At 36.6% G+C, this 72,089-nt stretch overlaps 2 protein-coding genes across 4 annotated transcripts; both read right to left on the bottom strand.

Annotated features, from left to right (window-relative positions):
* Window positions 1–4,249: 4,249 nt before the first annotated feature.
* Window positions 4,250–18,115, bottom strand: LOC306872754 (adhesion G protein-coupled receptor E3-like). Of its 3 annotated transcripts, XM_079421514.1 has the most exons (17): window positions 18,034–18,115; window positions 17,147–17,231; window positions 11,743–11,784; window positions 9,757–11,175; window positions 9,142–9,274; window positions 9,032–9,063; window positions 8,861–8,938; window positions 8,542–8,728; window positions 7,934–8,050; window positions 7,619–7,800; window positions 7,361–7,522; window positions 7,083–7,286; window positions 6,773–7,005; window positions 6,170–6,236; window positions 5,988–6,079; window positions 5,734–5,896; window positions 4,250–4,643 (listed from the first exon to the last, which is right to left on the bottom strand). In XM_079421514.1, the coding sequence occupies exons 4-17, from the start codon at window positions 10,108–10,110 to the stop codon at window positions 4,584–4,586; spliced, it is 2,064 nt and encodes a 687-aa protein (XP_079277640.1). In that variant the 5' UTR covers window positions 10,111–11,175; window positions 11,743–11,784; window positions 17,147–17,231; window positions 18,034–18,115; the 3' UTR covers window positions 4,250–4,583. The 3 variants fall into 3 exon arrangements, 2 of the variants coding, with proteins under 2 accessions (XP_079277640.1, XP_079277639.1); XR_013784430.1 differs by having other exon boundaries at window positions 4,426–4,643; window positions 7,345–7,522; window positions 9,142–11,175; window positions 18,034–18,081; XM_079421513.1 differs by lacking the exons at window positions 11,743–11,784; window positions 17,147–17,231; window positions 18,034–18,115 and having other exon boundaries at window positions 4,421–4,643; window positions 9,142–9,829.
* A 943-nt stretch (window positions 18,116–19,058) lies between these two features.
* On the bottom strand, window positions 19,059–46,278 carry LOC306872456 (uncharacterized protein). The gene is made up of 47 exons (XM_079421019.1): window positions 46,204–46,278; window positions 45,394–45,482; window positions 45,210–45,248; window positions 44,484–44,540; window positions 41,122–41,178; window positions 40,843–40,899; window positions 40,608–40,667; window positions 39,309–39,359; window positions 39,112–39,150; window positions 38,927–38,977; window positions 38,727–38,777; window positions 38,594–38,644; window positions 38,405–38,455; window positions 38,210–38,260; window positions 38,077–38,127; window positions 36,027–36,077; window positions 35,877–35,927; window positions 34,668–34,703; window positions 34,530–34,580; window positions 34,180–34,230; window positions 33,099–33,149; window positions 32,923–32,958; window positions 32,785–32,835; window positions 32,597–32,647; window positions 32,238–32,288; window positions 32,062–32,097; window positions 31,881–31,931; window positions 31,527–31,625; window positions 27,588–27,638; window positions 27,417–27,467; window positions 27,246–27,296; window positions 27,075–27,125; window positions 26,904–26,954; window positions 26,724–26,774; window positions 26,362–26,412; window positions 24,123–24,154; window positions 23,729–23,797; window positions 23,421–23,601; window positions 23,156–23,275; window positions 22,839–23,020; window positions 22,568–22,729; window positions 22,287–22,493; window positions 21,977–22,209; window positions 21,825–21,891; window positions 21,604–21,695; window positions 21,355–21,517; window positions 19,059–19,833 (listed from the first exon to the last, which is right to left on the bottom strand). The coding sequence occupies exons 2-47, from the start codon at window positions 45,413–45,415 to the stop codon at window positions 19,753–19,755; spliced, it is 3,300 nt and encodes a 1,099-aa protein (XP_079277145.1). The 5' UTR covers window positions 45,416–45,482; window positions 46,204–46,278; the 3' UTR covers window positions 19,059–19,752.
* Window positions 46,279–72,089: the final 25,811 nt, after the last annotated feature.

Consider the following 72,089-nt stretch of genomic DNA (forward strand, 5'->3'; position numbering starts at 1 on the left):
TCGGAAATCGTGCTCTGCATTTAACACATCCAACGTGCACACACACAGCAGTGAACACACACACACACCGTGAACATACACCCGGAGCAGTGGGCAGCCATTTTATGCTGCAGCGCCCGGGGAGCAGTTGGGGGTTCGGTGCCTTGCTCAAGGGCACCTCAGTCGTGGTATTGAGGGTGGAGAGAGCGCTGGACATTCACTCCCCCCACCTACAATTCCCGCCGGCCGGAGACTCGAACCCACAACCTTCGGATTACAAGTCCGACTCTCTAACCATTAGGCCATGACTTCCCCCTACAGTAGTGTTGCGTTCGTCAACGAAAATTATGACTAAATATCGTCGTCAACGAACCTTTATCACGTGACGAAAACGAGACGAAACGTAAATGCTGGTCATGTGACGATGATGATAACTAAATGAATAATGCAATATTGTTGACGAATAAAAACGAGACTAAATGTGGTTTACAAAATAAAACTATGCTAAAATGTCTCTTCATTTTCGTTGACTAAAACGAGACGAAACGAAATGTTATAACGTTATTTTGTCTCGTTTAGTCGCGTTATTATTATTATTTTGCAGTATTTCTGTTTCCGGTGTCTCACTTCAGGTCGCACTGCGCAGACACAGGCGATGTCACTTCCTCAAGCCCCACTCACGCCATTATTTAGAAGACGACAACAAAGTTAAGTCTGACACAGAGAAAGGGACCGATGGCCGGCCAGCCGGGGTTCATCTTTGGGAGATGTGTGTGTACTTCTAACATGTTTGGTTGGTAAAATAAATGTTGTAAATTTAAATCAGAGCGTCTTCCGTGTCTGGAATGGATGTATTCTTGAGTCTATAAGGTAACAATAATATAATAAGATAACCTTGTTTGAAATGGGCTTAGCTAAAAGAAAATTTTGGTTTTGTCTATACTACTAGGTACTTATACTATATTGATTGGGTTAAATAGAATTGTATTACTAAAAAGAGACTAAAATACAATTTTCATCGACGAAAACTAGACTAAAAGGTCATCAGTTTTCGTCGACGAAAACTAGAATAAATGTCATCAGTTTTCGTCGACTAAAACTAGACTAAATGTCATCAGTTTTCGTCGACGAAAACTAGAATAAATGTCATCAGTTTTCGCCGACTAAAACTAGACTAAAAGGTCATCAGTTTTCGTCAACGAAAACTAGAATAAATGTCATCAGTTTTCGTCGACTAAAACTAGACTAAATGTCATCAGTTTTCGTCGACGAAAACTAGACTAAAATGTCATCAGTTTTCGTCGACGAAAACTAGACTAAAATGTCATCAGTTTTCGTTGACGAAAACTAGACTAAAATGTCATCAGTTTTCGTCGACGAAAACTAGACTAAATGTCATCAGTTTTCGCCGACTAAAACTAGAATAAATGTCATCAGTTTTCGTCGACTAAAACTAGACTAAATGTCATCAGTTTTCGTCGACGAAAACTAGACTAAAATGTCATCAGTTTTCGTCGACGAAAACTAGACTAAATGTCATCAGTTTTCGTCGACGAAAACTAGACTAAAATGTCATCAGTTTTCGTAGACGAAAACTAGACTAAATGTCATCAGTTTTCGTCGACTAAAACTAGACTAAATGTCATCAGTTTTCGTCGACTAAAACTAATAAAAATTAAAATGACAGCTTCACACAAAGACTAGACTAAAACTAAAATTAAAACAGGCCGCCAAAAACAACACTACACTACAGCTATCAAAAAAACATCAATTATACAGTAATTATACGTGTTGTGTATTATGCTGTTATTTATTCTGAGGGGCGCTGGAAACAGGTCATCTACTTTTCCACTGTATTGCACCTCAACAGTTGCACCTCCCTGTTCTCTGTCTGTAAACATTATTGTTCTTTCATGTTAAAAATATTATTGTAATGACTAAAACAACACAGAAATTAGTTTAGCATACATATGATGCAGTATATTTGGTTTGAAAAGGTTGATCATTCATCATCATAATGAATATCAGAGATTAGATGAGTATCCATAACTGAGGATTTTCTCACAAACAGCTAATGAAAATCAGCTTAAAATAGTTAATACAATATTTTAGGTTAAGTTAGGTTTCTAGAGGGTCTTACCTGGTATGGGTTTATCTTGATATGATCTTCACCCGACTACATGTACATATTTATGTCAGAGGTTTATATGGCAGTTATCTGCTTCTCCGCCTGAGGAAGCATATTTTGTAATCTCATCCAGCTCAAATTCAAATTTGTATTCAAATCTATACACAAAGACAGAACACATGCCAAGATGTTTTTATTCAAATTAAACCAATACGAATACAAAGATCAACCTGGCTCATTTGCTTTTCAACAGCTCCACATCCATATTTAATGCCATCCATCTTTAATCAGCTGGAAAAGGTGAGCAAAGCGGATCTTTGTTAAATAATAATAAATATTTTTTTGGTTTGAAAACACGAAGGCCTGTATTCTTAAAGATTCTAAGAATCCTCCCAGAGAGCTTCTAATTTAGCTTAAAAATTTCTAACTAGGAGTCTATAGCTTAAAAGTGATTCAGGACCAATCTGAGAGCAACTCTGAGCGAGGAAAAGACAAAAACTTTAATCTTAGTGAGGAGGCGGGGCTGACCCCGTTGCTAGCTATGACAGTCTTTTGAAGACAACAATTGTTTAGTTGTCCAAGAAGGAAATAAAAGAGTGCTTTTAAGAGTAGGGTATATTATAAGCCTTCACTTTGAAATTACAGGCCTAATCTTTCCTGTTTTACCGTGCTATCTCTCTCTCTCTTTCTCTCTCTCTCTCACACACATTATATATGAATATAATATTCTTTATTTTTTATTTACCATGCTGTCATACTTAACGTATTTGATAGGAAATGAACAGCGACACAATAAGGGTCTGAAATTGCTGTTATTGTTTGTGTGATCTCTTTGCTTATAGAAGGTTGTGACAGACCCAAATCATCACTGCTCTATAGTTGCATTTTTCCAGTTGCTAAATATGTTCATGTAGTTAATGTAGCGATTGCTTTAATTTCTGTGCGGTGTCTGAGATGTTAGAGTGTCTCTAATAAGATCGGTCACAAACATGATCCATGCACGAGCTAATGTGTAGCGTCTTATTAACTCAGTCATGCATTGTGTGCAACACGTTTTTTCCCCTCTTCATGTTTCGTCCATTTTCTCCGCTGCTAAAGAATCTCTTAAGTCCTCCTCCGTACTCCTAAAAATTTTGGACCTTAAGACCTCTTTTAAGGGTTCAGATGCTCTCTGAATTACTTTTTTCTTTACTAGGATCTTTAATCTCAAGAGGAAACACCCACAATTCTCAGAATTTTCTTAGGATTTTGTTACTAGTAGCAACTCTTAGCGCTAGGATTTTTCATGAATACGGGCCCAGGAGAGTGTATATATATATATATATATATACCCAGTTGATCTTCACTTTGGACCGGAGAAACACTATCATTTTATTTCCATTCTTCTGTTTCAGTATAAACACAGATCTGCCCACTACTTTACATCTTGTATCAAAGATGTAAATCCACCCAGGAGTAGAAGAATGTTTGACGTCATTTGATCAAATATTTACTGTTTATGACTGATTAATAGTTTCTCAGTAATTGTAAAGAAAGTTTTTGAAGTAAAAATCCCCCTTGTGGCAGGGGCCCATAAAAAGACACTGATCTGGGCTGCATTTCCCAAAAGCATTGTAAGACATTAGAAATAAAAGACTGGCAATTTCTGTATAGATTCTGGAAAATAAAAACAGTTTATCAGCCACAAAAAAATAAAAAAATAAAAAAATAAAATCAGGACTTAAAAATAATTAAGCCAGTGGTGTAGATGGTAAGGTGTGTGCTTTTTGACGCGAGCGACCCTAGTTCGAACCCGACTTTTTCCAAACTTTTTTCTCCCATTTCTAATCTCATATCGCATCAGAAAGGCATTTATTTTCAATAAAATGAAGCAAATAATCAAAAAGTTTAAACTAAAGTATCGGAATAGGGTTAGGGTAGGTGTAGAGAGGGCTTTTTTGTCCCAATATGTCCATTTAATAATTTGAATTAAAATTGTAATTTACACTTAATACCTTATTATTCTGTAATGTTTTATAATGTATTACAGTACTGAGGTGCAGATAATATGTAGGTCTATATATGTATATATATATATATATATATATGTGTGTGTGTGTGTATGTATATATATAAAAATCAATAAACATGAAAAGAAAATTTCAAGGAAAAATTCATAAATTATTTACTGATTAATGTCAAAACGAATTACAAATCATCAGCCATCGTCACTAAATATTCTTGCACAATAATAGAGGCACTTAAAAGGAAAGTTGAGGGGGCTGAAGTACAATAAATCACACACAAGTCTAAAAGAATGAAGCAACAAACCCTCCATTACAAGTTAATATATTTAATGACAGCTATGAAATAATAATTGTATAATTGCTCATTTACAAATAAAAGCAGAAACTGTCATGTAATATGTAAAAGCACAGATTCTGGTGTAGTGGTATTTTACTGTATGATAATGACACTTCACATGATGCTGTAGTTCTCAGTGTTTTTTGTGTTCACAGCAAAGACATCTGAAGAACTTCCTGTACTGCTGCCTGACCTGGACATGAATGAGACGAGACAAGAGGAGCTCAGTGACTTCATGAGATCAATTGAGCAGATAACTTCTGAAACTCATTAAACTAAATGGAGATTATTCATAATAAGCAGGTAAGAAAAAGTGGCTTTAGAGACTAGAACCGCACTTTCAGAAGTACATGTTTTACTATTCTTTCTTATATTGTCTCTGGAGACACTGAAATGGTTTTCCTATGGAGCGGGATGATAAAAATCAGTTCTAACCATAAATTTTGTTAGGGCAGATTCTGGGTCATATCGTAGGTTGCCTGCTAGTAGCCAAAGTTTTACATTAAAATGACAGAAAACTTTTGGCAGAGGTCTAGCATCCTTGAGTAATTCAGCCTGAGGGTGGCACTCTAATGGCTCTACACGCATGTCAATGCACAACTTAATGTTACATTTGTTTTTTAATATTGACTGAAAATGTTATGAGTTGTGGAAAAATTCAGGAGAGGAAATCAAAGTTGCATCGACTCTCAGAACAATTAGCCACATAACCATGGGCACATAGGGATCTGGTTTAATTAACAAATCACACATAACTATTTACAGGCTATTTTATTTTTACCTACTTTGGTTTGTTGTATTATTATCTTCTGTTGGTTGTTCTTTGCTGATTATTTCCCTTTCTGGAAAGTAGATATTGTGTATCGGCCTATTCCTATTTATTTACAGGCTATATTCACAAAAGCATGCTTATACTAAAGGATTTATACTTTCACTAATTGGAGATTTATTTAAGAAGTTGTTTCGATGACTACTTTGTTGACCTTGGTGATCTAGTGTGCTAAATCTTTTCATTTGAAAGCATTAAGCTGTTTCTGGGACAAAATGTTTCTCAGAAATGTTTCCATTTCAACAATCTGATGATTTTGCTGAACTGACACATATACACTTTTGACTGTTGGAGTCTGAAGATTCTTGGCTCATTTGAACATTCCATCACAGGAATGAAATGGAAGAGTAACAAACTGCTTCAGTCGTCTCTGAAATAACAGATTTCCTCTACAAAAACAACTGTAATATTATTTAATATCCAGATTACATATGTAAACAGAGTGATGTCTGACCTCATGATTGAGGACACAGTAGATGAGGAAGATGAAGGTTCCCTGCTGGGAGTTCAAGATCAGGAAGAGGATCTCCAGCACCTTACTGCCATTAGTGAAGAAACCCAGAATCCAGGAGCAACCAAGAACCACACACTGAGCCAGTGTTTTAAACACCATAATCCTGCAGAGAAACAGAGAAAGAAAAGTTAATGTGTCTTCACTGAATATATTGTTTTATTAAGAGTGGTAGAACTATAAACAATGCATATTACTTGGTCTGTTTCATCCGTGAAATTTCAGCGTTGAGATTTTTGAGAGTTGAGTACAGAGTGATGACGATCTTGATGAAGATGATAATGTTTAACTGCAGAAAACGAAGAAACTTGAATCTAAGATCACTTTAATATTTTGGTTTCAACAGTCCATGTGAAAAATGTTTATATTCAGAACTTACTGCTAGAATGACACAAACAGGACCCAGAAAACCCCAGATAAAACCTTCATCATGTTTAATCCAGCAGCTGTTCAGAGGAAAACATAATATAATAACAAAGAATTTATAGAAAATATTATTTCAGTTGCTGACTGGTGAAATACTACTGGAAATAAATAAATAAACATAAACTATAAATGTATTTTATTCTGGGTGATTTTTTAAAACTGTATAAAATGTATTAATCAAAAGCAGCGCTGTTTTAAAATACCTCTGAGCTGTTGGTCATAAACTAAAAAGTGTGTTGGACTTCATGCAGTGCTGCACAGACCGATCAGTGTCTGACTTGAAGCAGGCCAGTTAGGCATTTTGTATGACTTGAGAGTGTGCCACATCACTGTCAAAATTCAGCAAGAGCGATTATAGAGCAGCAAATACTACATGAGCATCACTAATGGAAGCAGAAAGTGTTTAACTCCACATCTCAACTTTCAGCTCCTCCCCTGATTGCAAGTGACACTGATCAGTTACATCCAGCCACAGCTAAAGTCAAACACACCTTTGGTCTTTCTAATCAAATCGTTTGATCTAATCAAATCAATAAAAATTAGAAAAAAAACTCACTGTTCGCTGCCATATCCTTCAGGAACCAGACTGACAGACACACACACCACAACCAGAGCAACCAGATATCCAATCACACACAGGAATCCACTGCTTAGCACCTCCCTCTTTTTGGAGCTGATCTGTGATAGGTTCTTCACACAGATGAAGAGCAGCACAGCTTCAATGAACATCCACACAAAGCCGGAGAGAAAGAGGAAGTGCAGAAGGCCTGAGATCACGGCACACAACACCTGGAGACCATGAGAGACGGTTATGATGATTCTCAGTGAGGCTGTACTGAGCTGTAGGGCTCCTTCATCATTCTCACCTGCTGAGGCCGTATGAGGCTCAGGAACTGCTGTGTGATCAGGAACAGAAGGTGAGCCAGCAGAAGACTGATGCAGATGTTGATTCGAGCCACATTATTTACTCCAGGACTCCACTGGCAAAGGGCAAAAGTCAACAGGTCCAAACTGAAGAACACCAGCCCCACGATCACACACACCAAATTCAGCAGATCCAGTGAGTCGTTCTGAGAAAACATGTCAGAGTACATAAGTATCAAATCTGTGCTGTTCTTCAGCGTTCACTAGAAATGTTCTGTACCTCTGTTGGGAGGCTGGTTTGCATGATGAGAGCGAATGTTGACAGATGAACACAGGAACACACAGTGTAGCTGCTGTTGGTCTTTAAAACAGAACAACCATCTACAATCCACTCGCTGATATTCCAGTACACACAGGACAGAGAACCGCTGGGATCAAACTCCTGAAAAATGAAGAAAATATCAGAACACTGAATATAAGATGTTTTAAGATGTTCATCACTGCTCAGGTTGGACAAAAGCACATTTCAGTCTCTCACTCTGATGTGTTTGAAGGTGAAGTTGACTGGTTTGGTGAGTTTAGTGTTGTTGGTTTTGGGAAGAGTAGCTGAGATCACAGTGGACATCATGGTTTTAATCGTGTCATTTGATGTGTTGAAGAAGTCTGGCTTCAGTAGATTCTCCATCGTGTTGTAGCTCATGAAAGCCACAGCAGCTGATCCTATGTGACAGAAACAGAAATTTGAAGGTATGTTAAAACAACAAAAACCATTAAAAAAAGTAAATATGGATTAATGGTGATGGTATGATGTCGCTTTTTACAATTTTTAATCACACAGAAACAATTGACGTACCTTCATTGTTGTTCTTGGCGATCCCAATTAGATCAATGTCCACAGTTGAATTAGTCGTGTCAAGTCGAGGGATTTTATCTAAGGTGACCTGCGGTCCAACCATGAAGACTTGACCCTCTGATTAAACACAAACAAGAATATGCTATAGTCATTTACTTTAAATATTTATTATTATTATTATTATTATTATTATTATTACATGCCAGTTAAATTATTTAATTTGCGCAGAAGACAAAACTATTCACTATTGCTGGGTTTTCAAAACTTTAAAACAGTTTTCTTTCATCTCAGAAAACATATATACAGTATAAGCACCATTAACCTTATTATTTATTAACTATTACACCATCTGGATGTCAAATATTAGATCTTACAGTATAGTCAAATAAAGGATGTCAATGAATTTGCACAAAAATACTGACCTTTGACATCAACAACAAAATATACTTTTTTGCTTCCAAAAGTCTATACTGTACGATCACATAGTAATGTAGCTGTATTTATCTCTGCTGCTGTCTGACCCACCGCTGCTCTCTAGACTAAATAATGTCACTGACATCATATATAATCTCAGTTTCATCATCAATAATAATTATGTCTCCACTTACCTACAGTTGGAAGAGTGAAACTGACATTGTCACTTGTGTCTGTCGGCTTCACTAATGTAGAAATGAGTTTCTCACTGGTTTTTAACATACGGTTTCCATAGGAGGCTAGTTCAGTTGGGCTTGATAATGATGACTCTACAATCTTCTCTGAAGCGTTGAAGGCCACAGTCAAAATGCTCATCACAGTCTAATTAATTGATCAGATAAATAGAGATACTATTCATGTAAATGTCAACAAAGCCATCAAGACTGCACTGCTATGTCAATCATTGACTAGATATGATCTGCTTATTTGATCATTTTTCTCTTCAAGTCTTACAGTTACAGGAAGCACTTGAGCTGTAATATTCTCTATCTGGTCAAGAAGATTTTGAAGACATCCTTCTGAGGCCTGACTCTGAAATCACAATTGAGATTTACAAATAAAACTGAAAGACTCAAGATCAGGAAGAGGATCTGTGCACTGTGTTAACTGCAATATTCAGCTTACCCTGCATTGATCCGACAGTGTGATATTTGGAACTGAAATGAGGGAATTCATCAATACAACATAAATACAGTAAAATCAAACCGAAAATTCCAGTGTAGAAACATGCTCACCTACAGTAGTTGGACTGGGTGTGGTTGGGGTTGAGATGTTATTCTCGCAGAAACAAGAGGAGAAAGTGCTACTAGGGCATGTACAGGTGTCCTTATTACCAATGCAGTAACAGTTATTATTCACACACTGGTACTGGTACTGGTATTGGTTTCTATTTCTCCGGTAGTTAAAACTATGCATTCTTGTGTTGCAGTACATGCGGTACTGAGCACCAGTGCAGATGTATGTGTCGTTATAAAGCACACAGTCATAGACCGGACTAACTTCTGCAGGGATGGTATTGCCATAATTTGTACAGAAGCAGGAGGATGAAGTACTACTATAACATGTACAAGTGTCCTTATTTCCACGGCAGTCACATAAATTGCTTGTACAGCGGTGCTCGTTTCTACTGTAATACAAATCATGTACACTTGTGTTGCAGTACATGCGGTACTGAGCACCAGTGCAGATGTATGATGTGTCGTTATAAAGCACACAGTCATAGACCGGACTAACTGATGTAGTGAGAGCAAAGATATTGCTGGAAGTCTCACAAAAGCAGGAGGACAAAGTGCTACTAGGGCATGTACAGGTGTCCTTATTACCAATGCAGTTACAGTTATTATTCACACACTGGTACTGGTATTGGTTTCTATTTCTCCGGTAGTTAAAAATATGCATTCTTGTGTTGCAGTACATGCGGTACTGAGCACCAGTGCAGATGTATGTGTCGTTATAAAGAACACAGTCATAGACCGGACTAACTTCTGCAGGGATGGTATTGCCATAATTTGTACAAAAGCAAGAGGATGAAGTACTACTATAACATGTACAAGTGTCCTTATTTCCACGGCAGTCACATAAATTGCTTGTACAGTGGCGGTCATTTCTACTGTAATACAAATCATGTACACTTGTGTTGCAGTACATGCGGTACTGAGCACCAGTGCAGATGTATGATGTGTCGTTATAAAGCACACAGTCATAGACCGGACTAACTGCTGTAGTGAGAGCAAAGATATTGCTGTAAGTCTCACAAAAGCAGGAGGACAAAGTGCTACTAGGGCATGTACAGGTGTCCTTATTACCAATGCAGTTACAGTTATTATTCACACACTGGTACTGGTCTTGGTATCTATATCGTTGGAAGTAGAAATCATGCATTCTTGTGTTGCAGTACATGCGGTACTGAGCACCAGTGCAGATGTATGTATCATTATAATGCTCACATTGAGAGACTCTCAGTGGATTAACTGCTGTAGGGATTGCGATGTTATTGCTGTATGTCTCACAAAAGCAGGAAGATAAAGTGTTGCTGTAGCACACACAGGTGTCCTTATTACCACGGCAGTCACAGTTATTATTCCAGCATTGGAATTCATATTGGTTTTGGTTCTGATATCTCTGATAGTAGAAATGATGCACTCTCATGTTGCAGTACAAGCGATACTGAGCACCAGTGCAGATGTATATGTCATTATAAAGCTCACAGTAAGGGATTGTGACTGGATTGTGTGATGAAGAGAAAGTGATGCTATAGCCGTAATTTGTACAGAAGCAGGATGAAGTATGACTGTAGCACCAACAGGAGTCCTTATTAAAACGGCAGTCACAGTTACTATTCCAGCATCGGTACTGGTATTGGTTTTGGTGCTGATATTTGTAGTAGCTAAAATAATGCACTGCTGTGTTGCAGTACATGTGATACTGAGCACCGATGCAGATGTACGTGTCATTATTAAGCTCACAGTCCAAAACTGGCCTAACGGCTGTAGGGATAGTTATGTTATTGCTAAAGATCTCACAGAAGCAGGATGAAGTATTATAGTAGCATGCACAGGTGTCATTATTACCAACACAGATACAGTCATTACTCATGCAGTTGTACTGGTATTGGTTTTGATATCTCTGGAAGTAAAAACGATGCATTGTTGTGTTGCAGTACATGCGGTACTGAGCACCGCTGCAGATGTACGTTTCGTTATCAAACTCACAGTCCAAAACTGGACTAACTGCTGCTCTTGGTTCAGCTGCAGTGGTGGATATGAAACCTGAGGACAAGAAAAATGTGATTAAAGTCAGAATATACAAATAACAAACCGGTGGAGTTTATGCACAGTTTTTTTTTTTCAACAGTTTGTAAAACTGTGAGTTCTGATTCTTCCTAAATATTTTTGTAAATCCATTCTGAATATGAATAACTGATCTATTGGGTTGCATCCTTACATAGACAGCTGCATAGAGTTTTGACATTATAGGTACTGAGAAATGAATAGCATCTGCTTAGGATCATTGATGATCGTTGGGGCTTTATGTCATAGAGACCCTTTTAGCCTTTTGACATTTGCACTCGTTATTTATATTAGTTAATTCATAATTGATTGTCACTGTGTGCTGCTCACAATTCTGTGTCACTGAATGTTGCTCCTTGCTACATGCTAAACTACTGCTAGTACTGCATAAAGTGGGAAAGCTATGTTTCCTTGACCAGTTATAATTAATTATAAATATTTCCCATTTGAGCTAATTTGCTACAATTGTATTTGAAAATATATTGTAACCATTGTATTTGAAAAACAATTTAAAAAACCTATCAAATACTACTGGCTTATACTTACACAGGATTAAAGAGATGATAGTCAACAGTGACCACAGAACACCTGCCATCAAAAAAGAGGATTAAAAATATTACAATTTGTAATGCTTTTCTCAGTTATACTTGGACCTCACTCACACTGCACACAAATCTGAATTGTTTTTCAAACCAGATATTTAGGACTGACTGTTAAGTTTCAAACAATATGTATCTATAGCCATAGTAATGGCTTAACCAATAGAATGATGCCATTAGAGTTTTAATATTTTAATGATTTTTTTTTTTTTTTTTGCTGTTTAGGCTATGAACAAATAAATAAATGAAATACATATTTGCTGCTGTCAAAACAAAGACAAACCAAATAACCGGTTTGCCTTTCCCATCATGAATACAAGATCTCAGGCATAAATGAACACAACTCTGGATGGAAATAAATGTTGTGGAATTGCACATTGCTGTCAAAACAATGCCACAACGAATGTGTGCCGTAATCAAAGCTAAAGACTGTGTGCTGACATTTCATCCTGTCAGATTGATAATCAGGGCTTCCTGCGCACGTGCACAGCATTATTGTGCCATTTTTCTCTCGCTGAACAACACACCCATATTTTTATATTTTTACTTGTGTGTGGACTTCTTCATATAAGTTCTTGACTATTTATGTTAGCTTTTATTATACTAAGACAGCTAGCAGTAATGAGAACTGCACTCAAAAAAATTATTCAGTCTAAATTTACATTTTATGTAATGTAATTGCATAACAATTTTCAATCCATTTAGATTACATAGTTTTAACACAAACAAATCAATAAACTTAATGTGATTCATATCCATCAGTCATATGTGAATGAAACAGGTTAGATTTATGTAATAATTCACGGCAAAGCCCCCACACTGCTCACAAACAGCTTTACCAGCTTCACATTACTAACCAGACTGACTTTATTTCTGTCAGATTCTAGAGAAGCTCTTATTAAGAATTAACAGAGGTTTAGATGCGTTGTTTTGTTTGAAATCACCATCAAAGAGACCAATGTTACTTTCTGTTTGGCTCTTGACCCTTGAAATTGATGTGTATTTATGATAAGTGTAATATTTGACATGTTAATGTTATCCACCAACCTCATTTCAAGTCCAATATCTGTTTATAAAGACGTTGCATTGCTTTAGAATGTTTTTTATAGCTTTAGATCTAGTATTGTAAATATCAGATGATTTAAATAATGTCCAAATCACTTTGCGCACCGAAAGTTTTCAACTGCAGCAGTTCAAAGACCAGAAACATCAAGAATCAATATATGAATCTCAACAATGGTAACCAGGGACGCGCACAGACATTTTGAGGGGCAGGGGTTCAAGTGGAAAAAAAGGGTACTTCTCATATTAATTCAATTATTTTCTAAACAAAACGCTTAATATATTAGGTGTGCGATATTGACAAAAAATATATCCATATTTTCTGGGATTTTATCGATGACGATAATTAGACAATATTTTGCTGAGTGTGTTATTGTGCTGATATCTTAAGGACTACCGTGGACAGCTGACTCCTAAAGCTTTTGATATTCTGCGGTGATCAGTTCACAGCAGTGTTAGAAATTAATCTTTTCCAATAAGTTTAAATAGATTTTTTACCTTTTATGGGCATTTTTACCTTTATAAAGCCCTGCATGAGTGTGCATCATATTTTCAGTCAAATTCTTAAATTGAATCAGTCAATTAGAATAGGTCATTTAAGCTGTTACCAAGCAAATGAAATCAGGACTGACAAAATTAATCTTTGCAATGCAAAGAAAACACAGAAGCTACATTAAAAGTGGCATTTAGATGCATTTACACACTGTTTAAAAGAGGACATGAATGCATTTAACCTGCAGTTACAAATGCATTAATACTGTTTTGATATTTTAAACATAAAACATTGAATACTGATAAAAAAATAAATGAATAGATACTTTAAATGTGAAATTAAAACTGCCAGTAGGTGGCAGCAAGTCACTGTTAATAAGTGAGTCATTGCAACTGAACGGAATGATTTAAATTCATTCAGGAACAAAACAGCTGTTGCTCAGAGACTCAAATTGAAATTATATTTGTTGGCGAAATAGAGCAAAAACAGTCAATATTGTGTCTAAAACATAAGTGTGTTGTTTATTTAACTGCTTTATAAAATCAATATCACATTTGTAATCATGTTGCTTTTTGATAGGGAAAAAAATAATCGCGTGATACTGATTAACTATGTGAAATGATATAAATATATACAATTTTGCCCCATATCTTGAATTTTGTGACCATTCTTAATCTAAGTGCATTTTAATAAACTGAATCATGCAGTGAAAGAAGGCGCACTGGTCTATAGTAGCTGATCGCAAGACACATTAACTATATTTGCCTTTTGTCTTATTAGCTGTAAGTTCGAGGCACAGGTAGCTAGTCTTTTGTTTATCACCACTCACCTCCACACCAAAATAAACACAACTAGAAAGAGACGCAAGGCTTCACTTCTCCGGTTCTCTGCCTGTCTGTATCAAGAGCCCAACTAAAGCAAACACTGATCTCCATGTTGGTGGCATAATTTTAACCAATAAAACATCAACATCTGATGCTCTGTAATTCTCAATAACAGCAGGTGTTCATGACTAATTTACAATCATCATTTAATTAGTCACTTAACTATCTTCTTAACTTTAACTCTTTGAGGACTTGAGATTTGTCTCGAGACTCGTTTGTGACTTGAAAGGCATGTCTTGGTTCCTCCTCTGGTGAAATCAGCTGCTGAGTTCATGTGTGGAATAAACATATGGCAGGACTTTTACTTTCTGACCCCTGGACTTTCCACCTCTGTCTGTAATATATCTGCTTGTTTTACAATATTTGGAGCAAATGGAGCCTCCAGAAATTAACCCTTTTTTGAACCACTTGGCTGAAAAGCTTCATGAAGCTTCATGAGGCTTCATCTGCCCATCACTACCTTTTATGTCTATGTGTGCACGTGCCTGATGGCAACAGTCAACATAATGCTTCATGTTGCAATGCATGCTGGGTCTCTCCCATGTATCCTAGCATGCATTGCAGCATGAATAAACAATGCAGCTGAATTGTCTGATTATTATTTTTTTATTCTTACTATTTTATTTTACGTTTGCTGTTTTAGTTGTGAATTTTAGTAGCTTATTTTTGTGAGTTTTATCTGAATATTGTGTTGACTGTCAACATTGTTGAGATTCATATACTGAATCTTGATGTCTGTGGTCTTTGGCTTGCTACAGATGAAAACTTTTTGTGTTCAAAGCAGTTTGTAAATTATTCAAATTATCTGATAGTTACAATACTGCAAGATCTGAAGCTTTAAAAAAAAAAATCTAAAACATTGCATTGTCAATCCATATAATCAGATATTGGACTTGAAATGAGATCGGTGGATCGTTTGCCCACATCTCTTTTCCACTTGGCTCTGTTGGCTATGCGAAGTGTGTTTTATATGAACACACAATTAAAGCAACAAACATAAAATTAATACCAAAATGCCAATGTCAAGAGCCTTACAAAATGAAACGCTGGTCTCTTTGATGGTGATTTCAAACAAAACAAAGCATCTAAACCTCTATTAATTCGCAATAGGAACTTTTCTAGAAGCCTGACAGAAATAAAGTCAATCTGGTTAGTAATGAGAGGCTGGTAAAGCTGTTTGTGGAGTTGTTTAATCAGATCTTAAAGGATTTAATGTCTTCTTTGATTTCATCTTCGGCTGTGGCTGAAGTCAGTTGTATATGTACAGTATGTGTGCTGCTGTTATCTGCAAGAGATTGGAGTTGAACTGATGTTTTTAATGTCTTTGCATAAATCAGTAGGTTTTTCTTCATGTACTTAAGCAAAATAGTTCTCAATACCCTTATGCTCACTTTACTTAAACATTATAAATATTAGTTTATAAACAAATGGCAGTTGGACAATTTAAGTGCAGTCAGTTTCTGCAAATAAAATGAGTTAACTGAAAAGTTTGTATATTAACATTGTATCAGTTAATGAAATACGGGGTTTCACTGTAAATTTAAACAGTTCTGTAAATCCTAAAATGTTGCTACCGTATTTTTCACGGTAAACTTCTGGCAACCACAGCTGCCGGTATTTTACTGTAAATTTAACAGATTGTTTTTTACAGTTGTAGGACAATCTGATAAGGTATTTTGCATTGCAAAATAATCTTGCCTGTTTATTTTGATAAGGTATGTGGCACTGTCAAATCATCCTACCTGTTCATTTTATAAATGGTAGGACAATCTGATAAGGTATTTTGCATTGCAAAATAATCTTTTCTGTTTATTTTGATAAGGTATTTGGCACTGTCAAATCATCCTACCTGTTCATTTTATAAATGGTAGGACAATCTGATAAGGTATTTTGCATTGCAAAATAATCTTTTCTGTTTATTTTGATAAGGTATTTGGCACTGTCAAATCATCCTACCTGTACATTTTATAGTGGTAGGTCCATCTGATGAGATGATTTGCTCTGTAAAATCATCCTACTATTTCCTAATAAGAATCTTCGGCAAAGTTACAGAAACCCACAGTGGGATGTTTTGATGGGGTAGGATGTATCGATTTGATATATATAGCTATAATTTTGCCCTACGGAGGGAAAATCTGGCAAAGTAGCCTAGGACAAATCGACAGACCATTGGCTCGTTTATTCAGTCATATTTAGTCTACAAACTGAATTAGACTGTCACTAATGTCGATCAGACACAGTCGACAAAATGTATGCACATGAAAAAAAAAAAATTTACTCACTGAGATTTATCGTGAAAATAAATGACAGAAACACGCCCTTAATTTTTTTCACTCTTTCCTTCGAAAAACTGTGTCCTCTCACCTTAATCTGCCCCAAATTTTGATAAATAGGCCTATATATTAATTGACAGGATGATTTGAGGAGCTGACTGAAGTGATTCTTGTAGTGTTACTTATGAATTAAATTAACATGAAATTTGATTTTAATTAAAATTATCTTACGATATGCATATATCTTGCATACAACTCTAAGAAAAATTGTTCATTGCAACAAAGAAAACAATCGACCTAGACTGCAACAATAGATATTATATTATATTGTGTTATGTTATATTATATTATAAATACTATTTTTTATGAACTGTAATTTTATATATATATATATATATATATATATATATATATATATATATATATATATATATATATATATATATATATGGTTTTAACAAAAAATATGTGAACTGACCCAAATTTCCATTACGAAAATTAATAATGTATTGTTTTAGCCAAAGCTTAGTCAATTGTCATATAATTATTAGTCAGTACTTGATAAATGCAATACATTTTTTTTTTAAGTCAAAGCAGAAAAAAATTAAATAAATAAATAATAATATATAAAAAACTTACTTTTAAAAACAATGAACACCATTATGGAGTCTGATAGTCCACTGTGTTGAATATTTTTTCAACAAACCAGATCAGGAATTAATTTCTGAAATAAGTTAAGAGACAAAACTAAAATTAGCTGTGAGGATGAGAGCGGGAATGTAATAACAACATGAAGGCGAAACACTGTCAGTTTAACCAATGAGAAATGAGCTACAGGGGTGACATGACTATTCTAAATAATAATAACTATTCATAAATAATAAATATTGTACATAGCCAGCTCCCTTCTGAGGTTGTTTCTTCCAGCTTATTAAAGAATGTGTAATCACTGAGCCAGTGAGTTTGGGCATCTCTCAGAGATATTTAACACGGACCAAAAATGTACCAACCCTGGATTGCAAGAGTTGCACATTTTTCTAAATTGTGGGAGTTATTAAAACACTTGCATTTGCTTTTGCAAGCCTACATATATAGACTTGATTGCTATACTAAAAAATGGTGTATAGAAAGAGTTTTCACTCGGATATTGCTAGTAAATTTTGCAGTGAATTACAAAGAAATAGGACGTAACACTGAATCCAGTTATTATTTTTCCTCCCTGTTTCTCTGTAAAGCCTTTACCATCTTTCATAACCTTGAACAGCCCTCTGATTTTGTTAATGTTCTTATCACACATAAATCACACCTCAGACACATTTTTTTTTTTTTTTAAGATTAATAGTTCGTCCTCAGGATGAATATCAAAAATTGAGTTGACTTAAAAATCAAAGCATTTAAAATGTTTAGCCAAAATAGCATGACATGTACATTATAGTAAACAGCTACTGAAGACAAAATTGAAAAAAATGGATTAATTGAGAGTAACACTAAACATGTAATTCTTAAGCATGTAACAAGGGTCTCACCTGATATGAGTTTACATGTAGTGATCTTCACCCAACTAGACTGACTACACAGAGATATATTTGTGTCAGATGTTTACGTGATAATTATCTGCTCATCAAATGAGGAAGCTAAAATATTTTTTTCAGTCCTGCCTTCTGAAATTCAAATTCATATTCAAATGTTTTCAAAACAAAGAAAATTCACCAATATGCACTTAAAAAAAAAAACATATAAGATATAAAACATAAGATCACATTTCAATATATTTAACCTATGAGTTGATCTGTTTATCTGAATATTATGGTGGCCGAAAGCTCAATGCGCTGCAAATAAAAAAAAAACACCTGCAAATTAAGAAAACAACTTCATCAATTTGAAAACACACGCCTTGCAAATGCTCACAACACAACAAAATAAAGAAACAAAAAAAAAAACACCTGCAAATTAAGAAAATAACTTAATTTGACAACACATGAGCTGCAAATACTCAAAGCACAACCAAACAAAGAAATGCGCTGCAAATAAAACATTTTATTTTGTTGTGTTGTGAGCATTTGCACCACCTGCTGTCAAACTGATGAAGATGTTTTCTTTATTTGCTGGTGCTTTTTCTATTTGCATGTGTTTTCTGAATTTGCAGCACCTTGAGCTCTCTTGGCCACCGTAAAATATGCTGTTTGTCACCGTTGTTGAGATTCATACGCTGATTCTTGATGTCTGTGTGTGCCTAAAAGAAAGATTTTTTTTATATATAAGAACCGCTTGTAAGAAATCCTTCCAAAATTTAAAGCAAACACAGGATCTTTCGCTGTGGAATCACTAAGCTGTTCAAGTCAATAAAGGAAATTTAACTCAGAGATTAGACTCTAAATGAATTCAGTGATTCAGGTTAATTAATGATTGTTATAACATAATCATCACCATCTGACGATATTTGCAAAATGTGACTGTTATAATTCAGTTATGACAAGCAAACAAAATGTAACATTAAAGCTTAAGTCAAGTGTCAAGAGCTCAACTGAAGTAAACACTGACCACTATGATGGTGAGTTAAAAATTATTATTTTATTCTTTGGTGGTTCTGCTTGTTAACATCAGGTGTTTTTATTTTGTGTAACATGAAAATAATGTAAGATATATAACATGAGGCATATTCAAAGTAATATGAAATAAACCTTAGACAATGTAGTGCCATATTTATTTATTTTTTCGGGAGTGAAAATATGGCTGTGAGAGACAAGAACAGCATGTTTAATGAATTATATACACTGTTCAGCTGGAGAACATCTTTTCAAAATCCCTTTTAATAGACAACATCGCTTTAAAACAGTTTCAGTTCTGAGTTGAGTTGTTGAGATAATACACAGATTAAACATCCCAAAATTTCATTAAAGATGATCCTGTACAATTTAAAGTAATTTGTTATATCCTTTTACAAGGTAAGCATGACATACTTTTTTTAAAAGCATTTACTCAATATTAAGTTTGTATAAAGTAAACAAAGCTTTTATATGAAGTAAAACATTTATTTTCTAAGATTTTTTCAAGGTGTCGGTAAACACATTTCTCTTTTGCCCTTTAGTACTGTCATCTCTAATAAAAGAACATTTGTAATATATTTCATAAAACATTAACAAAATAGAGGTGAGACTAGCATCCAAAAATATTGATTCTGCTGTGTATTTTAATATAAACATAACTTAACCTGCACATTATTGGCACTTTAGCGGTACTCTTTTTTACTTTCTGAACATGATTCTGTAGTCCTCTTGTTTGACACAGCCAAGATATCTGAAGAACTTCCTGTACTGCTGCCTGATCTGGACAAGAATGGGGTTAGAGGAAATGAGTGACTTATACAACTCATGAACAAGAATGGAGTGCTCTTTTGAAAAGCATTGCAGGAAACTCCGTTTACTCCCAAAACTGAAACCTGATTTGTTAACGTTCGTGTAGCTACATGAACAAATTAGTTGTTAATGTTCGTGTAGCTGCATGAACAAATTGCATTTCATTTTGCCAAAATGGGTGGGGCCAACTGCATATATATAAGTCGGTGCTGAGTGCCATTTTATCAGAATCTTTTTCCTTCAGTGTGAAGATCATCTCCTTGCTGGACTTTGAAGAAGAATGAAGAAGCCTGCTATTTGGCAGAAAGAGCTCCGGCAGCGGAAAAGACGCTTCTCCTCTCATTGCAAGAGCATAAGTCTTGCCTTACTTCACTCATGGATCGCTTTCTTTCATGAAGGCAGACCTGCACGCAGCCGTTTTGATGAATGATTCTTACCAGGGTGGAGACAGCGAGCAATTAATTGACAATTGACAATCAAAAGCTTCATGCTACAACGCATGCTGGGTATCTAGTCCCTGTGCAGTGAGTACACTTTGACTTTACATTGTGACCATAGTATGCGCTCACATTGAGGGTGCTGTGAGGTTACACTTTTAACTCACTGTTACCTCACATTGTGACCTCATCACGAGTATCCTGGGAGATCATGGTGAGATCACTATGAGATCAAATTGTTGACTGGGTATGCCTCAGCGGTCTCACAGTGCCCTATTGGAGTGAAGGCCCACTTGAATGGCCTCTTCCTGGGCTTAGTCCAGCAGAGTCTCTGTCTGAGATATTTGTGTGGCAGCAGGCTGGTCTTGACCTACATTTTATAAAACGAACGTCCCTGCCCTTCGGGCTTGGATTTTGTCCACCTAGTCATCCTGTGTCCCTGTTAGTGGTCAAGGATATTTTTTGCCAGGGGTCTGGCTGATTCCAGGCCTGTTATGCTCATGCTTCCTTTAAGACTCTCATATCAGTCTCTCTGGAGGTTGGCTCATGAAGCACCTTTTCGTTCTGTCCTTATATAGCACAGGGCTATTGGACATCAATCCCCAAAATGTGGTTCACACAATGTGAGAGAACATTTTGAAAGGGAACACTCCAGTTACTAATGTAACCTCGGCTCCCCAAGATAATGAGAATGAGAACGTTAACATTGTCTGCCCAGCCGTGCTATGAAGCTGCAAGTGAGTCAATGCTGTCAGTGGCTTAAATACCATTTGTTTGTGCAGCTACATGAATGTTAAAAATATCAAGGTTCAATTTTCAAAGGAAACAGAGTTTCTCCCAAAGCATGTTTCATGCAATGCTTGTTCCTGTTATCTCAGGGAACCGAGGTTACGTTAGTAACCAGAGCATTTAAAAAAAATATTAAAAAGGTAACAGAAAGGTATTTTTTAAAGACTAGATTGCATTTTATACCGATGCTTTACTTTTGTTCCATATAATGTCTGTGGTGCAACTGAAATGGTTTATTATAAAGTAGGATGGGAAAATTTCTAACCTCATGATTGAGGAAACAGTAGATGAGGAAGATGAAGGTGCCCTGCTGGGAGTTCAAGATCAGGAAGAGGATCTCCAGCACCTTACTGCCATTAGTGAAGAAACCCAGAATCCAGGAGCAACCAAGAACCACACACTGAGCCAGTGTTTTAAACACCATAATCCTACAGAGAAACGGAGAAAGAAAGAGTTAATGTGTCTTCTTTGTCTATATGTTCTTTTTATAGAGAGATTAAATCATGTTTTTTACTTGGTTTGTTTCATCTGTGAAACTTCAGCATTGAGATTTTTGAAAGTTGAGTTTAAACTGATGATGATTTTGATGAAGAGAATCATGTTAGACTGCAGAGCAAAAAAAAAAAAAAAAGGAAAAATGTTATATATAAAAATATATATAAAATATATATATAATTCCATTGTTTTCCATTTAATAAAAAGTCACGAAAAAAGTTACAAGAGAAATGCGTTTACCATTAGTATCATGCAAACAGGTCCCAGAAATTTTGAGACGAAGCCTTTATCTATTTTTATCCAGCACCTATTTGGGGGAAGATGCAGTCAAATAATCACTAAACAAACATGGATGAAGATGTTGAGCAATAAGTCACTCCAACTAAACTCACTTTTCACTTCCGTAGCCTTTAGGATCCACCACAGCAGACATGGCCACCACAAACAGGGGAACCACATATCCAATCACACACAGGAATCCACTGCTAAGCACCTCCCTATTAATGGAGCTGATCTGTGCTAGTTTCTTCACACAGATGAAGAGCAGTACAGCTTCAATGAACATCCACACAAAGCCGGAGAGAAAGAAGAAGTGCAGAAGGCCTGCGATCACGGCACACAACACCTGGAGACCATGAGAGACGGTTATGATGATTCTCAGTGAGGCTGTGCTGAGCTGTAGGGCTCCTTCATCATTCTCACCTGCTGAGGCCGTATGAGGCTCAGGAACTGCTGTGTGAGCAGGTACAGAAGGTGAGCCAGCAGAAGACTGATGCAGATGTTGATTCGAGCTACATTATTCACTCCAGGACTCCACTGACAAAGGGCAAAGGTCAACAGGTCCAAACTGAAGAACACCAGCCCCACGATCACACACACCAAATTCAGCAACTCCATCAGTGGGTCGTCCTGAGAAAACATGTCAGAGTACATGAGTGTCAAATCTGTGCTGTTCTTCAGTGTTCACTAGAAATGTTCTGTACCTCTGTTGGGCGGCTGGTTTGCAAGATGAGAGCGAATGTTGACAGATGAACACAGGAACACACAGTGTAGCTGCTGTTGGTCTTTAAAACAGAACAACCATCTACAATCCACTCGCTGATATTCCAGTACACACAGGACAGAGAACCGCTGGGATCAAACTCCTGAAAAATGAAAAACGAACATAAAGAAAATACTATAATAGTGAATACTAGGTGTTTTCAGATGTTCATTATTTCTCAGGTTGGATAAAAACAGATTTCAGTCTCTCACTCTGGTGTGTCTGAAGGTGAAGTTGACTGGTTTGGTGAGTTTAGTGTTGGTGGTTTTGGGAAGAGTAGCTGAGATCACAGTGGACATCATGGTTTTAATCGTGTTGTTTGATGTGCTGAAGAAGTCTGGCTTCAGTAGATTCTCCATCGTGTTGTAGCTCATGAAAGCCACAGCAGCTGATCCTGTGCGACAGAAACAGAAATAAACTTGTATTCAACTAAACAATAAAAAAAACCCTTAAGTAAATGTAGTTTAGTTGCATTACATTCATTTTTTTTAAAGTTTCTGATCAAATCAGATCACAACAATTAACGTACTTGTTTCATTGTCATTCTTGGCAATCCCAATGAGATCGATGTCCACAGAAGCTTTTGTTGTATCCAGCAGAGGGATTTTCTCTAGGGTGAACCTTGGTCCAACCATGAAGATTTCTACCTCTGATTAAAAAGTACAGATATGTGAATAAAAATGTATTAACAGTAAGTTCATCGAGAATGTCAAAAGTTTTTTCACAGGTTTTCTAGACTTGAGCACATTAAGTCAATAATTTCAGAGTTTATTAATAGTTTGGTTTTCACTTACCCAAAGTGTCAAGAGTAAAATTGACATAGTCACTTGTGTTTGTCGGTTTTACCAGCATGGACACGAGTTTCTCACTGGCTTTTAACAAACGGTTTCCATCTGAGACCAGTTTATTTGGGTCAGCTGAATCTAAAAACATCTCTGAAGCATTGAGGATCGCATTCAAAATGCTGGTCACATTCTATTTTAGAGATGATATAAACAGGATTATTTATAAATGTTTGAACAAAAGAAAGCTTTGCTGCAAGATTTTATGTATTTAATTTATGTAAGTGACAAATAATGATTATGTTTTCATTTTGTCTTACTGTCAATGGAAGCACTTCTGCTGTCATGTTCTCTATATGGTCAAGAAGATCTACACACCGTCCTGTGGTCTGAAATCACAAACAAGATTTACAAATGAAACAGAAAAATGAGCGTGCAGTCTGAAGTATTTGGTGATTTTGATAACGAAGTAAAATAATTAACAAATAGTTTAGAAGAGTTTTGCATACACACATTTATATATATATATATATATATATATATATATATACACACACACACATTTACATATGTGTATGTATATATGCAAGGAACCAACAACAATGACGAGAATACAAAACAGGACACATTATACTGCTTTATTGTGCTGTTGTTTCAAGTTTTATTGATATTAGTCAGTCACAATTTCAGAAACGAACCCCCGCAACAACTTACCCTGCATTCTTCTAGCGGGTTGATATTCAGACCTGGAATGGGAAGAGTCTTCATGAATTGATGATAGTCAACTTTATTTGCAAAAACCGATAAAAACACTTAAAAAAAATGAACTGAGTGCCGTGCATTATTCTCCACATATAGCGTGTTTATACCCTAAATACGTTTTGTCAAAAGAGCCGGTATTTTCCATTTTCAAGGCATCGCGAGTTCACGTTTTACACTAGAAGCTGATGTTGTTTGTGAACAGAAGCCGATAAGTCCATTTTAGCAAATTTTTAGCAACTTTACCCAGCACTGGGTAAATAGTGGACATGCTGGGTTATTTTGACCCAGCTGGTTGGGTTAAATGTTTTTACCCACCATGCTGGGTTGTTTAATTTAAGTCATCTATTGTTTAAAAATTATTATATTGCTGCCTTAAAATGGGCTGGGAATTAAAAATCACACACATAATTACTAGAGGCAACAGCAGTAATCAAAAGATGAATATTTATTGTCAAGCAAGAACACCCATGGACAAAATAAAAAAACTAAATTTATTTGGGTGAATACAGCATAGTTTAAAACATTACATACATTTAAACTAGTTTAACAAGCATTTTAGAAATTAAAAAGACACATTTAAAAGTAGCATTTTAATTTACGTGTTTTTAACCATTCTCTGTAATTGCTTTTTACTAAAATAGTGCTAATTCTTGTGCCGGTGAAGGGCTGCTGTTCGGGGGGAAACTGCAAACTTTAGACCACCGCCTTGCATTTCACTCGTTGCTGAAAGATGCTGTGACTAACTCCAAAACCTGCTCAAAAACAAACAGTACTGTGGTCAGAGAACATATTTTAACAATCAAATTAAATTACACTCAGTATTATAACGAATAAAATCCATTTATGTTATGCAAGGCAAAGGCTTTTCCAGTGTGAAATGACCTCTGCTCACACATCTTGTCCTTATGTTGCGTTGCGTAAAATAATATAATTTACACCACATTAAAGACTTTAAATTAAATAAAATGTATACACACCTTTATTTGGCTGAAAGACTGCACCAAATCGGCGGCGGTGAGAATCGCTCTCTCCTGTGGACTTAAAAAGCCAGTGCTCTCAGCAGACAACATATCTTTTGAAAAGCATATTTCCCATGTTAAAAAACAGCATTCTTCCTTTTTAGAAACATTGCCAAGCTACAGTCATGCTACCCGTTTCTGATGCAGAAAAGCTAGCCCATGCATTAATGACCTCTAGACTGGACTATTGTAATGCACTGCTAGGTGGTTGTGCTGCATCTCCAATAAACAAGCTATAACAGTCCAAAATACAGTTGCTAGAATCCTTACCATTTCAAGAAAATATGATCATATCGCCCCAATTTTACAGTCTCTGCACTGGCTACTTATTAGATTCCATACCAGTTACAAAATGTTTTTGTTCACTTAGATCTATGTTACACACTACATGAAAGGTAATTTTCAAAATTCCATAATAGGTGCCCTTTAAAGGAACACTCCCCTAGAGTTAAAAAGTTGAGTTTTCCCGTTTTTGAAACCATTCAGCCAATCTCCAGGTCTGGCGGTAGCACTATTAGCTTAGCATAGATCATGGAATCAGATTAGACCCTTAGCATCTTGCTCAAAAATTAGCAAAGAGTTTCGACAATTTTCCTATTTAAAGCTTGACTCTCTGTAGTTACATCGTGTTCTAAGACCGATGGAAAATGAAAACACGCAATTTTCTAGGCCGATATGGCTAGGAACTGTACTATCGTTCCGGCGTAATAATCAAGGAACTTTGCTGCCGTACCATGAGTGCAGCAGGCGCAATGATATGGGTGGTGATGGTGCAGTGGATAAGACACATGCCTTTGGTGTGGTGTGAGAGACCCGGGTTCAAATCCACTGTGAGACACCAATGTGTCCCTGAGCAAGACACTTAACCCCTAGTTGCTCCAGAGGCGTGCGACCTCTGACATATATAGCAATTGTAAGTCGCTTTGGATAAAAGCGTCAGCTAAATGAATAAATGTAAATGTAAATGATATGACGCAATGCCTGTAAGTAGTCCCCAGCTAGGTAACTAGTTATGATATAGCTGGGGACTACTTTTATTCTATTAATTTATTCTCTTCTAATGAGCTGGTGATTTGAATTGGGTGAGTTAAACGAGAGAGACATGCAAAATATGCACAGCGGGGGTCATGAGGACCAGGATATAAGAACCACTTGTTTAGCATTATCCTCACCTGTAGAAGTAGAACTAGGAGATATTGTGGAGGTGACTGGCTTTAAAGAAACTAAAAAATATATACATATGGCAAAACAAAATGTTAAATCACACTCAGATTATGAACCACTCTGTTCTGCAATAAGAAAATCATTGAGGGATTTATTTTAAATAGTCACATTCAGTCTAGAATAATTCTCACATGTAGAAGTAAAACTAATAGATATTGCAGAAGTGACTGGTTGTAAAATAACTGAAACACAACATGTGGAAACAGAAAGTCAGCATTTAAATCTGATTTAACATCCGTGTTCAACATGAAGAGGATTATTAGGAGGAGCTTCTCTTGAAAGCCACATTCCAGTTCAGCAACATATTCACCTGTAGTAGTGGGACTGGTAGATGTTGCGGAAGTGACCATGTGTAAATGAGCTGAAACGATACCAGATGGAAACAGATCTGAAATCACACTCAGATGATGAACTACTGTGTTCTTCATGAAGAAAATCATCAAGAGGAATTTCTTTAAAAAAAAAACATTTCATCTATAATTATCCTCACCTGTAGAAGTAGAACTAGTGTATGTTGTGGAAGTGACCGGTTGTAAAAGAACTGAAACAATAATGTGGAAACAGATTAGACTCAGATGCTGAATTACATTATTATTCAAGACGACGATCATTAGGAGAAGCTTCTTTTGAAGGCCATATTCCAGTCTGGCAACACATTTACCTGTGGTAGTGGGACCGGTAGATGTTATGGAAGTGACCATGTGTAAAGGAGCTGAAACAATAACGTGGAAACAGATTAGACTCAGATGCTGAATTACATTATTATTCAAGACGACGATCATTAGGAGAAGCTTCTTTTGAAGGCCATATTCCAGTCTGGCAACACATTTACCTGTGGTAGTGGGACCGGTAGATGTTATGGAAGTGACCATGTGTAAAGGAGCTGAAACAATAACGTGGAAACAGATTAGACTCAGATGCTGAATTACATTATTATTCAAGACGACGATCATTAGGAGAAGCTTCTTTTGAAGGCCATATTCCAGTCTGGCAACACATTTACCTGTGGTAGTGGGACCGGTAGATGTTATGGAAGTGACCATGTGTAAAGGAGCTGAAACAATAACGTGGAAACAGATTAGACTCAGATGCTGAATTACATTATTATTCAAGACGACGATCATTAGGAGAAGCTTCTTTTGAAGGCCATATTCCAGTCTGGCAACACATTTACCTGTGGTAGTGGGACTGGTAGATGTTATGGAAGTGACCATGTGTAAAGGAGCTGAAACAATACCAGATGGAAACAAAATCAGACTCAGATGATGAACTAAAAGAGGTGGAAAGTCCAGGGGCCAAAGAGTAAAAGTCCTGCCATATTTTTGTTCCACCCACAAACTCAGCCAGCTGATTTCACCAGAGGAGGAACCAAGACAATAGGTGTGTTCGACTTGAAGCGGCGCTGCGCAGAATGACATCAAAGTACAGCAAGAGCGATAAGAGAACAGATGGATCCTTAAGCTTTTGAATTGCTCTCGCGATCGTTCTGCACAGCGCCGCTTCAAGTCGAACACACCTATTCCTTTCAAGTCACAAGCAAGTCTTCAAGTCATATCCCAAGTCCTCAAAGAGTTAAAGATAATGAAATAATTAAGTGACTAATTAAATGATGATTGTGCATTAGTGATGAACACCTGCTGTTAACAAATCAACATCACTGAAGAAAAGAGAATCACAAGAACTACAACTGACTTCAGCCACAGCCTTGGATGAAGTCAATTGGAAGAAAAAAAGAAAAAAAAAAAAAAAAAAAAAAAAAAAAAAAACCTTGCCACCATAATTGTGCTTTAGTTGGGCTCTTGAGCCTTTTAATAACTCAAAGAATTTTCTTCTAAGCAATATTGTTTCACAGTAAACATTTGTGCAATGCTGAATCAGACCTTGAAGTAGCAGATTAATTTATGCTTTTGATGAATGAATGTTCTTGGTTTAAATCTTTCTGGTTTTAGTATCTCTTTTATTAGTTTACTAACTACATTAAACTATCAAGAAAACACTCCTATTAAACAAATACCACCATAATGCTTCAATATTGAGAAAAAAAAAAACAGTTTAGGATTAGGCTTTTTGAGACGGACATTTATCATATGATCATCAACAGTGGTGACAATAGGTGCGTTTGACTTCATGCAGCACTCCGCAGACTGATCGGCGGCTGACTTGAAGCAGTGAATGCTGGTTAGAAAATTTGTCTGACTTGAACCGGGACCGACACCATGTCACTGCCACTGCGATAGGGTTTCGAGAGCAGCCGGCTCACTCAGCCGCCACACTTTCTCCAGAGCGCTAGCAGGAGCACTGATGACAATGCAGCGGTTTCATGATTGGCTAAATTCACCACATGACAACAATGACATGTGTTTCTAACATCTTTAAATCCAATACTGCTCACAAAACTGTGTTTAGTACAGTAAAAACTTTATCCAGCATATCAAGAACCAGCATATGAATCTCAACAATGGTGAACACAGCAGCTGATTTCACCAGAGGAGCAACCAAGTCATTCCTTTCAAGTTACAAGCAAGTCTCAAGTCAAATCCCAAGTCCTCAAAGAGTTAAAGTTAATGAGATGTGCTCAGATGTTGATATTTTATTGGTTAAAATAATGCCACCATCATGGACATCAGTGTTTGCTTTAGTTTGCTTTGCTCATTAACTCTTTGAGGACTTGGGATCTGACTTGAGACTTGCTGTTGACTTGAAATGAATGCCTTGGTTCCTTCTCTGGTGCAATTAGCCGCCGAGTTCATGGGTGGAATAAACATATGGCTGAAGTTTTACTTTCTGACCCCTGGACTATTCACCTCTGACTGTAAGTGCCCTGCAAAATGGACATCAGAGGATATTCCACCATGTTTCCAGTTTAAAAGGAGCATTTACAGGTCCTTCTCAAAAAATTAGCATATTGTGATAAAGTTCATTATTTTCTGTAATGTACTGATAAACATTAGACTTTCATATATTTTAGATTCATTACAACACAACTGAAGTAGTTCAAGCCTTTTATTGTTTTAATATTGATGATTTTGGCATACAGCTCATGAAAACCCAAAATTCCCATCTCAAAAAATTAGCATATCATGAAAAGGTTCTCTAAACGAGCTATTAACCTAATCATCTGAATCAACTAATTAACTCTAAACACCTGCAAAAGATTCCTGAGGCTTTTAAAAACTCCCAGCCTGGTTCATTACTCAAAACCGCAATCATGGGTAAGACTGCCGACCTGACTGCTGTCCAGAAGGCCATCATTGACACCCTCAAGCAAGAGGGTAAGACACAGAAAGAAATTTCTGAACGAATAGGCTGTTCCCAGAGTGCTGTATCAAGGCACCTCAGTGGGAAGTCTGTGGGAAGGAAAAAGTGTGGCAGAAAACGCAGCACAACGAGAAGAGGTGACCGGACCCTGAGGAAGATTGTGGAGAAGGACCGATTCCAGACCTTGGGGGACCTGCGGAAGCAGTGGACTGAGTCTGGAGTAGAAACATCCAGAGCCACCGTGTACAGGCGTGTGCAGGAAATGGGCTACAGGTGCCGCATTCCCCAGGTCAAGCCACTTTTGAACCAGAAACAGCGGCAGAAGCGCCTGACCTGGGCTACAGAGAAGCAGCACTGGACTGTTGCTCAGTGGTCCAAAGTACTTTTTTCGGATGAAAGCAAATTTTGCATGTCATTCGGAAATCAAGATGCCAGAGTCTGGAGGAAGACTGCGGAGAGGGAAATGCCAAAATGCCTGAAGTCCCGTGTCAAGTACCCACAGTCAGTGATGCTGGTGTTGGTCCACTGTGTTTTATCAAGGGCAGGGTCAATGCAGCTAGCTATCAGGAGATTTTGGAGCACTTCATGCTTCCATCTGCTGAAAAGCTTTATGGAGATGAAGATTTCATTTTTCAGCACGACCTGGCACCTGCTCACAGTGCCAAAACCACTGGTAAATGGTTTACTGACCATGGTATTACTGTGCTCAATTGGCCTGCCAACTCTCCTGACCTGAACCCCATAGAGAATCTGTGGGATATTGTGAAGAGAAAGTTGAGAGACGCAAGACCCAACACTCTGGATGAGCTTAAGGCCGCTATCGAAGCATCCTGGGCCTCCATAACACCTCAGCAGTGCCACAGGCTGATTGCCTCCATGCCACGCCGCATTGAAGCAGTCATTTCTGCAAAAGGATTCCCGACCAAGTATTGAGTGCATAACTGAACATAATTATTTGAAGGTTGACTTTTTTGTATTAAAAACACTTTTCTTTTATTGGTCGGATGAAATATGCAAATTTTTTGAGAATTTTGGGTTTTCATGAGCTGTATGCCAAAATCATCAATATTAAAACAATAAAAGGCTTGAACTACTTCAGTTGTGTTGTAATGAATCTAAAATATATGAAAGTCTAATGTTTATCAGTACATTACAGAAAATAATAAACTTTATCACAATATGCAAATTTTTTTTAGAAGGACCTGTATATTCCACTCAAAGCATGCAAGACTTGACTACTATGCAAACGTTCTCATCACGTTAAATAACCCTGCTCACTTCTGTAGTTCTCTTTTTAAATGAAACGAACTTCAGCCAATTTTCTTGTGTGCAGGGAGTAGAACACATTGATCAGTGAACAATGAGAAGGGACCATGTCAACCTGAACAGAGTTTATTTATGGAGCCCTCTTCTAATGTGGTGGTTATTTGAATGAGGCGAGTTAGAAAAAAGCGACATGCTAAATATGCAGAGCATTTGGGAGGGGGTGTTCAAGGACAATGATTAAGAATCGCTGGTCTTACTTGGTTACTTGATATTTGTTTTTATCTGTCTTTTTTCTCTCTTCCTCCCCTCTTTTTTTCTGTTAAATTCTGATTGTAGTTTTGTTGTAAAGCACATTGGATCAACAAGGGCTGTGTTAAGCTTGTGCTCTATAATAGAATTATCCTTATCTGTAGAAACAGAACTACTAGATGTTGTAGAAGTGACTGGCTTTAAAGAAACTTAAAAAAAAAAACATATGGAATTAGATAAGTTAAATCAGACTCAGGCAATGGACTACGGTGTTCTGCAACAAGGAAAACATTGAAGGATTTCTTTTAAATAGTCAAATTTAGTCTAAAATTATTCTCACCTGTAGAAGTAGAACTAGTAGATATTGTAGAACTAGAATTAGTAGATATTGTAGAAGTAGAACTAGTAGATATTGCAGAAGTGACTGGTTGTAAAAGAACTGAAACAACAACATGTGGAAATAGAAATTCAGCATGTAAATCTGATTTAATATATGTGTTCAACATGAAGAAAATTGCCCTGCAGAGTTTGGATTCATCCATAATTAAAGCCACCTGATCTAGCTAACCAAGTCATTCAGGGTTATTTGAAAACTAAATGGTATGTGTGTTGAAGCAGGGCTGGAACTAAACTCTGCAGAGATGCGGCCCTCAAGGAACTGAGTTTGACACCCCTGGTCTAGAATTATCCTCACCTGTAGAAGTTGAACTAGTAGATGCTGGGGAAGTAACAGGCTGTGAAGAAACTAAAAAAAAAACAAAAAAAACAGATGGAAAAAGATGTTAAATCAGATGATGAAGTATTGTGTTCTGCAACAAGAAAATCATTGAATGCTTTCTTTTAAATGGTCACATTCAGTCTAGAATTATTCTCACCTGTAGAAGTAGAACTAGTAGATGTTGTGTAAGGGCCTGGTTGTAAAAGAACAAACATCAACATGTGGAAACACAAATTAGATCAGATTTAGATGCTGAATTACTGTGTTAATCATGAAGACAGTTATAGAGGAGTTTCTCTTGAAAGCCATATTCCAGTTCAGCAACACATTCACCTGTAGTAGTGGGACTGATAGATGTTGTGGAAGTGACCATGTGTAAAGGAGCTGAAACAATACCAGAGAGAAACATGTTAAATCAGACTCTTCATGAAGAAAACCATCAAGAGGAATTTATTTTAAGAAGCCACATTCAGTCTAGAACAGTGGTGTCAAACTCAGTTCCTGATGAGCAACAGCCCTGCAGAGTTTGGATTCATCCATAATTAAAGCCACCTGATCTAGCTAATCAAGTCCTTCAGGGTTATTTGAAAACTAAATGGTATGTGTGTTGAAGCAGGGCTGGAACTAAACTCTGCAGAGATGCTGCCCTCAACGAACTGAGTTTGACACCCCTGGTCTAGAATTATCCTCACCTGTAGAAGTTGAACTAGTAGATGCTGGGGAAGTAACAGGCTGTGAAGAAACTAAAAAAAAACAACAACAAAAAAACAGATGTAAAAAGATGTTAAATCAGACTCAGATGAAGTACTGTGTTCTGCAACAAGAAAATCATTGAATGCTTTCTTTTAAATGGTCACATTCAGTCTAGAATTATCCTCACCTGTAGAAGTTGAACTAGTTGATGCTGTGGAAGTAACAGGCTGTGAAGAAACTAAAAAAATAAATAAATAAAACAGATGGAAAAGATGTGAAATCGCTTTCTTTTAAATGGTCACATTCAGTCTAGAATTATTCTCACCTGTAGAAGTAGAACTAGTAGATGTTGTGTAAGGGCCTGGTTGTAAAAGAACAAACATCAACATGTGGAAACACAAATTAGATCAGATTTAGATGCTGAATTACGGTGTTAATCATGAAGACAGTTATAGAGGAGTTTCTCTTGAAAGCCATATTCCAGTTCAGCAACACATTCACCTGTAGTAGTGGGACTGATAGATGTTGTGGAAGTGACCATGTGTAAAGGAGCTGAAACGATACCAGATGGAAACAAAATCAGACTCAGATGATGAACTATTGTGTTCTTCACGAAAAAAATAATCATCAAGAGGAATTTCTTTTAAGAAGCCACATTCAGTCTAGAACAGCAGTTAATCATCCTGGCCCACACGATCCCCGCTCTGCACATTTTGCATGTTTTGCTTCCAAGATTTGTTCATGGACAATGATTAAGAATCACTGGTCTTACTTGGTTACTTACTCTCATTAGAGTTACAAATGACCTGCTCTATCATCTGATCATGGTTGTATCTCTTTATTAGTTCTACTGGATCTTAGCGCTGCGTTCGACACTATCGACCACAACATTCTTTAAAATAGACTAGAACGCTTTCTTGGCATTAGTGGAAGTGCCTTGGCATAGTTCAAATCGCACTTATCTGAACACCATCAGTTCGTAGCAGTGAATGAAGAGGTATCATATCGATCACAAGTGCAGTATGGAGTACCTCAAGGTTCAGTACTAGGGCTGTTATTTTTCACGCTTTACATGTTACCCTTGGGAGATATTATCAGGAGACATGGTGTTAGCTTCACTGTTTTGCTGAGGATATTCAGCTCTATATTTCTTCACGGCCCGGTGAAACACACCAAATTGAGAAACTAACGGAATGCATAGTTGATATATTTAAAAAAACTGTATAAACAGAACTACTAGATGTTGTAGAAGTGACTGGCTTTAAACAAACAATCAAACAAAAAAATAACAGACTGAAAAAGACGTTAAATCTGACTCGGATGATGAACTACTGTGTTCTGCAACAAGGAAATCATTGAAATATTTATTTTAAAGTCACATTTAGTCTAGAATTATTCTCACCAGTAGAAATAGAACTAGTAGATATTGTGGAAGTGACTGGTTGTAAAATAACTGAAACAACAACATGTGGAAATAGAAATTCAACATCTAAATCTAATTTAACATCTGTGTTCAACATGAAGAAAATTATTAAGAGGAGCTTCTCTTGAAAACCATTTTCCAATTCAGCAACACATTTACCTGTAGTAGTGGGACTGATAGATGTTGTGGAAGTGACCATGTGTAAAGGAGCTGAAACAATACCAGATAGAAACATGTTAAATCAGACTCTTCATGAAGAAGAGGAATTTATTTTAAGAAGCCACATTCAGTCTAGAACAGTGGTGTCAAACTCAGTTCCTGATGAGCAACAGCCCTGCAGAGTTTGGATTCATCCATAATTAAAGCCACCTGATCTAGCTAATCAAGTCCTTCAGGGTTATTTGAAAACTAAATGGTATGTGTGTTGAAGCAGGGCTGGAACTAAACTCTGCAGGGATGCTGCCCTCCAGGAACTGAGTTTGACACCCCTGGTCTAGAATTATCCTCACCTGTAGAAGTTGAACTAGTTGATGCTGTGGAAGTAACAGGCTGTGAAGAAACTAAAAAAAAAAAAAAATAAAACAGATGGAAAAGATGTGAAATCGCTTTCTTTTAAATGGTCACATTCAGTCTAGAATTATTCTCACCTGTAGAAGTAGAACTAGTAGATGTTGTGTAAGGGCCTGGTTGTAAAAGAACAAACATCAACATGTGGAAACACAAATTAGATCAGATTTAGATGCTGAATTACTGTGTTAATCATGAAGACAATTATTATAAGGAGTTTCTCTTGAAAGCCGTATTCCAATTCAGCAACACAAGTGCTATTCTATGTGCTTGTACACAACGATATAGAGCTTGGCAAACTACATCACGCCGCATTGGATTCCGCCATGTTTTAGGAGCACACACGCTCAGGAGCACAGAGTGTAAACACACGCAAATCACCACAGAAAAAAGCTGACCGTTAACTTAATATTTTTTAAAAACCATCTTACATACTCTTAGAATAAAATGGAATAATATGCAAATCTCTTTAAATAAAAAAAAATTGCTTTGGGGTTTGTCTGAGAGGCTGCAAAATATTCATTATTCAGTCTCCTTCACTACAGTGGTACTGATACAGGCTAACTGCTAGATTAGCAAAACCATGGCTATTTATTTTAAGAGAGAATACATAGCTAGATCTTAAACAGTGGATCGTTTAGCATTGTTATATATATCACAATATTGCCCAGTAAATCTGCTGAGTGTAAAGAATTAAGGCAGGTAACAGAACTTACTGTAAGCTGCTTTGAAACGGTGTGTATTGTGGATGCTATGCAAATAAATAATGAACCAAGTTGAAGATTCCTTACTATTAGAGATGCCGAACAATGATAAGTGATCGAATAAATGAATGAATGAAACTTAATCCTTACAAACAAGTGGCCGGAGATCAAAGAACTGCCACAGATAATTGTAATTTACATATATGATTTTCTTTTATTTGTAGTGTGAGGGCTTACAGTTTAATGTAAATCACTGTATATATTAAATCTACAGAGATCAATTACTAAGCCATTTCTTATTTGAGTTGTTATCTAGTTTCAGTTTAACTTTCATCCGAGTTCCGCAGTGAATGTAGACATTTTATAGGCTATTATTTTATGTTTATGTGATTCAACTTAAGATCGCGTTAGAATGATTAAAGCTTACTGTATCAACATAGTGTTAATCAAAAGCAGAGGTATTTCATGCAGACACTGATAAGGGTTAGCTTATGGCATCTAATAATGTCTGCAGGAAATACCTCTGCTCTTCATTAAGGTGAATTTAATTTAAAAAGCCACATTCAGTCAAGAATTATCCTTTACCTGTATAAGTACAACCAGTATATGCTGAAGAAGTGACTGGCTGTAAAGAGACTGAAACAATAACAGATGATGAACTACTGTGCTCTGCAAGAACACAGTCATTGAAGGATTTATTTTAAATGGTCACGTTCAGTCTAGAATTATCCTTACCTGTAGAAGTTGAACTAGTAGATGCTGTGGAAGTGACTGGCTGTGACAAAACTAACAAACAAAATAAATAAATAAGATAACGGTAACACTTTACAGTAAGGGTATATGAATTACCATGAATTCATGCATAAATTAATGTGTGAATTATGCATTACTTCATGCATTAATATCTCATGAATTATCAGGAACTAACATGAGTTCAAAGTCTTTCATTCATGACTTCATGGATGAACAACACCTTAATTAAGACATTAACTAAGTTGAGTACATCATCATGATTTATGATTTATTACACATGATAATTATGTTTTCTTTGTTCACAAAAAACAAAAACAAAACAAAAAACATGGTCTTATAGCCATTGTGGATAAAGCTATGTTTATGGTGCATGATTAAAAAAAAAAGAAAAAACAGAAAACATGATTTTGTGCATGTAAAGCTACTTGAATTATTAAAGGAATATACAAAAATCCACATTACCTCATGCATGCATATAGGCTAGAACAGTATATCGATTAATGTGAGAACTAACGTTTTCATTAAATATGATATGAGTTATCAAGCATGTTCATATCTTCTTCATAGTAGCCTGCAGATAAATGGACAGGCCCCAACATTAGCCAATCACAGCACATAGTATGTGAATTCTGTCAACATCCAAATAATCATCATTAACTAAGCATGAGCTTCTCTTGACTTCATCATGTGTGTGGCCCCTCAACTAAAGTGGTGACTTGGTCCTTTTCAATACTGATAAACAGTGTGTTATTAATGATGGCATAATTGTGAAATGACATGAATATGAACATGGAAGTTCAAGCTTTTGCACACAATGTTCTGTGACCACAAAGGGACTTTGATCGTAACTTTGATAGTGGTTAAGGGACTTTTTTCTTCTTTTTTCTGAAACAGTATAACCCAGTTAAATCAACAGCAGTGCCTGGGAAGAGCTGAGAAGGAATTCAGTACATATACCACAAACTTTAAGTGCCTGTATATCTGACCACTCTTTACAAAACCATAAATCTGGATAACAAAACCATAAAGGATTAAAATAAAATAAAAAGATGAAACAAGGTTTCACAAACAGCTTGGTCTTTTTTAAGGTAAGGACAAACCTTTTATTGTAACAAGCTACTGATGTGGACTCCTCGTCAAATATTTAATGTTGAACAAAAATAAACTGATCAAATAAATGGCACAAACATGGCAGTACATAAACAAATTGTCCTTGTCCCAAACTTTGTAAAGAGTTTGCAGATATACAGACACTTAAAGTTCATGGTATATGAAGTCACCACTATAGTTGAGGAGCCACACACATATGATGAAGTCAAGAGAAGTTAATGCTTAGTTAATGATGACTACTGTATTTGGATGTTAACAGAATTCACATACTATGTGCTGTGATTGGCTAATGTTGGGGTCTGTCCATTTATCTGCAGGCTACTATGAAGAAGATATGAACATGCTTGATAACTCATATCATATTTAATGAAAAACATTAGTTCTCATATTAATCGATATACTGTTCTAGCCTATATGCATGCATGAGGTAATGTGGATTTTTGTATATTCCTTTAATAATTCAAGTAGTCTCACATGAACAAAATCATGTTGTTGTTTTTTTTAAATCATGTACCATAAGCATAGCTTTATCCACAATGGATAGTAAAGACCTTGTTTTTTTTTTTTGTGAAAACATCATGATCATGTGTAACAAATCATAAATCATGATGATGTACTCACCTTAGTTAATGTCTTTATTAAGGTGTTGTTCATCCATGAAGTCATGAAGGAAAGACTTTGAACTCATGTTAGTTCCTTATAATTCATGAGATAATAATGCATGAAGTAATGCATAATTCACACATTAATGTATGCATGAATTCATGGTAATTCACGTACACTTACTTTAAAGTGTTACCAAAAAAACAAATGGAAAAAGATGTTATATCAAACTCAGACGATGAAGTACTGTGTTCTGCAACAAGAAAGTCATTGAGGGATCTCTTTTAAATGGTCACATTCAGTCTAGAATTATTCTCACCTGTAGAAGTAGAACTAGTAGATATTGCGGAAGTGCCCGGTTGTAAAAGAACTGAAACACAACATATGGAAACAGACTCAGATTAGGAGGAGCTTCTCTTGAAAGCCATATTTCAGTTCAGCAACACATTCACCTGTAGTAGTGGGACTGATAGATGTTGTGGAAGTGACCATGTTTAATAGAGCTGAAACAATACCAGAAGGCAACAGATGTTAAATCACACTCAGATGATGAACTACTGTCTTCTTCATAAATAAATTAATAAATAAATAAATAATCAACAGGAATTTCGGTTAAGAAGCCACATTCAGTCTAGAATTATCCTCACCTGTAGAAGTTGAACTAGCAGTTGCTGTGGAAGTGGCTGGCTGTGAATAAACTAAAATAAATAAATAAATGAATGAATGTCAGATGGAAAAATATGTTAAATGAGACGATGAACTACTGTGTTCTGCAACAAGAAAATCATTGAAGGGTTTCTTTTAAATGGTCACATACAGTCTAGAATTATTCTCACCTGTAGAAGTAGAACTAGTAGATGTTGCGGAAGTGACCGGTTGTAAAAGAACTGAAACACAACATATGGAAACAGACTCAGATTAGGAGGAGCTTCTCTTGAAAGCCACATTTCAGTTCAGCAACACATTCACCTGTAGTAGTGGAATTGATAGATGTTGTGGAAGTGACCATGTTTAATAGAGCTGAAACAGTACCAGATGGAAACAGATGTTAAATCACACTCAGAAGATGAACTACTATCGTCGTCATAAAAAATGAATAATAACAATAATAATAATAATCAACAGGAATTTCGGTTAAGAAGCTACATTCAGTCTAGAATTATCCTCACCTGTAGAAGTTGAACTAGCAGTTGCTGTGGAAGTGACTGGCTGTGAAAAATCTAGAATGAATGAATGAATGAATGTCAGATGGAAAAATATGTTAAATCAGACGATGAAGTACTGTGTTCTGCAACAAGAAAATCATTGAAGGATTTCTTTTAAATGGTCACATTCAGTCTAGAATAATTTTAACCTGTAGTTTCAGAATGAGAAGATGTGCAAGTGACCGGAACTGAAAAAAAAAAAAAAAAACAACGTGGAAACAGATGTTAAATCAGATTTTCAGTGTTCATCATGAAGACAATTATTAGGCGCTTCTCTTGAAAGCCACATTCCAGATTATGGACAGTCACGATTCAATATTACAGTCCAGTCCAGCATCACCCTTACCTGTTGAAGTGGAACTTGTAAATGTTGTAGAATTCTCCAAATGTAAGGTTACTGAAACATCAACATATAGAAAAATGTCAAATCAAACTCAGATGCTGTGTTCTTTATGAAAACTATTATGGAGGGTCATGTTTCAAAATTACAGTCATATAAACTTGAGCAGACCACCAGAGCACTGGTACAGATTGAAAAGTATTGAATCTATATATTGATCAAGTGTGTCATGTTCTGTCTGTTCTCTGTGCTTTAGTTATATTCAGTTGGTTGAGATGTTAAATGAATCGCGATACAATTGGGGGTAGGAGTTTATATGAGTGTATCTCTGAGGAGAACTCTCTGTCCTCAGAAATGTTTAGATGGTATTTTTTTCTTTTTTATCTTGCCTCCGTATAATGCATATTAAAGTATGCTTTGTTTATGTGCTTTGTTTACAGCGTTAGCCAAGTAAATGCTGTGTCACTGCATTTTGCGTTCTCGTATAGCCCGTCTGCTGTTTTTGTTTCATTCATAAATTTTATGTAGCATAATTTCACAAAGGAAGTCAGGCCATTCTGTTTTTGCTTAAGATTTCGAAATTATACATTATCTAATTTCATTAAAATAAATAAATAAAGTTGTGGGGTTCAAGCCTGAATTACTGAAACTTGAGAATGATATGTTGCACAGTTGGCAGTAGATTATGATTTCCAGGACAATTTTCATGTGTAAGTTGTTGTTATTTCACATTATTATTATTATTATTATTATTTAGTTTTTATTATTATCATTCATTAATATTCATCAGTGATCTTTGTTTTGTTTTTTTCTGCTGTTTCAGCAGCAGCCATACAACAGTCATGCCGAATATGAGCTCGGCTGGTGTTATAGTCTGATAGGGATGTAAATATTGACTCAAATGAGTTTGTTATACTGTTCACAATACTTGATTTCATTATACAATTTAGACAAATGTAATTTATTTTTAAAACAAGACACATTATAAATGAATAGGTGTTATTTTGTATTTCTAAGACAAAATGCTGCACAACATGCTGTTTTGTTTCCTTGTGTTCCCTTGTTTCCTGGTTCTTGCGCGTGTAGGCTATATCTTTGTAGATGTTTTTGTTGTTATTACTAAAAGTACACTGTATTCAGATCCTGCTCTCCTACTTTCTGAGTTTGCCCATGTTACAAAAATATTTGATTTAAATTATTCAAAATTGAGGAAAAAAACTCAAAACTACTGCCTTAACTTCTTTTATCTTTCCTTAATTAAATAACCTCATCTCATGGTTTGAAGAGAACGGTGAGTTACATTACCATTTATTGAGATGTCCACTGGTGTGTCGGTTGTAGAGCTGGTGTTAATGCTGTGAACATCTGAAAGTTTGAATGAACACTAATTAATCTGCACATTTCTCATACATCTTACACACTCTTTTATTCCTTTTTTTACCTAGAAATACAAGCACACTCTCACATCTGTTCAATTCTACGGATCCACAAACATTCAGATAAAACACAATCCAGCAGAGGAAACATCAGACTACATTACCAGCTGAGCTTGTCTCTGGTGTGACTGTTGTAGCATTGCTGATGATGTTAGGGAAATCTGAAAAAAACAAAAAAACTGATAAATATAAAATGTCTATTTATAAATATAAATGCTATTATGCTATTAAATGTCTGCTATTATCTACTGCACATTTCATTATCTTCTATCCCTTGTTTTTACCTAGAAACACAAACACACTCTCACATCTGTTCAATTCTACAGATGCACAAGCATTCAGTTAAAACACAATCCAACAGAGGAAACATCAGACTACATTACCAGCTTTGCTCTTCTCTCTTGTGACTGTTGTATCATTGCTGGTGATGTTAGTAACAGCTGAAAAAAGAAAAAGACTGATAAATATAAATGAATCAACAATAAAAAATAAAAAACACATGAAAATGTTTGCAATTATCTACTGTATATTTCATTCTCTTTTGTCCCTTGTTTTTACCTGGAAACACACTCACACATCTGTTCAGTTCTACAGATCCAAATACATTCAGTCAAAACACATTCCAACAGAGGAAGCATTACCAGCTGAATTAGCTGATTTGTAAACCACAAACAAAAAAGATGCTGAGCCAAAATGGACAGTTGATGTTCCAGAAACAGTAAGGTGGCTCTTTTGTTTTGTTTTGTTTTATTTAGTTTTGTTTTGTATACAAAAAAACTAGCCATCTTACTATTTCTGGAGCATCAACTGTCCATTTTTGGCACATACAGGAAAATTAAATATTGACTGTTTTTAGCATTTTTCATTTGCCAGATTGAATGAAATAATTGAATGATCGGGTGGGAGCCGATTACATCTATCCTACATTATTTTTCTTAAATTACTTGGTCTTTAGAGTACAGTGTGTTACAAAACCAGTGTTAATGAGCTGGTGTTAATGCTAAAATGCTAATTTGCTAATTGTCAACCACAAAATCAAATTGAAATAGCAAATTGAAAATATGTCTATTAGAAACATGTCGATTTCGCATAAACTTCCTTTTAAAAAATTAATCGCGTTAATCACAGTCCTGGACTGTGATTAATCACGATTAATGGCAAATTTAAAATGCTAGGATTTACCTGTAAATGTGTTGAAATAAAGAAATGCATGACAAACTAGTTTAAGGAAACAGAACCTTTCACATCTCACAAGTATGAGACATAATCCTTATTATTCTTTTGTTTTGTTTTTATTAAGCCATTATAAGCCTTTATACTGACAATAAAACGTTTACCAAGCCACATCATTTCAATACCAGTACACATTTATCCAACTATTATCAAAAGTATTTCTAACTAAATACAACAAAACATTTTCTTGCGACCTTACATGATTATGACTAAATGCATTTGGACCTGTTCTGCAGGTGCATTAGAGCTAGCATCATGCTACATAAGACAATTTATGAGATTGATAGTACACTTTTACTCAGAACTCACTTTAAACCACCATTGAGTGTTTGTAATAAATTCTTTTTGCGATCACATGTGTGTACACTTTGGGCGGCCGCGGTACATTATAAAAGTAGCCCAAAAAAACGCAACCCACGGCTCTGTAATCTTTCCCGCGACTGTATTTTCAAAACAGCCCAATTGTGCGGGAAAACTGCAACCCTGGCAACACTGGTTCCAACACTGTACCCTTATCACATATGAGTAGAGAGAGAGAGCTGCACTTCCTCACAGAATGCACAAAATATAAAGATATCAGAGACCACTACTACCCCAAAATTAATCAAATATTCCCCCAATTTAACACCTGTAATCCAACCCAAAAACTCAGTTTCATTCTTGGCGAAGAAGCCAAATGTTCTAATATAGCTGCAGGATTTGCATCTTGTCATCTCCTGAGGGACAGCCAGAGAGAAACAAACAGCCAATAAACACACACTCACTCACAGCTCAAACACACACCCATTAGACCTACACACATGTATATAATGTATTCAAATGTATTCTAAGTTCAGTTGTTACATGATTTCTGACAGAACGGTGTTCTATTGTGAATGCGTGTATAGGACAGTTAGCAGAAGTCAGAGATTAGTGTTGTGGATATTTCTCTTACAAAATCGCATCAGTTCATATATATTCAACCCCCAGAGCCATGTGGGACACTTTTTTATTATGGATGGATGCGCTTTACTGGGCTTCTTTTGGACTACTGAAAAATAACACCCACCCACTGCCATTATACAGAGCCAGGACGTATTTAAATATAACTCTGATTGGATTTGAAAGAAGAAAGTCATACACACCTAGGATGGCTTAAGGTATCATTTTCATTTTTGGGTGAATTATCCCTTTAATTATCATGTCTGAATTTCCTGCGTAACACATGTAACCTGCCAAAACTCAAACGAAATCGCAATTCCTTTAGCATTTGAATTTCCGATGTCTTACATGGAAACCTGTCAATCAGTCTCAGGGGTGGGTCTATACTATTGGGCATGTTTGTATTGCAAAGCGAAGTGGCACCTAAGCACCACGCCTGCCTGACTGTTTACAGCCACCGTACACTACAGTTGATGCAAATGGATTTTAATATTAAGTTAACTCACTTTGACTGTTGCATGTTCTGTGACAGCTGTGCCTAGATCTTACTGGTTAAGTGTCATAGGAGTAGCAGCATTTTGTGTTTGGTCAAATGCATCAAGTGTAAACAGAGAGATCTTGTTTGACGCAATGCTTTATTATAAGACAGGAATCGTCAGTGAGTGAAGTCAACTCCCAATACAAAATATCCTTCCTTAGAGTACCCTGCACGTCAAATATTACACTAAAAGGGGTACCTGAGTGTTAAAAATTGACGCCAAGGGGTCTTCTTCTTCTTTCGTTTATTGGTGGATTGCACCAAGTCCCATGCATTACTATTTCCCAATGTTGTTGACATCTTTGAATTATTTGTTTTTTAACTATTGCTTTAATTTTATATCTACTCTAGGATATTTCTATGTCTATACTGGTGTCCAGGACAGCTTGTTTCACCAATTTATCTGCAGCTTCATTCTCTTTCACTCCCACATGAACATAATAAAACCTCCTTTAAACCTGCATTGCTTATCCATCTTAAAGCCACCACTACAACAATTAACTCTCCTGAAAAATGATAACTTATTTGAAATCCTTATCTTTCTGGACATTTGTAATTTTGTAATGAGAGATACTATACCTACGTATGTGTTCATTGTCTGGAGTTTTTGATGCATCTGAACAGACTTGTGTTAAATGTCCATACTCTGTCCACAAATATTCCCTTACCCAGATTTCCTCAAATTCACTCATACCTTCTTTCTGTCTAGATTCTAGCATTTGTAGATCAACTATAGGTTGAGGCAAAATCCACAAAGGAACTAATGATAAAGTCACTCTTCAAACAATACTTAAATTTTTAATATTTAATCCCTCTACTAAATCTCCAAAGATCCACCCAAAACTATTACATTCCTGTTTTCCATGCTCCCAACATTTCCATACTACTCTTATTTTGGGATGTGAATTATCTTGTGCCATTAGATTTGCCAAATATACCGCAGTTAACTGTTGTCTTCTTAAATTGAAAGGCATTTCACCCACTTCTACCTAATACATAATAATGACTGATAAATATCAATTAATAAACAGAGGAAACATCAAATTACATTACCAACTGAGGTCATCTCTGGCGTGACTGTTGTATCGGTGCTGCTGGTGTTAGTAACAGCTGAAAAAATAATGACTGATGAATACCAATTAATCGACAAACAAACAAATAATTAAATAAATAAATAAATAATGCATTCAATACTCGAATAATACTGCGTACAAAGGGAACACTTAAATATATTTACCATAAAAGTATGTGAAATAACAACAACTTCACCTGACCGAGCCTTAAGACTGCACTGAAAACGATACATGTAGTAATGCCTTAGCAAATCTGCTTGGGCACCAAATAATTTAGACAAAATTTAAAAGCCAGTTCCAGTACTTCATACCTGAACCCCATGCAGTAGACTAGCTTGATAAATGTAGATCAAATTAAATCTTTCTTCCAATTAAAATGCTATATAGCATGAATGGGTATATAAACCTGCTCGGTGGTACAAAACATGAATACCAACATTACATTTAAATAATTAAATTCTTGTATATATGAGTCATTGTGGCTCATATGCACAATTGTTTGTAATCTATATGACTTTTTAGTCCATCCCAGAGCATTGGAGAAGGAGAAGATAATGAGAACATATCATTTCAATCTGTTTCTCACATAAAGGACACATGACTTGGAAGAAATGGGAGACAACTGTATAGCCTATATGTCATATGGATTACTCTTAGGATACTTTTATGACTTTGTAGCTTGATGGCTTCACACTAGGCTACTTACACAGAATCACAGAGATGACAGCCAGGGTTCTTATAAAACCTGAAATAAGAAGAAAAACTTCAGATCAATCTTATGACAATTAACAACTTCATCATCTGACTTCAGTTCGCCTTATAAAGGTTGAGTTGAAGGCTGGAGTTTGTTGGGGCAGTGTGAACTACTAATCATGACAAAAAATACTCACTTTTATGAAGAGAGGAAATCATTGTCAGTGTTGACAGTCTGATGTACCTCTCTATATCCAAAACCAGTTCAGAGGATGAGCTTCCTTTACTGCTTAGAGGGAAAAAGCTGATTAGTTTGGCATTGATACATGACTCCTTTTGGTTTCATCTTTGTGTCAAACACACATGGAATATTCTACTGATTTTATTCATTTACATGTTACAAGAGTTATAAGCGAGGAGAGATTTCCTCACATTCAAATGCCTTTGTTTCCAGCATATTTTTTTTTAAACGTGTACATATTTGTATTAACATATAAAGTTTAACAGCTGAGATGTAAACTGAACAAGTTTCAGAGACGTTTGATTGGCAGAAATGAAAAAAGGGGACCAATATCATAAGTTGCAGAGAGTATCTTGTGTGTCAGGAGCTGCTTTAAGTAATATAGTACATCTCATCCTCATGGACTGCAGCAAATTTGCTGTGAGATGTTACTACACTCTTTCACCAAGTCACTTGCATGTTCTCGAATTTGTCTGGGGGTACATATGGTCACAAGTGGTCTGTCATTACAAGGATGATCAGCTGTCCTTCCTGTCTCCCTGAAGCACTGTCTTAGTTATCTTACATTACAGACATTAATGACTGTTCCATGTGCAATATTTATTTATGGTTCATTGAAAAGCATGAAAACATTGTTTAGATTCTTTCCAATAACGATGTCTAAAAGTTATTTGGATATTACAAAATTAGCTTTAAAATACAGTACCTTTTTGTGTTTATATACATATAAATAAATACATTTTCACTAGGAGATAGAAGATCTTACCCGATGTGAGCTGACGCACAAAGATCCTCACAGACACTGATCAACTGACTGATTAACTAAAATAGCAATGCGTGTGTTTGGGTGTTTACAGAGAAGATATTTGTTCATCATCGTGATAAGGAAATGTCCACAAATTCAAATTCATATACAAATGTATATATAACAATAGCTCACAGAACCAGTTCCTTTGTAGTGTATTTTTAAAATTCTTCCACATAATGCCTTATGTTTAATTCCTATTAGGTTTCTATCATTTTTAACCCAAATTAATCTAGACTGTGATGGTTGCTGGTTATTGATCATTAGGTTTTGTTTGTTTGTTTTTCATTCCTCTCTTAACTTCATCAATAAGATGGATCGTTCCCATCCCTCAAACCTTTATTATTGACTCATTGTAAAAAATAAAACAGAAAATTTGCATAGAGTTCTAAGATTTAGGCTTCATGTCTACATTTTTTTTTTTTTTTTTTGAGCAATTAAATCATTGTCTTTTACTTGGTTTGTTTCATCTGAGAGACTTCAGCATTCAGCTTTGTGAGAGTTGAGTTCAGACTCATGACTCATGTTAATGAAGAGGATCATTTAACTGCAAGAAAAGAATAATTGATCACTTTAGTTTCTTGACTTCAACAGCCAAGGTGAAAAATAACTAACTAGAACTTACTGCTAGTATGACAAATGGGACCCAGAAAACTTCAAATAAAATCATTATCCCTTTTAATCCAGCAGCTGTTTAGAGGAAAATAAAATATAATGACTGAAATGCTGTTTTAGATGTTGAATGTTGAAATAAGACATTTGAATCTTGTGCTTGACTTTAAAGGGATAGTTTACCAAAAGATTTAAAATCTGGATGTTTGATTACTCACCCCAATGTCATTCCAAACCTGTATGACCTTTGTTCATCTTCGAAGCACAAATTAAGATATTTTTGATGAATTCTGAGAGCTCTCTGACCCTCCCATAGATAGCAAGGATCCTAACACGATCAAGGCTCAGAAATGTAGCAAGGACATTGTTAAACTAGTCCATGTGACATCAGTGGTTCAACCATAATTTTAAGAATACATTTGTACGCAAAGTAAACAAAAATAATGATTTTATTCAACAATTTGTCTCCTCCACGTTAACAACGTATGCAACATAATTTTAAGCTTTGATCTGAAGGCAAACAGCGTATCTGCGTACATATGTTGCATATGTTGTTTACATATATGACACTCGACAAAATGTCAAGTCAAGTCACTATTATTTGTATTAGCACTTTTAACATTCTGTCAAATCAGCTTTACATCAGCTTGATATAAAGCGGGGTGGTTTTACATCAGCTTTACAGTATTTAGACGGGGGAATAGTGTGTCAAAATAATGTCATTCTCCTCTGGCCAAAAAAAATCAACAGGTTAAATCTAGGCTGCAGCAGAGTCAGATTGTGCAAAGGACTCATTTGGTACCTGTGGTCTTGTCCCGATAGCCGTCTAGAAGACAGGATCTTCACTGGGGATCAGTCTCTGGGGCTCATCTAGTTGTCCTGGTCTTCGGTGACGTTCAAGGCTGTAGAGGTCATCTCTAAGTGCTGATCCACCATCTGATCTGGATACGGACTGGATCCGGGTGGCTCTGATCTGGATACAGACTGGATCTGGGTGACTGCAGTGACTGTCTGATTTGGATACAGACTGGATTTGGGTGGCTACGGTGACCTCAGAATAAAAAAGAAACCGATGAAAAATGGCATCTATGCTAATATTAGTCTGTGTACATGGAGTGTTTTGGGAAGTGTTCCCGGTTCCGGTTGACCTAATTAATGCAGCCTAACAATCCTTTAACGAATTTGAATTATGGAAATGTGATAGTGTATTATGTGTAAACCAGGTTAAAGAGATAGGTCTTTAACCATTTAGGTGCCAGGGTTTTTTGGAAAAATGCTGGATTTTGATATCAAAATTTCAAAAGCTTGTGGCTGGAAAGGGCTTAAAGATAGAGATCTACAGTAAATTAGAATAATGTTGGGCATGACCGAAAGTTTTTGTGGGGTGTAAATATACTCCTCTAATTTGCATATTATGACGTCATCAGGGGCGGCCATCTGGATTTCCATCATTTTCTGGAAATAGTAGATATTGAATTGATGTTTGAAATGATTTGCATGTTTTTTTTTCCTCATTCCAAATGATCAGAATAGAGGAAACCAACAATAAAACAGGAGAAAGTGCTAAATCATTACTATATTACTATACTATATAGAAGTAAAACGCTTGTGAACAGTCGCCTAATTTTGATCAGATCATCAGTAATATTCAGGAAATACTATATATTGAATGGATGTTTGAACTTATTTACATGTTTTTTTTTTTTGTCTTTTTAATCCTCATTCCAAATGATGAGAAAAGAGGAAACCAACAATAAAACAGGAGAAAGTACTAAATTATTACTATATTACTATACTATATAGTAGTAAAATGCATGTGAACAGTAGCCTACTTTTTGATCAGTTCATAATTAATATACCTCTAGCAACAGCTCTCCTATGGACACTACGACCACGTTCACCCCTGCCACCCCCATCCCTGTTGGGCAAAGGGTCAAAATGATCACTTGTTTGTGCTTCGTGAGCACTCTCGCCTTGCACGGCGGCACGATAGCACTGCAAAGATGTATCGGGAGAAGCGCAGTTATTAGATCCATACAGCAAAAAAAGATATTTTCAAATATATTTTAAAATATACAAAAAATATATTTGTTAAAATATATTTCTAAATATGTACGTACATATATTTGTAATATATTTTTGGCCATTTTTTTATATACACTTTAAAAATAATAATGCTAAAAAAGTAAAATATCATGAATTAAATAATATGCAAAAACTCTTACGGAAATTCTCATTAAATGTTTTACAAAACATATATTGCTTGAGTTATTCTGATAAGATACCTTAACTTTAAAATAAAATGGTAAAAAAAAAGGTCAAATAACAGGCAGACAGACAGGCAGAGGATTATTAAACACTACCAGCTTCACACATTACTGACCAGATTAACCTAATTTCTTTCATACAAAAGCTCTTATTGAGAATTAACTGGTTTAGATATTGAATGTTTACAGAAAATAATAAATATTACCATGATGGAGGTCAGTGTTTGCTTTAGTTGGGCTTTTGACTCTTGAGTTTGCATGTACAGCTTTTTTATCAGCTGTAACTCTGTGTTTCTGAAGCACATTTATTATTGCAACATAGCAGAAGAAGCTCTCACTGGAGAACGTTGTTGTTTCATAGTGTGGTCTCTGATTATTTAATATTTTGAAAGATTTTGTAAAGCTGTCATGAAGAAAATATTCTGGCATGATATTTCAGGCACACACAGACATCAAGAATCAGTGTATGAATCTCAACAATGGTGATCAAATATTCAGCTAAACACATCAGCTCTGAACATCACAAGACAACCTATTCTCAAAAAAAAAAAAAGTTTGTTGAATGTCACCACTGTTGAGATTCATGTGCTGATTCTCTGTGCATCTAAGACTCACATCTCAATATATGTTTTTTTTATACTGACTTTAAAAAAAATGAACCGCATATCAGTACAATGTTCCTGTCATAACATCACAAGAGTGCAGGATACATACGTATATTCACACAATTTTTTTTCAGTAATTATCAGAGCAAGTCTCTTAATGAGCTATTCTTAATAGCTTTTTGCTGACGACTACACCATCAGCAATTAGCAGCCGACATCACTTAACCTGCTTTGCTTTGCATTTGTGGCATTAATAAATATGCTGGAGCAACAGAGAGTTAAAGCAACCAAAGAAAAACTAACACTTTAATCAAGGGTCAAGAGCCCAACTAAAGCAAACACTGATCTTTATCATGGTGACATCAAACATTACTATTTTCAATAAAACATCAACATCTGAAACGCTGTTAATTTTTAACATGAACTTTTGTATGAAATAAAGTCAGAATGGTTTGTAATAAATTAAGATGCTCAGATCTTGGGACATAGTTTAATATTCTGCTGCTGCAAGTCATTCGAGTTTGTTTATTTATTTATTGTTAAAGTTTAAATAGAGTTTTTGCACTTTAAGTTAGATTTGTTAGACAGTTTGTTTGTTTGTTTTTTAAAATAGTGTGAGAAATACTGCCATTTGTACCATCTGGTGGTGATTTCATAAATTATAATTACCATTATTTGTGTAATTTTTACATACGTTTCTATTAAATTTAAGAAAACAGAGAAATACTCTATGAATAATACAGTATTTATCTGTATACAAATGACAATTATAATGATATAATACTTAACCGCTAAATTGTTAATTTTACAGATGTTAGAAATTTTACAGGGTTTTGCATAACATTTTAAATGACTGAAAATGTTTGAAAATATATGAATATATTTTAAATATGTATTTTAGAAAATACATATTTATACTTTCAAAATATTTTGTAAAAAATAAAATATATACAAAAAAATGACCAAAAAATACATTTGCTAAAATATGTTTAAAAATTGACATAAATATATTAGCTAAAATATATTTATGTAAATATATTTTCTACCAATATATTTTCGGCCACATATAAATATATTTTTAAAAAATATATTTTGACCTCTGTATATTTCAGTCCAAAAAAATGCACTTTCTTGCCACAGAAATACATTCATATATTTTGGTATATGATGGTTGAAACTAAATATATTTACTATTTCAAAAATATATTTCATTGAGCTTCACTATTTGCAACATAAATATATTTAGCATATATTTCAAATATATTTTGGCCACAAAAAAATATATTTCTTTGCTGTATGGGGACGAGCGATCGTCATTTCCAAAAGGCAATTATCAAATGGCCAGAGTTTTGAGATGTTGACGTGAAGGACTGTAGTGTGATAAGTGCTCACTCAAATACTGAGGTGCCAAACCATTCAGGGTCTTATAGGTAATTAGCAAGAGTTTAAAATGTATACGATGTTTAATAGGTAGCCAGTGCAGTGTTGACAGAACCGGGCTAATGTGGTCATACTTCCTGGTTCTAGTAAGACCTCTAGCTGCTGCATTTTGAACCATCTGGAGTTTTTTTATTAAACACGCAGAGCAACCACCCAATAAAACCATTACAATAATCTAGCTTCGAGGTCATGAACCCATTAAATAATGTTTCTGCATTTGACATTGAGAGCACAGGTCGTAATTTAGATATATTTTTAAGATGGAAAAATGCAGTTTTACAAATGCTAGAAACTATCAAAAAGTATGCCTAGGTTCCTAACTGATGACAAAGAATTTACAGAGCAGCCATTAAGTATTAGATAGTGATCTAGGTTATTACGTGAAAAAAGGTTTTGGTCCAATAATTAACACCTCTGTTTTTTCAAAATTTAGCTGTAAGAAATTCCTAGTCATCCAGTTTTTGATATCAACTATACATTCCATTAGTTTTGCAAATTGGTATGTTTCATCGGGTTGCAAAGAAACATAAAGCTGAGTATCATCAGCAAAACAGTGAAAGCTAACACCATTTTTCCTAATGATATCTCCCAAGCGTAACATGTAATGCATGAAAAGTAAGGGGCCTAGTACTGAGCCTTGAGGTACTCCATACTGCACTTGTGATTGGTATGATACCCCATCATTTACTGCCACGAATTGATGGCGGCCAGATAAGTACAATTTGAACCATGCCAGTGCACTTCCTCTAATGCCAACATAACTTTCTAGTCTAGTTAAAAGAATGTTGTGGTCGATAGTGTCAAACGCGGTGCTAAGATCCCGCGTTTGACACTATCGGTCGTTTGTAGCTCTAATGAGAGCAGTCCCAGTACTATGATATGGTCTAAAACCTGACTGGAAATCCTCACATAATTTTTCTTTAAGAAGGAACATCTGTGATGATACTACCTTTTCTAATATCTTTGACAGAAAAGGGAGATTCGAGATCGGTCTGTAAATAATTAATTCTTTGGGATCAAGTTGTGTTTTTTTAATGAGAGGCTTAATAACAGCCAGTTTGAAGGTTTTTGGGACATATCCTAATGACAATGATGAGTTAATAATATTCAGATGTAATAGGTTCAATCTTGGAAGTAAAGTAGTTCATAAAGTCATTACTACTGTGCTTCTGGGTAATGCACCTGTCTGCACCTGCTGATGTTATATTTTTTGTTAATTTAGCCACTATATTGAATAAATACTTGGGGTTGTGTTTGTTTTCTTCTAAAAGAGATGTAAAGTAAGCAGATCTAGCAGTTTTTAAGGCTTTCCTGTAGGAGAGAGTATTTTCCCGCCAAGCAATACGAAATACCTCTAATTTAGTTTTTCTCCAAAAAAGGGTGTCAAACTCAATTCCTGGAGGGCTGCAGCCCTGCAGAGTTTAGTTCCAACCCTGCTCCAACACACATACCATGTAGTTTTCAAATAAGCCTAAATGATTAGATTAGCTGGATCAGATGTGTTTAATTAGGGTTATATCTAAACTGTGCAGGTTTAAATTAGCTAAATTTTAAATGAGCTACTTTTTACTTTTACTTGAGTAGATTTTTAGACTGGTACTTTTACTTGTACTTAAGTAAAATTTAATTAATGTAATGGTACTTTTGCTTGAGTAGAATACTTTTGTACTCTTTCCACCTCAGATTATATCCTATACTTAACCTGATCTAATGTTGCCAAACTATATATAATTCGAAAGCATACAAACTCAAGATTCAGCCTGTGAAAACTATTTTGAAATCAGACCTTGGGTTACCATGAAAATGGTATTTAAAATTATTTTAGCGAGGCCGATAAGGCTCTACCCTAAGGGCCCCTGGCCCTGGAATGCGATTTCTACTGAGGGGGATATGTTCTCCTTGGTGCGTTTTATATCCCCCATCCACCCCCCAGCCCACTTCTCTGAGATGTATATATATTTTTTTTTATCAAGGCCCGACCCCCCACCCCCTTGTATTTTATGCAATTTATGTGACTTCTGCTTATGAATTTATGTGACAATTTACCTTGTGCCACCATTCATTGTCGATATTTAGGATAATCCTTTTTTTTATACCCAAAGCAAGCAGCGTGTGTCAGAAAATATACATATTTCAAAATGTGATAAAAAAAACAACACAAGCAACATTTGACTTAATTTTATTTTTCAACATTTCAAGACAATGTTCACAATTGGAAAGACAATGTTCACCACGTTCAAAATAAGTTGTATTGCATTTTTTTGCTGAAAACAGTAAGATTAATATATGCCTTCTTTCTACATTTTCTGAATGTCCAGCCCCAATGGACGGACATGTTGGCTTTAGGTCAAACTAACAAAATGAGCCCAGAAAATTTGAACCAAGTGATGTGACCCCCATAGTCCAAACAGTGGCGGCGCTAGGGCGGGCTAGATGGGGCTATAGCCCCGTCAGAAACGTGCTTAGCCCCGGCACAGCCCCCCCAAGGATTTCCAAATGATTTTCCTGTTTTTTAACCCTCGGTGTCACTCTCATTAACATTGAAAAATAAACATTAAAAACCTTAATAAAGTGCCTAATATGTGGCCTATAAACAATTGATATTATGGGGGAGGGGTCAAGCAACTCAAGAAAGCAACGCGCAGACTTTGCGTGAGACGGTGAAGGTCAATGCACTATAGAGAAAGTGAAAGTAAAAACTGATGGCTAACGCTGCATTAACAGCACATATTCTGTCTGAGACAATGAGAGACGAATCTACTTAAACATATGCTGATGACGGTATATAACTGTCTTAAATTATTTCCTTAATATTTCTTTTGTGGCTCGTACAGTGAAAAACATGAGAAGAAACGTATTTCACGTTAAACAGTTTTTGAAAATCAGTGCCTAAAATAAAGCTGCTCTGAATTTTCATTGATGACTGCAGTGTTAATAATTTTAATTATAGGGCTATAGTTCATTGTATAAATTAATAGACCTGTTTTAAAAAATCTTTTTAAAAACATTTTCAATGAAGTGTAAGCTAATAGCCTATTTTATTGTCCTCACGTGGTGAGGTGCTAGGAAATTATTGCGGGGCAACATTGTAATTTAATCATATAAATATATGTAATTTATTAATAAAAGTAATCTAATAATAATAATAGGCCTAATAATAAGAAGAATGTAACAGGGCTACATTAATTGGAAATGCTAAATCCTCTTAATAGCCTATTGCCAATTTTTTTATGCTTATCTTTGGCAATCATCAACACATGATACGATGCAAAAAAGCATAAAATAGCTAAAGTTTAGGCGTTCATTACTTTCTCTCAATTTAATTATTTTTTAGCACCCCCTCTGAGCTGTTAAACCCCCCCTTAGAGCCCCCAACAAAAAAATCCTGGAGCCGCCACTGAGTCCAAACAACCTCAACTATGATCATGATAACAGTATTGGATGAAAAATTATTCCTCGTACCTCCTACAAGAGACTAAAGAGTATGTATATCTTGGTACATGTTGCCTGTTTTAGGGTTAATGAAGTTTACTACACAGCAAAAGCATCTGTGCAGCAGCCGTGATTTCTTGACAATTTTCTTTGTGGTACCTCTTTTTTTTATCCCATCACATTAAAGTGCAGCTGCTAAAATTCTGTAAAATGCCTTTTCTTAGGTGGCAGTTGCCACCCCATGTCTGGTAGATCCGTCCCCGCTAGGGACAATGTGGTATTTGCTGGATATTGGTAAGGACATGTCCCTAGCATTGGAAAATTAATTTGCCTAGAATAAATTGAACACAAAGTAAATGTTGCCATATCTTAATAAAGGTAACATGTTTATGATTAAATCTTTGATTACAAGATAACATTACCATCTTAATAATAATAAAAAACAACATCTTTGAATAACTCTGTAGTGCATACGAATATGCATGGTTCAAACATCTGTATATGAATAAAAACATTATGGTACTGATTATAATCAATCATCTACTATCTCACAATAAATATTCTTGTATGACATAAGAGACAACTAAAGGAAACACAAATCACTTTTAGTGTATAAAGTAAAATAAAGCACCCAAGGGGTATAAACGAATGCAGAAATTAACCTCCATTAAAAAAAAAAAAAAAAAAATATATATATATATATATATATATATATATATATAATAAATAAATGGATGAATGAATGAATGAATGAATGAATGAATAAAAAGGAAGTTAGTGAATTGCATCAAAATGAATGCCATAAAATGAGATGTTTGTAATGTGAGGTAAATGCTAATATACCGATAAAAGTTGAGAATGGCATGTAATATCTAAAAGCATTGATTAGTGATATTTTATTGTATGATAATGGAACTTCACTAATTTCCTGAACTTGATACTGTAGTTCTTAGCATTTTTGGGTCACTTCCAATGTTGTCGGGTTTGCGTCCTCAGCAAAGATATGTGAAGAACTTCTTGTACTGCTGCCTGACCTGGATAAGAATGAGACAAGAGGAGCTGAGTGACTTTGTTAGATCAATTTAACCTCTGAAACACAATAGAGTTTGTTTTTAATAAACAGGTAAGAAACATGGCCTGAAGAGATTACAATTGCATCTTCAGAAATAAATACTTATTCTTTACTTGTCTCCCATCTGGAGACACTGAAATTGTTTTCCTAATTATAGTGGGATGTCAAAATGTCTACTAACTCCGAAAAAAAACTTAAAAATTAATAAATAAACTCTGATGTTGCCTTGAAAGTCGGGCCTAAAAGTTTGCAATACTTTTAAAAGCTTTTGAGATCAAAGGCATTTTTTGTCTGTTTAGATTAAAAATTTTGACAGTTGAGTTTGAATAGTTTGGGCTCATTTGAACATTCCGTCACGGGAAGTAAACTAAAGAGTAGCTGGAGACACACTATACGACTAGCTGAAACATTCTAACACCGTGTCCTAACTACATGTGGCGCGACGCCACGACACGCGATAAAAGGTATCTTTTCCATGTTAATCTGAGTTTTTGTCCTAACTAGCCCCAACGGTGACACGCAAAATTTCTAATTTAGAATTGTTTCTATTTCCACGACATCGCGGCTGGAACAACAACATACAAACTATATGACAGTAGATAAACTCAGGTGATTATGTGCTTTATTCAAAATTAAACGTGTCTAATATGACTTAAATATAATTTTGTGCGGCCTTATAGCCATACTGAAAGCAACAACAGACAGTTTACCTCAGATCTTGAAAATAAATTAAAGCAAAGAAGTTCAAAAACTGTGAACTCACTGCAAACCAACCAGTGTATTCCATAACAAAGATGTTATCAGTCACTCAGTATGTACATTTAATTATGTTAAAAAGTTTTAATATTTATGAATTAGATTATTAGACACCACACACTATGCAACTTTTTTCCTGCCGAATACAAACAGTGACTGAGCCCAACTGGAACAGACCGTGTCCGTCCTCAAGACCAAATTCCATTCATAATTGGCCTGAGAGTCGTGTAGTGTTTACCCAGCTTAACATTTTAAACATCCGTCTGTGACATTCCTCTCTAAAAGTCACAGATTACCAAACAAAAAACATGACCTTCATGAAAAGAACATAGTGGTAAATTGCATGATGTCTGACTTCATTATTGAGGACACAGTAGATCAGGAAGATGAAGGTTCCCTGCTGGGAGTTCAAGATCAGGAAGAGGATCTCCAACACCTCACTGCCATTAGTGAAGAAACCCAGAATCCAGGAGCAACCAAGAACCACAAACTGAGCCAGTGTTTTAAACACCATAATCCTACAGAGAAACAGAATAAGAAAGATAGTTAATGTGTCTTCATTAAGGCACAAGCCACTAAGGTGCAGGGCCCTATTGTTTTTCTAAGGATTATTATTATTATTTATTTATTATTTTTTTTCAATCGTTCAGGGCTTTTTGGGGGCTGAGGCTGGGACCCGGGCATGGCACATATGAAACTTGGTACACATATAGATCTCATTAAGCAGAACAACTTTCGCACTGCATGTCATAGGCTCTGCCCAACAGGAAGTTGGCTATTCAGAATTTGATATACTCCTCTGAGAATTTCCAACCGGTTGCCACCAAACTCAGTGAACATGATCGCAATACATTGGGAATGATAAATTGCAAAGGGGTTTCTGATATCTCGAATGGTTTGCGTATGGCGAGGCCATGAATTATGGCGAGAAATGAGAAACAGAAATTGTCTAATAAAATCCACATGCATTGTCTGATTTTGATCAGTCTTCAGGAGTTTGTTCATTGTATAATGCCATAGATGTGACTATTAGGAGTCAAAGTTATAGCACCACCAACTTGCAGCAAAAAGTGTGTCATTGTCCAATTGCTTTGAATTCAGCCTCTTATTTTTAATCGATTTGCTTCAAACTTCATCAGAATAATATGAAAACACAGCCGATATAAAACTGTGAAGGGATTACTGATACCTAAAATAATGTTTCCATGGTAACCTGTCAAACTTTAATATTCTTTTCTGGTGTTTTTAAGGCCCTTAACATGCTTAGGATTAAATGAAACAACACACACATTAAAATTAATGATATTTAGACACTGGCAAAAGCTCATAAAAGGGCACTCTATAGCGCCACCTTTTGACAAAACTTGAGGGGGGGTTTAGCTTCAGTCACCAAACTTGGTACATATATTGATCTAATCAAGCTGGACAACTTTCTAATTTACAGTCATTAGCTACGACCAACAGGAAGTCGTTAGTTATTTTGATTTAAATGTGCATTTTTGGAAAAAAATCAGGCTGTGAATTAATGCATACTCCTCAAAGGAGAATTATACTATACACACCAAGCTTTGTCTAGATGATGCCAAAACATTAAAAACATTAAAAACAACATACAAAACATCTTGGATATCTTGAATGGTGTTGCCATGGCGATTTATTAAAGTAACAGTCTTTCACAGTCTTGATGGTTTGGATTAACCCTTTAATTGCTGTATCCCTTAAAACCAGACTGCCAGAGGGTTACTGTAAATGCATGTTCCCGCTGTGCCCCGTTTTCTTGATGCGCTTGCAATGATGGCTTGGGTCCGTCATCACTGCTTGCAGCTATATTTGTTTTTATGTTGCTTTTTTTTTTTGCTTCCGGCTTTGCTACTGTTCGGTCGCTCTTGCTCTGTGCTTTGCTCCCTATTTTTGCACTTTTCTCAGATCTCTCTAAGATTTTAACTTCAGCGGATCAGCACAGTGCTCAGACAACACATTTTTTGGGGAAAATTAAGACTCTTTCCCAGCAGTTTACATTCCAGAGACGGAAAAACACAGAGGTCTACATTCAAACAGACGAGAGAAAATGCCTCTCATGGAATCTACTTACTGCAGAAACTGCCACAGACTTCTACAAAGGATTGTGGTTCTTGAAACAAAGTTACTTGCTGGACTTCAAAAACAGGTGGAACACACAGCAGATGGTCATCACGGACCCCCTCAGCATACAACCGGTGAGTCCTGTGAATCTAGTGAATCTTAACAGTTTATACAAAGTGTAGAGGAAAAAGCCGAAACAGATAGACAGACAAATCGATGGCACAAACAGGGAGCGAAACCCAAAGGCACTCGAGACATCAGATTATCACGAGTATCTCGAATTGCTGCCGTACCATCCTCTACCCCAGATATGGCTATGACAAGACTTGTAAACACTGGTATCCTACCACCCCCTATACATCTTGAGAACAGATTTGAAGCATTAATGAATGTGGGTGAGGAATCCGCAAATGTGACTAAACACGGATCGAATCAGCCAGCAGCTAATATCGCTACTAACAGGTGCTCAAGGTCGAGCAGACAGCGGCTTTCAGCTCAGACCACAGCCGAGCCCAGGACTCTGATAGTGGGTGACGCTATTATCATAAACATCAGTAGCACGACTACAACTACATACTGCTTTCCTCAAGCAACCATCTCTGATGTGAACAAAGAACTTCGGAACATTCTGATGAAGCACAAGACTGCAAATCGGATCATCATCCATGTGGGGAAGAATGATATTCGGAAGGAGCAGTCAGAACTCCTTAAGAAGGATTTCAGTGAACTCTTTGAAACTCTTCAAAGTCTTGAAGTTCAGTCGTTCATCAGTGGACCACTCCCAGCAAGGGGAACTAACATGTTTTCACGGTTGCTTGGGCTAAATACATGGCTACAAAGAACCTGCAGTATAAAAGGAGTCAACTTCACAGACAACTTCAATCTTTTCTGGGGCCACAGACAACTGTTTAAACTGGATGGCCTCCACCCAAACAGACTCAGTGCAAGAGTGCTAAAGGGCAATATCTAATTCTCCCTCCGTCATCCTTCAGCGGTGTGTTCCAATCTACTCTGCCTGAATGTCACACACACAAACGGACAGAATAAGAGTGACCACAGGACTTCATGTCAGCTTTTGAGTCAACATGTGGTTGACACATCCCACAAGGATACTGATAACACCACGCAGCCACAACAAGCACTGCTCATGGACATCACAGCTGAGCCCTTCCCACAGAGCTCATCACATGCAGACTGTGACGTATTACAACAGCTCCAAGAAACACCAGAGCCAGAGCCAGAGCCCTGCTCACCAGATACACTATCCCTCTCCCCAGCATCTCCACTTCTAAGCTTCTCACAGAAAATGGAGGAACTGGTGTATGCTGGGACCAAACTCTCCCACTCTTTCGCTGCAAGCCCCCAGATATCCCCAGGAGTGGTGATGGCGCAGTGGATAAGACACATACCTTTGGTGTGAGAGACCCGGGTTCGAATCCACTGTGAGACACCAATGTGTTCCTGAGCAAGACACTTAAGTTGCTCCAGAGGCGTGCGACCTCTGACATATATAGCAATTGTAAGTTGCTTTGGATAAAAGTGTCAGCTAAATGAATAAATGTAAATGTATATCAACTAAAAAATGGCGGGCCCCACAACCACCAAAGACTGCAGGCCCAGCTCACCCTCCTCCTCCTGCGAGAGCTCTCCGGCCGCTGCCACAACGCCAGGGCCCAAACCCCTCTCCATCTAGTGTAGGTGAACCAAAAACAACTAATAACAGCTCTCAGTGATATGTGTCGGGTCCCCGCTATATTAGCCATAACATTCACAAATGTTTACAGAAAAGCGGGAACCCAGTGTGCCTGTAGCCTCCTCTATTTCTGTTTTATCACGCGATAGAAAGTCTAAGGCCTTCTCAAGCCATACGGCTGACCCATCTAACCTGCGGCCTATAATGCATCAATCTAAGATTGCTGTAGAGACAAAATGTAATTCCATCAAGTTAGCCTTTTAAGACATTCGCTCACTTAAAAATAAATCATTTCTGATCAACGATTTAATAACCACAAACAACCTGGATGTTATGTTTCTAAATGAAACATGGTTAGAAGACAGCTGCAGTGCAACAGTCCTCAATGAAACAGCCCCTCCTAACTTTAATTTTATAAGTGTCTGCAGGACTGTTAGGAGAGGTGGAGGTGTAGCTGCTGTGTTTAAAGAGGTTTATCAGTGCAAGCAAATGTCATTTGGTCAGTATTTGTCTTTTGAATACCTAGGTATTATGCTGAAAGGTGCTCCACGCACCCTGTTTATCATTATTTACAGGCCTCCAAAATATTCTCCAGCCTTTGTTGATGAGTTCACTGAACTGTTATCAATGATTTCCTCAGAGTTTGACTGTTTTGCTATTGCAGGGGATTTTAATATTTACATAGATAATGCAGAAATCAAAACTACAAAATAAATTATAACTGTTTTAAGCACTTTTGACCTGAGACAGCATGTGCACGGACCCACACACAATCGTGGACACACTCTAGATTTACTCATCAGTAGAGGTCTAAACATCTCATCCATTGTAATTAAGGATGTAGCACTATCTGATCACTTCTGTATTTTCTTTGATATCTTGATCTCAGTCACCACTGAATCTAGATCTGTCTCTATCAGAAAGAGATGCATTAACAAGAACACTAGTGCGCTATTTATGAAGGCAATATCATTAACACCAAGCATTTCTGCAGACCCTCTTGATCTTCACCTGGAGTCATTTAACTCAAAAGTTAAGAATGTTATTGATGATATTGCTCCAATAAAGGTCAGCAAGAAGACTGGCAGACAAAAATCACTTGGAGAAAATCAACAGCAGTTCAGAGCATGAAAAGACAAGGCAGAAAAGCTGAGCGGATGTGGCGGAAGACGAAACTCGAAATTCACTATAGCATCTATAAAGACAGCCTTCATGCTTTCAATGTGGAACTAGCCACAGCTAGACAGACTTTCTTTTCAAACCTTATAAACAGTAACTTAAACAACACTCGCACTCAGTGGCGGTTCTAGACAAATTTTACTAGGGGGGCCAAGGAGGGGCCAGTGTTTAACCAGAGGGGCACATAAAAAAATGGCAACAAATGATATTTAAAGATTATAAACTTTATTTTACATTTAAACATTTAATTTTGTACAAGAGTGAGTGCAGGTGCAAAAGAGGTAGGGCCATAAAAAATGAAAAATACAGTACAGGGTACAAATACAGTGTGTAAATTCAATGTGAACAAAACTCCAGGGTACAACAATGTGACATTTCCTATTTATGGAAGCCCCACTACTGTGGACAGTTGAGTCCACACTTACGTATTTGAATTGGCACAACAACGCTGGATCAATTGAATTTTAATAAAATATAGATACACTACACTACAGCAACAGGATACGGCGGTTGTGCTGTCTGGAAAAACGGTCCACAAATACATCAAGATCCAGAGCCTTGGCCCTTCTGGACTCTATGCTCAGGACACCAAGATCACTGAGTCTCTCATCAGTAGTGGTGGACCGCAGGAAGGTTTTTATCAGTTTCAGTGTGGAGAAACTGCGTTCGCAAGAGGCTGAGCTTACAGGAAGGGTTACTGCAATCTTGCACAGTCTAAAGAGCTCAAAGAAAACTTCCCTGTATGGCTCAATAAAACAAACCAGCTCAACTGTACTGCATGGCTTTTTAACTTCACCACTCTGTATTTTTCTGTCCAAAACTCTCTTAAATTGATGGAGCTCATGCCCTAAATCATCAATCTCTGCATTATACAAACGGCCAAATGAAAAAACATTGCTCTCCTTTAAAAAGGCATCACTCTGGGGGCTGAGAGACTGTATGCTTCTCAAAAGCTCACAGTTGGTATTGGAGAAACGTCTGTTCAACTCATTGAGCATGCTGTCAATTACAGGATAGAAAAATGACGTGCGAAACATATCTTTGTCACGTTCTACCTCCCTCTGACCAACAGTGCTTAGTGTGCAGTAGCCACTGAGTCTAGAGCTCAGCATTTTCTGACGTTTCGCCACTGACGTTGTTGCAGAATCACACTGCTCACAAATATTCAATGCTTCATCCCACAACTTATCAAAGAACGACTCCTGCCTGTGGTCATTCAATGTCTGGACTAAAGCATTTACTAAGTCAACAGCTCTTGACAGATCAACAGTTTCTGACTGTAACATGTCAGAAAGTAGCTTTGTCTCCCCAAACAACTTACGCAGAGTAACAAGATGCACAACAAATTCTAGGTCAATTTGAGCCAGAAGACCTCGGGCCTCAACGGTTTTTTCACCATGACGTTCTTGAGCAATCTCTTGCAGTAGTCGTTTAAGGGCAGGTAGAGTGTCCATAATATTTCGTAGGGCTAGAAATCGGCATGCCCAACGTGTGTCGCTTAAACGTTGCAGCTCTCTTGTTCTGCCATACATTTCTCTTTGGAGAGACAGCCATTTTGGGTGCACATATGAGGCAGAGGTAAAAATATAAAGACTCTGTAACAAAGAAAAAAACTCCTCTGTTTCTGGGACACTTTTGACTACATCAACTAACACCAAATTGAGACAATGTGCACTACAATGGACGTAGAAGGCAAATTTAGCCTGTTCTTTGATCCTTGCCTGAACCCCTGAATGCTTACCGCTCATAACAGCAGCGCCATCGTACGCTTGGCCTACGAGGTTATTTTTGTAGTTCAGGCCATAACGTTCCAGTAAGTGCACTATTTTTCCAGTAAGCCCTGCTGCATCTAACCTCTCTGCAGATTCAAAATGGAGAAAACTCTCCTTAATGGCCCCATTGTAATAGTACCTGAGTGTGAAAGAAATCTGTTCCCTTTTTGAAATATCCTTTGTTTCATCTGCCATGATGCTAAAAACCTCACTGTTCTTTACTTCTTCTATGATTTCAGACCGAACCATCTCTGCCAAACAACCCAAAACCTCATTCTGGATGATCTTGCTTGTGTACTTTGCATTGTGAATGGAAGTTAATCTTCTCTTAACGAGTGGGTCGTGGTTAGCAACTGTTTTAAGAATTTCCCTAAAGTTTCCTTTGTTATTGGACTCTTCAGATTCATCATGTCCTCTTTGTGCTATGTTTTGTGTAGCTGTAAGTAACAGCACTTCCCCAACTGTTTTAATGTATGCCCGATTTTCTTGTACTTGTTTAGTGTGTTCTTTGTCAAGAAGATCTGCTAGTGTTGCATCAGTTTTAACAGCTCTTTGATAATCCCTCCATGCTATCATTGCACACTTGTGTCGTTCAGACTTCGCATGTACTGAAAACCCTGCATCTCTCATAGTTGCTTTTTTCCAGTTTCTAAAACCAGGTGTTGAAACAAAAACAGTGTCTGGGGCATTTGGTGTGCTAAAATGTCTACATGCATAGCAATATGTAGAGTCCATCATGACAGAATACTCAAGCCATGGATGAAGATTATACCAGTTTGGCCTGAAGGTCCGTCTTCTGTCCCCCATCAAAGTGGTTGGGAATATATTCAGGTTGGGCTGTACTGGTACATCATTGTTCGACTTGCTGATATCTGTAGAAAGATGTACAGTAAACATAGGGCACAACTACAACATTTATTTACTTATGCATGTATATCTGCATGTCTTTCAAAATGTAGGCCAAGTATTTACTTAAAAAAAGAAACAGCCATATTGACATAAAAAAGAATTTACAGCAGAAAGCACCATTTTAAGGACACACAGCAGGCCTACAATTAAATAATTGCACTGCTTTGCAAATAGTAAGAACCTTCTTCATCACAAACCTGATGGTGCAGTACTTGATCCACATGGATCCACTTTCTGACCCTCTGGCTGTTCCTCTCTCTGTCCCTGTATGTTTTCTTCCTCCTCACCCTCTTCTTCATGCTCCTCACCCTCTGGAATTTCCCTCTCTGTGTCAGAGCCCTCACTTTCATCACATGCCCTCTCTCCAACCTCCACTGACTCCTCTGGCTCTCCCTCTTCCTGCTCCTCAACTCTCTCAATACTTTGATTTGTTTCTCTCCCTTTTTTGTTTACTGGGGCAAAAAAGGACGCTATGTCCTTTCCTCGTTTCATGATAACTATTAGAAGAAGAAGAAATTTAGGGGCATGCATTACCTTTCGTTTTCTAACCATCCCTCCCTACAAATCTATTTGTTATCGCAATGCAACAGCCAAGACGGATGAAGTTACGTGGTTAACATCACAACATTGTGTAGACCTAGCAAGGATATGGACATTTGGATATTCGCTTCTGCTTCGAAGAGTTTGCTTAGATATGATTTTCTGATTTTCTATGAAGTTTTTGGTAACACTTTACAATAAGGTTCGTTAGTTAACATTAGTTAACTACATTAGTTAACATGAACTAATAATGAACTGCACGTATAACTTACAGCATTTATTCATCTTTGTTAATGTTAATTTCAACATTTACTAATACTTTATTAAAATCTTGTTAACATTAGTTAATGCACTGTGAACTAACAATGAACAGCTGTATTTATATTAACTAACGTTAATAAAGATGAACAAATACAGTAACAAATGTAAAAGTGTTACCAAGTTTTTAAACATCTCGAAACGAGCCATTTACAAACTTGATTTCATTATCAGTGTGAGGAACAAAAGTAACACGGTTATGTGCAAGAACAACAAGTCACTCACGAGATGAAATTGTTTTGCTTACCTTCGACTCTTGCAACAGGAGAAATTAATCGTTGCTCCTCTCTCCAAGAGTAGTTCTAGTTGTTGCTGAGCTCTCATTCACCGAGCAGCACAGCAGGCTACAGTGTTTGGGTGCGCCGCTCTAATTTACCCGTGTAGAACGTTGCGTCGCATTAGTTCCGCTTTTGGCGCTCGTGTGTAAAATCATAATAAAATCATAATTTTTTTATTTGGTCAGCACGGGGGGGGCCACAGGGGTGGCCAGGGACATGTCTACAGAGGCACGGGCCTCCCTAGGCCTCCGTGTAGAACCGCCACTGCTCGCACTCTTTTTGCAAATGTTGAGAGACTGACAAACCCCCCAAGTCAGATTCCCAGTGAAATGCTCTCCGACAGCAAATGCAATGAGTTTGCTTCCTTCTTTTCTCAGAAGATCAATAATATCAGAAAGGAGATTGGCACATCCTCAAGTTATGCAGAGGTCACACAGATTCGACCGCGATTTCAAAAAGAAGTGACTATGTGTGTTTTTGAAAAAATTGATAACAAAATTTTGGAAGAAACTGTACAGCACCTTAAATCTTCAACCTGCTATCCTGACATACTTCCCACATTCTTTTTCAAAAATGTGCTTAACTGTTTAGAAGCTGATCTCTTAGAAGTGGTGAACGCCTCACTTCTTTCTGGGACTTTTCCAAACTCCCTTAAAACTGCAGTTGTTAAGCCCTTTCTGAAAAAGCACAATCTTGATAACACCATGTTGAGCAACTATAGACCCATATCAAATTTCCTTTCATAGGTAAGATTATTGAAAAGGTAGTTTTTAATCATCTGAACAGCTACTTAAACTCAAATGGATACCTGGACAATTTTCAATCTGGTTTCCGAGCACATCACAGTACAGAGACAGCACTCATTAAGATATTAAATGATATTCGCTTCAATTCTGATTCTGGCAAAATATCAGTGCTGGTACTACTAGATCTTAGTGCTGCGTTTGACACTGTCTATCATAACATACTTCTAGAGAGACTGGAAAACTGGGTCGGGCTTTCTGGGATGGCACTCAAATGGTTCAGGTCATTCTTAGAAGGGAGAGGTTATTATGTGAGTATAGGAGAGCATAAGTCTAAGTGGACGGCCATGACATGTGGAGTCCCACAAGGCTCAATTCTTGCACCGCTCTTGTTTAGCCTGTATATACTCCCACTAAGTCAGATAATGAGGAAGAACCAAATTGCCTATCACAACATGATACCCAGATTTACCTAGCCTTATCTCCAAATGACTACAGCCCTATTGACTCCCTCTGCCAATGCATTGATGAAATTAACAGTTGGATGTGCCAGAACTTTCTTCAGTTAAACAAGGAGAAAACTGAAGTCATTGCATTTGGAAACAAAAATGAAGTTCTCAAGGTGAAGGCATACCTTGACTCTAGGGGTCAAACAACTAAAAATCAAGTCAGAAATCTTGGGGTGATTCTGGAGACAGACCTTAGTTTCAGTTGTCATGTCAAAGCAGTAACTAAATCAGCATACTATCATCTCAAAAACATTGCAAGAATTATATGTTTTGTTTCCAGTAAAGACTTGGAGAAACTTGTTCATGCCTTTATCACCAGCAGGGTGGATTACTGTAATGGTCTCCTCACCGGCCTTCCCAAGAAGACCATTAGACAACTGCAGCTCATCCAGAATGCTGCTGCCAGGATTCTGACTAGAACCAGAAAATCTGAGCATATCACACCAGTCCTCAGGTCCATACACTGGCTTCCAGTTACATTTAGGATTGATTTTAAAGTACTTTTACTTGTTTATAAGTCACTCAATGGCCCAGGACCTAAATATATTGCTGATATGCTCACTGAATATAAACCGAACAGACCACTCAGATCATTAGGATCGAGTCAGTTAGAAATACCAAGGGTTCACACAAAACAAGGGGAGTCTGCTTTTAGCTATTATGCGGCCTGCAGTTGGAACCAGCTTCCAGAAGAGATCAGATGTGCTAAAACATTAGCCACATTTAAATCAAGACTCAAAACTCATCTGTTTAACTGTGCATTTGTTGAATGAGCACTGTGCTATATGTCCGAACTGACTGCAATTAATTTTATGTATAATCATTTTCTTTAAATTTATTTTAAATCATTTTCTATATCATTTTAAAATTCCTTGTTTTTATTATTTTTATTTCCATGTTTTTATTGATTTCTATTTCACTTTATTTTATGTAAAGCACTTTGAATTACCACTGTGTATGAAATGTGCTATAGAAATAAACTTGCCTTGCCTTGCCTTGCGTTATTAAGAGTAGTAGAACAACAACGCATAATACCTGGTTTGTTTCATTTGTGATACTTCAGCATTTAGACCTTGGAGTGTTGAGCTCAGACTGATGATGACTCTGATGAAAATGACTGTGTTTAACTGCGGGAAAATAAGAAATGATAACTTTATTTAGTTTTTGTGTCTTTTTTTTTTTTTTTCCTTCAACGGCCCATGTGAAAAATGTCTGCGACTAGAACTTACTGCTAGTATGACACAAACAGGACCCCGAAAACTCCAGATTAAACCTTTATCCATTTTAATCCAGCAGCTGTTCAGAGGAAAACACAATATAATAACTGAACAAATGGGTAATATTCTGGGTGACTTTGATTGAAATATTTTAAAATGTATAAATCAGAGAGCAGCATTGTTCCAAAAGAGCTGTGAGCTGACAATTAAACTAAAGTCTTTATTTCATCTAATACATTTTTAAACATCCAAACTTACTCTTTGCTGCCGTATTCTTCAGGAACCAGACCGACAGACACACACACCACAACCAGAGCAACCACATATCCAATCACACACAGGAATCCACTGCTAAGCACCTCACTCTTTTTTGAGCTGATCTGTGATAGGTTCTTCACACAGATGAAGAGCAGCACAGCTTCAATGAACATCCACACAAAGCCGGAGAGAAAGAGGAAGTGCAGAAGGCCTGAGATCACGGCACACAACACCTGGAGACCATGAGAGACGGTTATGATGATTCTCAGTGAGGCTGTGCTGAGCTGTAGGGCTCCTTCATCATTCTCACCTGCTGAGGCTGTATGAGGCTCAGGAATCGCTGTGTGAGCAGGAACAGAAGGTGAGCCAGCAGAAGACTGATGCAGATGTTGATTCGAGCTACATTATTCACTCCAGGACTCCACTGACAAAAGGCAAAGGTCAACAGGGCCAAACTGAAGAACACCAGCCCCACGATCACACACACCAAATTCAGCAGATCCAGTGAGTCGTTCTGAGAAAACATGTCAGAGTACATGAGTGCTAAATCTACACTGTTCTTCAGTGTTCACTAGAAATGTTCTGTACCTCTGTTGGGCGGCTGGTTTGCATGATGAGAGCGAATGTTGACAGATGAACACAGGAACACACAGTGTAGCTGCTGTTGGTCTTTAAAACAGAACAACCATCTACAATCCACTCACTGATATTCCAGTACACACAGGACAGAGAACCACTGGGCTCAAACTCCTGCAAACAGAAGAAATAACTTAAAGCAAATATAAGAACACAGAATATTAGATGTTTTCAGGTCTTAATCAGTGCTCAGGTTGGACAAAAGCACATCTCAGTCTCTCACTCTGATGTGTCTGAAGGTGAAGTTGACTGGTTTGGTGAGTTTAGTGTTGTTGGTTTTGGGAAGAGTAGCTGAGATCACAGTGGACATCATGGTTTTAATCGTGTCATTTGATGTGTTGAAGAAGTTTGGCTTTAGAAGATTCTCCATCGTGTTGTAGCTCATGAAAGCCACAGCAGCTGATCCTGTGAGACAGAAACAGAAAAGGGTAACACTTTAGAATACTGTTCCATCGTTAATTAATAACTACACAGGAACAAATGACTAATGCACTATTAACATTCTAGTAACTACTATTAACTAATAAGAAACTCTGATTAATGATTTAGTAAGTATAATCAATAGCTACTCATTTAGTAATCGATATCTACTATTTTTTAAATATATCCTGGAGAACTCCTTAGAACTACACTTCTGACATTAGAACGTTAGACATTTCGAGAGGGGTCTGTCTGCGGACTGCAAGAGAGGGGCGGAACTTGAAGGGGCCGTAACGTGTAGCAGGGGGCGTAACTTGAAGTTGTCCAAATCACACAGAACCACGTGAGATGTTGAAACGAGATGTTGTTGGCAAGATGGCCGCTCGCACAGAGACAACGGTCAGAATAATATTTCCCGAGATAATAGTTTAAATTTAAGTGTATGAATAAGTTTTATGTTTTGCAGTATTGTTTCTGGAGCTGATAACCTATTAAAACTTAACCTTCCTCGCTTAGCGTTGTTAAGTAAGCAACATTTTTACGTTCTAGCGGTGTAATAACACTTGGCGGTTAAAAGAACAAAATAAGGTAGTTAAGTTAGGTTAGCCAGATGAATATTGTTAAAACGGCTCTTTTCAAAACCGTTCTCGCAAGTAGATGACGTTAAAATTAATAAAGATTGCGGTTGCCGTTGTAGTGTCACAGAAGTTAAGTGTTAGCCTGCAAATACGTGGAAACGGGATTTCTTGTGTGTTGTGAAGTGTTTTTGTTGAAATGTTTAATAAGTTCACTGATGAATCAGTATAAAGTGAAATCACCTGCTGCAGTTTTGGCTGGAATGATATACTTAATGGAATGAGTACTTAATGATCTTACACCTTTAGAGAACATGACTCTTTTGGAAAGTGTTGTAAAGTGTTTTTGATCTGATGTGTGTAAAGATAAAATTCTTACATTTTTATTCGCTTCAAGCTTCATCCAACAGTTTGTAGGGAAAGTACATTAAAAAAATCAAATTTCTGAAGGCCCGAACTACAAATGCCAGTTCCTTGTGGTGCTACAAGATGGTGACCCTGCAATCCATACTCTGGCTCTCACATGCACACGTTTCTAGAGGGTATAGTGAGAGAAGAATCCTTCCTGAAGGAAGCACACTTCTGCTGGCTTGACAGTAAGTTTTGTCTCTTTCCTTCTGTCCTCCTGCTATATTTTTTTTTAGAGGCAAAGCATCTCTGAGCTATAGGTAAAAGTCACTCATTCACAGGATCACTGGGTGCACTCAACTTGGACATGTCGGCGTGCTGCTATATATTTTGCAGCAAGGGCAGAGCAAAGAGTTTAGAATTTGAGATTTGAGAAGGGTTTGAGGAAGAGTTTTGAGTCTGTCCGTTTTTGTACCACTGAATGTCCTGCAAATGCCAGCAAAACAACATGGATGGCACTTGGAGTGGTCACTTCCCATTATTAAAATGTAAAAAGTGTGTTGTACATAGATGTCAGCTGATTTGTTTTCTATACCAGTTTACGACTGTGGAACGTTTAAGTGATTATTGTACATTTGTCCTTTTATCTCCTTTATCTATTTGGGGCCAAGTTATGATTTAAGTAGTTGCAGGTGCTAAAATGATTTTCATCATAATATAATAATTATTTATACACTGGCCTAATGTTTTGTTTGAGAATAAGTGCTTATTGTAATTTCACATTTCTCTTGCTGTGGTGGCTTGCCACTCCTAAAAATGAATGGAGGGGAACACTGCTACCAGAAAATTTAGCATCAAAAAATAAAAAAAAATCTGACCATGTTTTACACATGAAACCTTCTCTTATTTTGTCATCAGGTGTGGTGAACTGGGATGCATTTTCAGAGGAGCATAGAAGGACCTACCGAACTCCATATCGAATCTCCCGTTGCATTCAGTGCAGTTCTCTATACAAAGACTGTGAAGTTTACACGGGATATGGACAGAGGGGAATATTACAGGGATTCTACTCCGACAACGAATTTGCAGGATACTGCAGCACTGACTGTTTTTATGAGGCTGGAGGCACTTTGTAATAACTGTTGTTCTATTGTATGTGATTTTCTATTGTTATTGCATTGTTATATGCGTGTTGGAAAGGCTCAGACTACATGCATTCCTACTTTTTTTTTTCTTTTCTTTTTTTTTCTCAGTTCTGTAAATCTGAAAGCACTTTATATGCCAGTTAATAAATTCAGTATACAAAGAATCTATGCATTTTTTTCCACAGATATTGTGTTGTATGTGTCTGTTTCAATAAATCTTAATGCAAAATGGGCTGTAAGGTGGCACCATTATAGTTATCATAGGCAATGTATGTTGACAGGCTTGTATTACGATTCACCATGGCAATAGGTAAATTAAAAGGCAGAACCTTAATGGACGTAGAGATATTAATCCATGTTTATGCAGACAGTGGACATTTATCTTTAAAAATGACCCCGACTCAGAGCATGGAAAAGTTGTCAGTAAGTTAGTTTTATTAAGTCTTGTTCATTAATTCGTCATTAACCATACTTACATTTCCTTGGGGTGCATGTAGAACATCATAATATTCATGAAAGTAAATAACACATGAAAGTCAGAATGCCGAGGAAGGTTATGGTTTTAGATTATCAACTCCACAAACAATACTGCAAAACATAAAACTAATTATTCTATATATTATTCTCACCGTTGTCTCTGTGCGAGCGGCCATCTTGCCAACAACATCTCGTTTCAACATCTCGCGTGGTTCTGTGTGATTTGGACAACTTCAAGTTACGCCCCCTGCTACACGTTACGCCCCCTTCAAGTTACGCCCCTCTCTTGCAGTCCGCAGACAGATGCTATTGTGGACATTTCTGTAATTTCTACAGTTATTTGCTGTATTTCACCCAGTATCATACTGCAAAACCCCTTTACAGTAAATAACTGTAATACTATTTGCATCATGGGAATTGTCTGTAATGTCAGACCCCACATACAGAGACTTTTTTTAAATTGCTGCATATACTGTATTTGCTGTAACAGCCTCTTTGGTGCCATTCCATTCCACATGTGCCAGATGTGGCCTGGATCTGGGCCGACACTATGTTGCTATCTGG

This window comes from Barbus barbus (genome assembly GCF_936440315.1).
Source record: "Barbus barbus genome assembly, chromosome: 7".
Taxonomy (NCBI): domain Eukaryota; kingdom Metazoa; phylum Chordata; class Actinopteri; order Cypriniformes; family Cyprinidae; genus Barbus; species Barbus barbus.

Excerpts from the sequence above, each read along its gene's own strand:
- LOC306872754 (XM_079421513.1), bottom strand. The coding sequence starts at position 9,823 with ATGTACTGCAACACAAGAATGCATATTTTTAACTACCGGAGAAATAGA. Across the intron at positions 8,729-8,860 it reads CTCAAGTGCTTCCTGTAACT|ACTGTGATGAGCATTTTGAC; the intron begins GTAAGACTTGAA and ends TCAATTAATTAG. Across the intron at positions 6,237-6,772 it reads GAAGGATATGGCAGCGAACA|CTGCTGGATTAAACATGATG; the intron begins GTGAGTTTTTTT and ends TCCTCTGAACAG.
- LOC306872456 (XM_079421019.1), bottom strand. The coding sequence starts at position 45,415 with ATGATTTCCTCTCTTCATAAAA. Across the intron at positions 39,360-40,607 it reads AGTGGACATCTCAATAAATG|TAACCTTACATTTGGAGAAT; the intron begins GTAATGTAACTC and ends TTGATGTTTCAG. Across the intron at positions 27,639-31,526 it reads TACTAGTTCTACTTCTACAG|CTCCTTTACACATGGTCACT; the intron begins GTGAGAATAATT and ends GTATTGTTTCAG.